The 67,192-nt window shown below is 39.9% G+C and overlaps 1 pseudogene across 1 annotated transcript; it reads right to left on the minus strand.

Annotated features, from left to right (window-relative positions):
• Positions 1-25,624: 25,624 nt before the first annotated feature.
• On the minus strand, positions 25,625-26,809 carry LOC308561596 (eukaryotic translation initiation factor 3 subunit D pseudogene; annotated as a pseudogene). The gene has a single exon. The product of its transcript is annotated as a eukaryotic translation initiation factor 3 subunit D pseudogene (transcript).
• Positions 26,810-67,192: the final 40,383 nt, after the last annotated feature.

Consider the following 67,192-nt stretch of genomic DNA (forward strand, 5'->3'; position numbering starts at 1 on the left):
TAAAAATCATGTAAGTATTGAGCAAAGATTTGAGCATACAGTATTCCCCATGATTTTTCAGGGGCACATCAAAGTAAGACCATGTAGTAATTAGAATATCAAATATATTTGTTATTTTTGTATGCTTGTATATATGATAATGTTAATGTGTTAATGTCATAATGGTATTTCTAGCTTTTGCTTAATTCTTGATTTTTTTTGAAATTTCTTTTAAACCAATCCCTAAATTCACAAGGTCTCCAAAAATGAGGAAGGATTGAAGGAACATGGAAAGCTACCCAAAGTATTGTTTTTACTGCAATGTTACTTTACAGTAGTAGTTCACTGTTAATAGCAGCATAGCCTGACAAGGTTTGTCTATGTATTTAAATAGAACCTGCCACTTAAAGAACTCAGAGCTTTGTGAAGCATGCCTTTTTTTGGTATGAAATAATCCAGGGAGGATGGGAAGCTTTTGGGAACAGAATTTATCATCAATGATAATAATAATAATATGTCCAAGATGCTACTTCCTGGGCCAATTTTTGTATTTAGATTTGATTTCCTATTTTTGGAGCTCATCCCAGTGAATCAAAAATATTAATGCTGAGAGTTGCACTAAGCAAAATGAATAAGAATAAACCTCGAAAGATATTTGAAATGCAACCATTTTCCAGGATTAAAAAATATGGAAAGTTACTGGTTTAACATAGATTAAGGAACATTTCCTTTAATAGCTGTGTTTGGCTCTCTGAGAGAGAATTTATCCACAAGTCAACATTATTTATAGCACCCACTCTGTGCAAGGCACCATGCTAGAAAGGGAAAATTAGGATGAGATAAAATGTTCCTCTTCTTATATTCTGGCTGAGGAGACTGACATTAAGCAAATAAATAGAAAACAAATTACATAATTATGAAGATATATAGGATGATCTGAGAAACTGTAAAACTAGGTCGCCTAATTAACGTGGAAATGAGTGGCAATGTGTCCTCTTTGTTGATTGCTGGTATTGGGTATAGACACACCATGTCTGTCTATTAAATAGAGCCGGAGAATGTCAGCAGCAAGGCTGCCAGAGCAGGAGCAGCTGATACCATTAATATGCTCAGAGCTAAAGCCCCAGAGACAGCAGTTGGCAAAATGTAGCTATTTTCCATGGACTTCCTCACTTAAAACACATCTCTCCTAAGTGTGCAGGACCTCTGTCTGGTCCTCTCCAGGTGCTTTATTGTATATTGCAGGAGCCTCTGATTTTGGTGGCAAGTGAATCAGCATTAGTCATGAAGAAAATACTTGACGATCTTTTTATTTAACTTTAAGCTGCCAATGCTTTAAGATTTTTTTATTGATTTAATTTTTTAAAAATATGTTTTTATTGATTTCAGAGAGAGGAAGGGAGAGGGAGAGAGAGATAGAAACATCAATGATGAGAGAGAGTCATTGATCGGCTGCCTCCTGCATGCCCCTCATTGGGAATCAAGCCCACAACCCAGACATGTGCCCTGACCAGGAATTGAACCGAGACCTCCTAGCTCATGGGTTCACACTTAACCACTGAGCAACACCGGCTGAGCTCCTTGCATTACTTATATATTTATGAGTTTCTTCAATGAAATTCTGTTCATTTTTATAGGTCAGATCTATTAATTGTTAATGTAATAGAAACCTAAATTTAAATACCTCAACCTGCTCTTTATATATTTTTGTTGTGCATTTTTACTTCTACTCATTAGAGAAGATTTTCTTCCTAAGGCTTGGATGCACTATTTTATATCAAATAATTCTTTAAAAATCCAACTTATTTCTGTGTTCCTGTTGTCAGTGTTTTCTATATCTACCCTTCTTCTACATACTACTTCTTTTTAAGTAATAGTTCCCTGAACAGAATAACTCTATAATCCTCTTTTATTCTTTTAAGATTTCCAGAAACCTTTCCTATTTGGATTTCCATTAAAAAAAAAAATCTGAGTTTATTCATCTTTCTGTAAACTTAGACCCCAAACACCTAAAATTTCATTGTTTTCATCAATCACCAGTTTTCTATAGAGAGCTATCCAGTTCTATCCATTCCCTCCCATAATTCAAGGTCAGTCTAAATTAGTTAGTCTCTTTTACTCATACTTTCTACGTTGCATTTGAGTTCATTAACATCCTTTGTGTTCATTAACATGCCACCACCTCCATTTCTCCATTCAGCCTAGAAGTAACTTACCTCTTTCTTTTAGTTCCCTGTTAGTTATCCAATCCTTTTCAGTTTTAGAAAAGTCAAACACATCCCTTTAAAATATGCATTTATCATGTCATGGCTCAGTCCTAATGAATGTTCCTTCTCTTTTTTGGAAGGTGTATGAGGATGACTGCGAAGCTCACATACAGTGTAAACTACAGTGAAAACAGACAAAAGAAGTGTTGAATGCCAAAGTCCTGTGTTCAAATTCCAAAACCTCTCTAACCAGGTTTGGGACACATTGTTGCTGTTCTGGGTCTCAGTTTTTCTATAAAATGAAGAATGTGGATACTAGATAACATCTAAGATTCTTTTTAGGTCTAGAGTTCCATAATTCTATTAATGTCTCAATAGAAATACTCCATATTCTATACAATGTACATCTATGTTATAATTTTATACTCTATAGGAACAACTCCGTTTAATGTTCTCTTTATTTAATATTCCTGCCAATTGTTTTGCATCCTTTCACCTTTAAAAAAAATCATATTCATAAGACTAATAAAAACGTATTTTCCTTTTCTCATTCTTTTTGTATTTTGCCCTCTTCCTCAGTCACTTTGTAGCTGTTTACACTGCACCTAGACCTGTGGAGCCTGTGTTTTTGTCATCAAAATGAAAACATGATCCCTGTGTTCTTGTCATCCTTATGATAATATTATTTTTGTAGGCTACAACTGACATATGCTCTTTCTCTTATTTATACAGTGTACTGGCCTTATACTTGCAGTGCAATTTTAAAAATATTTAAAATAATAATACATGAAATTTTTTGAAAAATAAGAAAATATAAAGAAAAAGTTAAGATTTCCCATATTCCCAATGTTCAGAGACAATAGCTATTATTTTAAGACAAATTTGGGATTATACTTTATATATTACTTTCTCCTAATTTTTTTGATACACAATATAGAATGCTACCATTTCTAATTCTGTCCTCTTTATTTATACAGCTTCATTTTCCCCTAAACAATAGATTTCTAAGCTTTTATAGCCCTCTACTTTCCTTGACTATGCACATACATTTTTGCTTATTAATGTTTCATTAACATTTTACTGTGCAGTATATTTTCAGTTTCTATTATGCATATTGCAGAGTTTGCGTGAATATTCTTGCCTTATTTTGAGCTTTATCCATAATGTATCAGAATTCCAATCATATTTTCCTAGCACTGTTATACATTTAACACAATTAGAAGGCAACCCATATGCTGGTTCTATTTTGTATTGATGACTGTCTTCTGAGACAAATGCATTATTCAAGTGCTTTTTGTTCATTCTATTTTTGGTTTTAAGATATTGGAAGGTCTTGTCTGTCTTCTTTTTGTAGCATAATTTTAGGCCTGAGGTATTATTCTGCCACATGCTACTACTAGTCTTTGGAGTGAAATTAGGAAAAAATTTTAATCTGAATTCAAAAATGTTGAGCATCTCCAATTATTGCTATTCTTTTGTTAGCTTCCTTAAATGAAATAGTCAAAAGCACTGGTGTAATGGATTTTATTATTTCCCTTTTCTCCAGAATCAGACTGAATATATATATGCCAAAGGCTTATTTTAACAGTAGGAGAATTATTTGCAAATACAGTGGTAAGCCAGTCTGTTCCAGGAACTCTTTCCTCCTCTAAGTCTCAGATGTTTGCCTCTGCCACTTAAAATCCATCTCCCATTAGGAAAATAAACAATACATTCCCAGAGCATTAGAAAGAGTCCTGTTTCATCCCTTGATACTTGCATAATTGTCAAAGGCGCTCTTTCCAGAGCTGGACTGTGTGGACATTAGTCACTCTCCAGGAGTCTTGATGTCAAATAATGAGGTAAATGCTCATATTGTTTTCATCTTTTATTTTTACTCATATTTATTTATTTACTTATCTAGATGGCCAGCTCTCCAACCAACAACATTTTCTCCTTTATCTGACTCATGTATGTTAGTATACCTCAGTAAAACTTCATGGAGTCAGTACCCCCTTTCACCTTTCATAAACTTACTTGCTCGATTTGTCTTCAGTTTCAGTGATTGTCTTCTTGACTGATTCCCACTCTCTTGGCTGCCTCCTTGGTGTCACACAAATTCCCTTCCCCAGATTGCCTTCTTTTGCCTTGTCGTTTCTGTCTCATGACCTGACATGGCTCACCAATCTCGTATATGCTGGGTTAGGCATTTTTGTCAGCAGCTCTTCCAATTCCAAGCACAAGGTGCAGCGACTCTATCACACATCTTTGTTTGTTTGGGAGCAAATGATTATCTTTACACTACACTGTTCCAAAAAAATTTTTTTAAACTTTTCTGGAGAGTTCTATTCATTCAGCTTGGCTTTCCTCCTTTAATGTTTGTCCATCATTGAGCCTGAGAAAATGAAAGCTGAATGGAAAGGAATCAAGTTTTAAAAGAAATAATCCACACTTAAGATAACTAACAAGCACAAATATCAGAACCACCAATTAGGGGACTTTCAGCAGAAACTACAGAGGGCCCCTCATTCTGTATTAAATATGACTTAAAGCCACAAAAATAGTTTCATATGGAGACATTTATACTTAGTAAGAAGGACTTGTGTCTTTCACAAAGGCCCAAAACATAAAATTGTTTGACAAGATGAACAGCTGATATTTATTGAGGTTAACATTTTGTTGAGATAGGTAATGACTGTAACTTTGGTTATTTTATGTAGTCTTATTAGTTTCTGATAGCCATCCTTTCCCCAAATATTAACATTGAACTAGCAGAGTTTCCTCTAGCCTCTACGCTCCCAGATTTCCAGCAAAGACTCTCACAAGAATTTTAGCTGGATGGATCAGTTTTTGGAGCTTAGAGGCAGTTTTAGGAAAAAAATAATAAAGAACTCAATACTTTTTTTAAAAAACCCTCTTTATATATATAGAGGGTGGGGCAAAAGCAGGTTTATAGTTGTGAGTACACCAAACACAGAGTTTATTCTTTATTATTCTTTATTATTATTTTCCATACAAAAAACTGCCTACTTTTGTCCCACTCTGTGTGTGTGTGTGTGTGTGTGTATCTATATATAGATCTCTATCTATCTGTGTGAAATTAGGAATGGTGGATGTGTTGTCCTGAGTTTAGAGATTAGTACCATAAAGAAGAATCATATTCTCCCACCAAATCTTGTTCTACCATCATAAGTAGAATACTGGGCTTGTATAAACCATGATCTGAGCAGAGTGGCACTTTGCAAATTTTTAAGCTGTGAAACATTTTTTCTTATATTCTTATAGAAACCATGACATTCTGTGCTCCAAATACAGGGTATCCCGAAAATATATATACACACTTGAACCAGCTGATAGCTCAATTGATGTTTCTTTTCAGCCAGTCTAAGATTTGAACAAAGGAAATTCATCCTAAAATGCTACTGGAAGTTTGAAAAATACAGTTGAAGTACAAACACTGCCTTTATAATTATTTAAAATGCACATACATTTTTGGGGAACACCATGTATGTATACACACTTTAACAGCTGATAACTCACTTAACTTTCACTCCTTTTCAGGTTTAACTGATTTGAAATAATGGGTGAAGCCAGACTAAGCTTTGAACAAAGAAAATTTATCACTAGACTTTTTTATGGGGATACATAAAAGATAAAGTTTACAGTACAAAACCATCAACAGTTGACGAATTAAAGGCTCTTAAATACCAAATGAAATACTTCTTTATAGCTGCGATTCTATTGCTTCCCATGATCAGCAGTGTCTGACCCAGAATAGTCATCAGTTTGAAAACAGGCATTGACAAAAAAAATTATTCATTTCTGTAGATTCTTTTAAATTTTGAAAATGAACTGTATATTAATAAATTCCAACTTTATGATCATTCAAAGTGTGTATACATTTTTGGGGGACACCCTATATGTTAAGTTTGCACCTCCCCAGTCTTCAGTCTTTTTTGTTATTTACTTATTGTCTGAACAATTTTTGGTTGTGGTGTGCAAGAATATTTCACAAGCAGCTTTTTTTTACCTGACTACCTTTTCTCCCTTTGTCTTTTTCTGCCTTCCTTCCTCTTCCCTGCTGTATTAACTATGTAAATATGTAACAAATAACTCTCAACCTCAGCAACTTAAAACAACAAACATTTATTATCTCAAGTTTCTGTGGATCAGGAATGCTAAAGAAAACTTAAAGGAGTGGTCCTGGCTCTGGATGGAAGTCGAGCTGTTATCCATTTGAAGACAGGTCTGGGGCTGGAGAATTTGCTTCCAAGACGGCACTTTGAAAGGCCTATTGGCAGTGGCCTTAGCTCTTCTCCATAGGGCTGCTTGAGTGTCCACACAACATGGCATCAGGCTTCCCTCAGAGCAAGTGTCCAAGAGAGACCAAGGAGAAAGTCACATTTCCTTTCATGACCTAGTCTTGGAAGTGATGCATTGTCTCTTATACCATATTCTGTTTGTTAGAAGCAAGTCAGTAAATCCAGCCCATACTCAAGAGGAGTGAAATCTAGCTCGACCTGTTGGAGAATTATCAAAAAAATTGTGGGCATATTATAAAATCACCACACCTGCCTCCTCCCTTCCTTTTTGGGAATTCTTGTTTGAGGAAAGAAAATAATACACCTATATTGCTTTCTTCTAGGAACCAAAATAATGTTCCGAGGGGAAATAGAGTAGCAGAGGACTAGGAACCAGAAAACCAAATCAACTCTTAATTCTGTAGTTATGGAAATTTGTGATCTTGGGTGAGTCACTTAACCTAATTTGCCTCAATTTTACACATTGTTAAAAAACTTGACAGTTTTTAAGGTTCTTTGTCAATTCAGAATTCTATTTTACTTCATTTATTTATTTTGCAGGAAAGTAATACCTAACATTTGTTCTTTCACTATCCCCAAAATTAAATTGCTAGCTCTTTGGGTGTCAATGATTATATGGTCTAGTTGTCTACATATTTGTGCTCCAGACCTGTTTACTTTAAAAAAAATAATTTTTTTTGAGAGTATTATAGATGTCCCCTCTTTCCCCCCACTGATTGCTTCCACCCTGCTCCTGCCCCCTCCCCAGACCTTCACACTATTGCCTGTGTCCATGAGTTATGCATATCTGCATATAAGTTTGGTAATACATGCGTTTAAAGTCAACCTCAACCTATATCGGGGTCCTAATAGGAAAGAGATGGCCTGTCCAAGCTACATAATTGAAGAGAGTTTAATAAAAAGACTTGACATTGGTATGGACAGGATTTAGGGAGACCAACAAGGAGCAGTGCATTATCTTGGGACTAGCAATACCAGGAAACTGTTACCACCTTGAGGCCAAAAGAGGAAAACAGTACAGAAACAGAGAGGACCCTCCCAAGAGCTCTGATCTTTGCTCTTAGAGATGGAGCCTATTTGTAGGGACCCCATAAGAAGAGAGTTGAAGTATTAATATCCAACCTCATTTTTCTTCTTCCCTCTGATTTCCGATGTCCCATTCATTGGCCAAATCTAATTTTAGCTGGCTAGAAGTACACTAATAAGTGTAAAATAAGCGACAACCCTCCAAAATGAGGTTAAAATTAAACTTTGAACATGAAAATATGAATAATTAAAACATTAGAGATAAAATCAGGCCTATAGAGAGAGGACCCAACAGATTGAGAGTGCCCAAATATAATCTGTGTATCACCTTAGGAGGGCAAGACTTAATTGTGATTATAGCTAAGAAAAATTATATTTAGTTGATTGAATTATACCATGTCTGGAGAATGAGTGTGTAAATCTAAGTAAAGGAATCTATAAAAAATATATTGAGAAAGATAGAATGTGACAGCTCCTTTAGCAGTGGCCAGAGGAATGGCGCCCTTGCCCATGAACACCAATATCATCTGTGAGGCACATAATGACTAGAGGGCAGGTGAATGCACTGGGCTATCTACTTTATAACACTGGGCATTGAGATCACCCAGTTCCCCTCCCCCTGCTGTAATCCATTCTCTTGGAGCAATCCAGCTCCACTTAGATTTGTTTATCATGAAAGAATGTGCTCGTCAGAGAATATAAATATCCAAATCCTTCATATTTATTTTTCTTACTATAAATCAGTAAAATGGCCTTCTGGTGATTATATCTTTGTGAACTTGGCTGAGGTGTGTCCATCCCCAAGATGGATGTGGGCATGGGGATAGATCAAGTTTCTGCATCTATGAAGCCCAAGAGCCAGCCCCTGGATTGAGAGAACATCCTGCATGGAAATGAAGACAGCTCTGTGAGGACCTGCCATGTAAACTTAACTGCTTGGTACATATCCCAGTTTATTATAATTGCTTGTTTAGTTGTCTCTGTTGCTAGGCTCTAAACTCTGTGATAAACATGTCTATCTTGTTATTATTGCCAGAGAACAAGATTGTTGAAATGAATGGTGAATGAATGAATGAACTTGTCAAGGTATGTATGTGGATCTTTCTAAAATATAACCAACCTCACTCTAAAAATTTTCTTTAAACTGCAGCACCTTAAATCAGCATGCTGCTGTATAGCTTACTTGGAACTCTTACCCCACCCCCACCCCTGTAATTGGTTTCCTTGTGGAGCATCCTTCTGTTTTATCTTTCACTATTCCTCATTTGGAACTGAATCCTGATCCTTTTCATTTCTGATAATAATTTTTTGCTTGTGCCTTAACCTTTGTCATTCAGCTTCACCTTAATGCTTTCATCTTGGCCTGGTTTGATCATATTTTTTCCTTCCTTCCTTCCTTCCTTCCTTCCTTCCTTCCTTCCTTCCTTCCTTCCTTCCTTCCTTCCTTCCTTCCCTCCTTCTTCCTTCCCTCCTTCTTCCTTCCCTCCTTCTTCCCCTCCCTCCCTCCCTCCCTCCCTCCCTCCCTCCTCCTCCTTTTTCTCCTCCCCCCTCTCCTCCTCCTCCTCTTCTTCCTCCTCCCTTTTTTTATTGTAAGTGGGTGTTCAGAATTTCTGATTTAGTTTTCCCTTTTTTACTCCCACTTGTCTTTCCATTTCTAGTCCTTTCCCCCTTGTTATCACTGCCTTAAGTTGTCTTTCTCAGGCCCCTACTCCTTACTTTCTTCTGTTTACGCCTCCATCCATATCAAGTGATTTTTTCTTTTGTCCAACAGTCTGTAAGTTCCTCATGTGGCTGCTGCCAAGTGCTTCTTTGCCTCACTGCTCTTTTCTGGCTCTGAAAGATTAGATTTCATATGCTGTTTTTTAAAAGAAGTTTTATAATGCAAATTTTCAAAGATACATAAAAGTAGGGAGCATGATAGAATCACTATCACCCAGCTTCAACAGTTACTAACAGTTGCCAGTTTCGTTTCTAGATGTGACCTTCTAAGATGACAGATTACTAAACTCTTATTCTCTATACCTCCAACCTGCAAGTATGAAGCAGACTGTATCCTAATGCCCTCCAGAGCCATAGAATGTGCAGGTAGAGTTGACTGCTCACTACTCTGTTCCTATCACACACTCTGATCAAGCCTCTGTGTGGTTCTTATCACTGTTCTGATATCATTCTTCCCTCTCTCCTCTCCTACACTCTGAGCTCTTTAAGATTGAGAGTTTTATCTTCTTCCTTATATTCATAGCACCTTGCTCACAGTGCCTGACACTTAATGCATGGGTCTTAGCAAAAAGTTCTTGAATGAATGAATGAATGAAAAAAATACTACAATGACTTACTCTGTGTCAAATTTTTAAAAATCAGGTATTCTGGTCACTTCCTTACCATGGTCTACTCTCCCTTACCTCTATTTCCAACTTTTGCCTCTGAGACAATGCAGTTTTTTACCTAGTTGATTTAGGTGACATGTTTTGATATCATTTATACGATATTTACATTATATCTATCAACCATTTTGCTTCTAAATGGTACAAACATTTATGTACACTTATTCAGTGCTGGACACTGAGTTCTTTGCAAATGTTATTTTTATTAATCCTAAATCATTAAAGCCCAGGAACTAGAAACTATTATTATCCCCATTTTCCACATGAGAAACCATGGTCCAAAAAGAACAAGATCACATCACCAATGAGAGAAGTCTTATTTAACCCTAGATCTATTTGATTCCAGAACCTGAGCATCTAATGACTATGCTATACAACCATGGAAGTGGTCTTTATCTTTGGTTAACTTAGTGCTATTTGTGTCCAGCCAACAGCTCTACTTTTTTCTCTCTCTAGATACTGCGTCCAAAATAAATAAGAAATTGCTCTTTTCATAAGGCTTAAGTCTTGTTCTTTCTGCTCTTTCACCCTTGGCAACTTAATCACTGCAAAAATGTCTCTTGAAGTCTTCCCCAGTGACTTTATAATCTGAGTTCCCACACAGAATCCTCATGTGGGCACTTGTTGACTGCTTTCCTTCTTATCCTGATGACAAATAGTCCTATGGATGGCTTCACAGTCTATCTGCCTTTCCTTCAGAAACCAAGTAAGTCTTTTCTTCTCCTCATGAAAGTACAAGTGCACACTACTAATAGGACATTTCTTTCATCTTTTCTCTTTCCTTCTTTTGCTCCTGAATTCTACTTGTACCTTTTTTTAGATCACTACTTCGGTCAGCTTGGTCTTCAGCTCTCCCGGTCTTGGGCCTGCTCATCATCGTGATCAATTCTCTGGTCACTGTTGTGAACATATGTTTTTCTGTGCGCAGTTTGACTTTGGGTCATCACCCTTCACACCCATCCTTTCCATTTTATGTGTTCTGCTGGAACCGGCTTTCCCCTGATGCTAGAGTTGGGCTCTGCTTCAACCATAGTAATTGGATCAGGATGAGCACATGACTGATGATGAGCCAATCAATCCTTTAAGGAGACTTGTGCTATTAAGCAAGCTTCATTCTCTCCTGAGATTGTAGGTACTAATGATGATATAAGCCTGAAATTGCTGGTGGCCGTCTTTGCCACAAGGAGAAAGAGCCTTAAGAATGGAGTCTGCACAGAGAATGCAGTATCAAAAATGGAGTGACACAGATTCCTGACCCCATAGTTTAAAGCCTGAATCAAACTATGCCTAGCCCTGGCCGGTGTGACTTTGTTGAGGGTGCACTGAAAGGTCACCAGCTTGATTCCATTTCAGAGCACATGCCCAGGTTGCAGGCTCACTCCCCAGTTGGGGAGAAACATCTCTCACATCTATGTTCTGCTCTCTCTCCCTTTCTCCCTCCCTCTTTCTCTAAGTCAACATAAACATTAAAAAACAAACCTATGCCTAAAGTCACCTCGATCTCTGAGTGTGATAATCATCAACAGGAAAATACAGAGTAGATCCCTGTACTGTAATTAGGAGAAAGAGAACCTACCCTTCATTAAATATAAATAGAATATATAGATTGAGTGTTAAGGAAAGAGGCAGATATAAAAACAGGAAGTTTCAGACCATACCCTGAGCTGGCCTGAGGGGTTCCATGGAAGTTCCTCAGGGGACACCATGGAAACCCAAAATCAATGCAAAGAATAGCTCTGTATCTGAAATAAGATTTCTGAAGAAAGGCTCTGTTGCTATCAAAAGTAAAACAAAAATCCTTTGAAAATCATTGACACAACATTTATGTTAATTTTCCTAGAAACCCAACATCTTCTACTCTCTAAATCCTGCTTTTCACCTACTTTGTCTATATTTATGTCCCCAACTACACTTCATTGTATTTCATACTTTTGTCATTTTCCTTCTCAGGCCTCCACTTACTATTCTCTCCTTTCTCATTGAGTCAACCAGTTCAGATGTTCAACGAAATTCAAATTCAGCAAATATTTATTGAGTGCAAGGTAGTGCCATGTGCTGTATTTTGTAACATTCATGAATTCTTTGAACTCCCTGAGAGGTGGGTAGTTATTTATATTTGTGTTTAAGGAGTAAGGTAAAGTGATCATCTCAAAGGTCACACGGCAAATTGTTGATAGAGCTAAAAATACAATTTATACCATAGTCAGGCATGATATAAAGAGCCTAAAGTTTGGAAACAAACAGTCTTGGATTTGTATCCTGATTTTGGAACTTGAGCAAGTTATTCAACCTCCCTGAGCTTCAGTTTTCTACCCATAAAATGTAATATTCTCTACCTTGCAATGACATATGTGTATTATATTAAATAATGTGTTAAACACATTAGCATAAACTTGGCTCAGGAACTGTTAGTTTCCTTCCATTGTACCAGGAAATACCTGTGTTCCTCTATCCAGGATGATTTACACATAAAAGAGGTCTCTGTTACATGTTAACTCCCTTTAAATATTGTTTTCCATTTAGATGCTGATACATGTAGAATATATTGTGCTATAAGTCATAATATTTAGTTATTTTATTATTTATTTATTTATTTTTAAAATATGTTTTTATTGATTTCAGGGAGAGGGAGAGATAGAAACGTCAGTGGTTAGAGTCACTGATCAGCTGCCTCCTACACACCCCCTCCTGGGGGATCAAGCTTGCAACCCGGGCATGTGCCCTCACTGGGAACCGAATCATGACCTCCTGGTTCATAGGTCAATGCTCAACCACTGAGCCATGCTGGCTGGGCTAATCATTTCATTATTGATAAGACTTTTGTTGGCCAGCAGAGAGCAAAGGCCTATTACTATGGATTCTCAACACTAAGATTTATAGTAGAAAAGAATCAGCATCAGATTATTTTCAAAATTTTGTTCAAGAAGAATGAGAGGAGGACCTGCAGACTTTCAATAATTGCAACTTCTTTCTAGTAATGTGAATCTGGAGCAAATTATATTTACTGAATCAGCAGTTATATAGTAGGCCTACTGTGCACTAGGCATTGTTCTGGAGGCTGGAGATGCAGGGTGAACAAGATGAACCATATCTGTGGAGAGGACAGAGGTGGAGACCAATGACCCATCCATTCTGCCCCCTTTATGGCCCTGTGCTTGCTACAGTGGGTTAGGGCAGGGGCAGCAAATTATGTTACTGTACAGCTGAGCTAAGAATAATTTTTACATTTTTGAAGAAATCTTGTGTATCCTACAAAGCCTGAAATATAAACAGTTTCATGGTATAAATACTAGAATCTTTTAAAATAATTTGTTATTTATCTAAGGCATTATTAAGTATTATTTGCTAGGATTGTTAAACAGTATTAAAGGATAAAAAGTGGTGGCTAGTGGGAGGGTAGACTTTTTATGTAAATTTGTAAGAAAATAATTCTGTTTTGTAAGTCATTTTTTTGCCAGAGAAACCAGTGAGTCCAATTTCCCTGACACTAGTGGTAGTGAGGTGGCTCTTGTGATAGCTTCAGAAAATGAATTTTCTAAGACTTGCTTGGGCGCGTGAATGGTTTTTATTGGTGTGGAATTATATTTCTTGGGTTGCAAAGTCCCATTGTCTTTAAATAGTCCTGGAAAATATGTAGCTGGGGCTCCGGCAGAGCCAAAAGTAGGGCCAGTGTCCAGAGTTTCAGTTCCATGGTAGAGCATGGTCTGATGTAGCAACAGCCTAGATTTAGTCCATCAGTCTATTGTGTGGGTCCTACATGGTCATGAGTCACATGGGTGAGTGCAGGGGAGTGCACCCCCTACAGCAGGAGAGCCAGGATCCTGGCACAAAAGAGAGAAAGAGAGAGAGGGGGGCTCCTTTTTTCAGGAGCTTAAATATCGAATCTTCCCACACTTGCAGTGGCCATGCCTATTTTGGCCACTGACTTGTTCCCAGGTGTGACTGACAGGTAAGTACCTTCCCATGTCACCCAGACCTTACTGGGTATGTGTCTATTGTTCAGTCCCTTCCCCCAGCGATCTGCATGGAACAGACTTGGGGAATGTTAATTGCAGCTTTCTGGCAAAGCTGTATAAATGGCATGTCTATATTATCTAGTCTCCCCTTTACTCCTTTCCTATTAATAATAACCAGGTTATTATAATGGTATCAACTTGACTATAACTTTGTTTCCCTAAGCTATAACCTCCACATAAAATATGGACCTTCTCTATCTAGGTTTTCTGGGATACCCCCCCCCCCCAATCAAAACAGAGGATTAGGTGACCTGGAGAAAGGGTCATCATTTCCCTATGAAAATGGGGAAGGCAGAAGAAAAGTTACTCTGCTGAAACCTTTACCTTTTGACAATTACTACTTAAAAATATCTTAGTCTTTCCATCTGCATTTCTTTCCTGTGCCATTTTTATTTAAAATGAAACAGCCCTCCTTTCACTTGTCTAAATGTTTCTTAGCACTCTTTCTTTCATTCATGCACAGGTACATTTCCTTCCTTTCCTGCCTGCCAGAGCTTCTCCTACTTGCACAAAGTAGGGGTCACTGACTAGTGCACAATTAACTCAGTGCCTTGGCTTGTTGATTTTTACTCCTAAGGGTAATTCAGAGCCTTGGGATTGCACCATTTTCTTCCTCTTGTTAACTGCTTCTAGGTAACAACACTGTCATTTCCCACTTTGAGCTTGTAATAGGCTGTCATAGTTTCACCCTTGTATTGAAGAGTTGGTGCCAAACCAAGCTTATAGTGCACACTATTTGAAGATGCCACAAGTGCCCTGGCTTGGGTGTCAGCAGACTAGTTCCAGCCCTTCTTCCTTTGATTTGTTGTTGGATCTGAGCCAGCTTCTTAGTTTTTGAGTGCCTCAGTTCTCACATCTGTAACATTAGGATAATGCTGACTTTCATTTCAGCTTTTGGAAATAGAATTAAACTGTATATGGATATTGATGTTTCTATAGTAACAGTCACGTTAAAGTATCTAGCATTCCACCAATGGCAATAAATTATTTATGATAAATACTTGTAAAAGCTCCTGTCACTGTAATAAAGATTCTTACAGGAAATCCTGGGGTTATATTTTCACATTAATTCACATTCATTATTTCAGGAAGAGTTCATCATTCTGCTTCAAACTACCTTATTATAAATTTGCAGAATAAAATCAATTAGAACAAGCTGGAGCTGCTGAATTCAAAAGCAAAACGGATTGCTTCCATGGCCCTTGCAAAAGGAAGGAAGAGACTGACTTCCTGGGCCTATTTGTTAAAACTGGGAAGGAGTCAGTGAGTGTGGCTTGTGTGGGTAGATATGGCTCCAACTAGGGACCTTCTGAAAGAAATGAGAATGTTAGGCAACTCTACCAAAATAAGTTTGTTGTAATATTATTGTTGTTATTATTTTGGGAAAATTAAGTATACAATAAAATACAAAAAATGTAATAATCAGTCAAGAAGGTGAAGAGAGTAGCCAAAGAACATATATATATATAGCCCATGGACACAGACAACAGAGTGGTGAAGGCCAGGGGAAGGTTGGCAGCGGCTGGGTGGAGGTGGGCAAAGGTGGGGAAAATGGAGGACATCTGTAATAGTATCAACAATTGAAAAAAAAATCTGAGGTAATTAAAATTGTATAGAAATCTAAATGTATTTTAAATATACAATAAGAAGTTCATAAAGAAGCACTTTCATAAATCAAAAATACTCATTTTTGTTTATAGCCTTCCTATCTTTTTTCTATATTTATATTTTTCCAAATGTTTTGTAATCTGCTTTTTGATTTGCGAACATTTTTCCAAGTCATTACTCTTCCGGAACATAATTGGTTGAATATGACATCATAAGGATGTGTCACTTTACTTAACCAATTCACAATTATTAAACATTCAGGTTGTACCCTGACTTGTCTTTTGATTAAAATCAATTCATGTATCAATCTGACATGTTGATTTTAGACCTAAAAATATTTTGACCCATCCTTAATACTTCCATTGCTAACAAAACTCCCTTTCTTCCTTCCCAGTGACTTTTGAATCACCCCACTAGAGCAAATACACCCAAATTCCCATGAAAGTCTCAAAAAGAGAGGGCTCTTGCCTGAACATTGTTTTCCATATTCTTTAGTCCTTATGTATAGATCTTTTGCCCCACACTAGGTTCCATAGCCCAGGGTTCTAGTGCTAAGAAGTCCCCATAACTTCGGGCTGTAAAAACCATTGCTGAATGACACAGAGGCTGCAGGAGTCTCAGGCAGTTCCTCTTAAAGGGCCCAGGCATGGACTTACTAGGACTCACATCCTCTGAGCTCCAGCACTGGGGCAGCAGCTTGAGAGGAACTTGGGACATTCTGGGGGAACTAACTTGTCTGGATTCAGGGCAAGAGTTAGAGGGGCAGCTTTCTCCCACACAGAAGTGCTGGCAGAGCCAGTGTATTTTTGCTGAGCCATCCCACCACAAAGTCGACAGGCTGCATGATATCTGAATCTCCATCAACATGGCTCACACTTTTTGCCCCACCCTGGTGCTTCCCTGAGACCCCGCCCCTCCCTACTTGCAGGCTAATACAAGCCATTTCCAGTCGTTTTTCCATTCAGTTGGCCTCTCTTGCCTCATGCTTCAGACTTTCCTAAAATCTCTCAAACAAGCAGCAACTGGCATCAGCATGCCCTGTACCTCTCAATAAGTGCCCCCAGGCCTGGCACTACCAGCAGCTTGCCCTGGTTCACAGCTTGGCCTCTCCTGTGCACCTCCAAGCTCAACACAAGTAGCAGCCATCTGCAGATTGCTTTGTAGCTTATTCTGGATGGCGCTGAGCAGGGGACAGGCAGAGGCTCACTTTGCACCTCCTGGGAGGCCCCACAGCCAGTGCACCTGGTAGTCAGGTAATTCGACCATGCTGGATTACAACCCTACCACCTCCACGAGTGGCGCATTCAAGGGCTGGACTTGGTAAGCACCAAAGCCACGCTGAAGCAAATCCTGCTCCATAGGATAGGCTCCTGCACAGCAGCTCTTCCACTGTAGTCACAAACTGGTAGTAGCAACCAATCCTCACAACCAATCGGCATTGGCGTCAATCCCTCCCAGTAATGCCAACATCATTCAAGGCTCAACTACAATAGGACAGTGCACACAGCCCACACAGGAGCATACCTGAAGTGTCCAGCTCAGGTGGCTAGGGAGGTTGAGCCACTGGACCCTAGAGGACACCTACTACACAAGGTGACTCTACCAAGCACAGGAGACATAGCAGATCTACCTAATACATAGAAACAAATATAGCCAAAATGCAGAGACAAAGAAACTCATCACAAATGAAAGGACAGGAGAAATCCCCAGAAATATAACTAAATGAAATGGAAACAAGAAAACTACCAGATACAGAGTTCAAAACAATGGTTATAAGGATGCTCAAGGAACTTACTGAGAATTTCAAGGAACTTAGAACATCAACAACATAAAAAGAACCAGTCAGAAATGAAGGCTACATTAACTGAAATGAAGAATAATTTACAGGGGATCAACAGTAGAGTATAAGATGCCACAAATGAAATCAAGAATTTGGAATATAAGGAGACAAAAAACACCCAACCAGAACAGCAAAAATTAAAAAGAATCCAAAAATATGAAGACAATGTAAGCAGCCTCTGGGGCAACTTCAGGTGAACCACCATTTACATCATGGGGGTGCCAGGAAAAAGAGAAGGAGCAAGAAATTGAAAACCTATTTGAAAAAAATAATGACAGGAAACTTCCCTACCTGGTGAAAGAAATAGACTTACAAATCCAGGAAGCACAGAGAGTCCCAAACAAGAGGAACCCAAAAAGGCCCACAGCAAGACACATCATAATTAAAATGCCAAAGGTTAAAGACAAAGAATCTTAAAAGCAGTTAGTTACCTACAAGGGAGCACTCATATGACTGTCAACTGATTTCTCAATAGAAACTTTGCAGGCAAGAAGGGAGGGGCAAGAAATATTCAAAGTGATGAAAAGCAAGAACCTACAACCAAGATTACTCTACCCAGCAAAGCTATCATTTAGAACTGAGGGTCAGATAAAGAGCTTCCCAGACAAGGAAAAGCTAAAGGATTTCATCACCACCAAACCAGTATTACATGAAATGTTAAAGGGTCTCTTTAAGAAGAAGAAAAAAAGATAAAAAATATGAACAATAAAATGGTAATACATATATATCAACAATTGAATCTAAAAATCAAAATAAATGAACAAGCAGAACAGAAACAGACATATATGCAGAGAACATTTTGATGGTTGCCAGATGGGAGGGGGGAGGGGGATGGGTGAAAAATGTGAAAGGATTTAGAAGTACAAATTAGTAGTTATAGTGTGGTCATGGAGATGTAAAGTACAGCATAGGGAATATAGTCAAAAATATTCTAATATTCTAATAACTATGTATGGTGTCAGATGGGTATGAGATTTTTCGGGATGACCACTTAAGTTTTATAAGGTCTAATCAATGGGGTGCACACCTGAAACTAATATAATATTGTACGTCAAGTGTAATTGAAAAAATTTTTAAAAAGATTAAAAAAATGTTGCATGCAGCACTACCCTCTTGGACATTCAAAATGCACATCAGAATGTTACATACGGAAGTCTAAGAATATACATTAAAGGGACTCCTGTTGAACTTTATTTAATAGAAATTTAAAGAATGGTAGTAAAAGTTAAAGGGTCTGGAAAAGCTACAGAAAATGGAAAAGAAAACATAGTTCAAGATGAGTAGTAGGGTTGCTAAACAGATCTAAAGGCTCAATTGAGAGTTTAGAAATCATAAATCAACATGAGCCAATTGACAGGCTTTTGTGACTTTTCTCCAGGAAAAAGTCATGTGTGGCTTAAAGGTTGGAGATACCTCATCATCAGTAACCTCCATTTACAGTTAAAGAACCAATTATTAATTGGGAAAAGTAAGCTTGTTGTTGAAAGTCAATCTTTTATAATACGATATAAAAGAAAACACAGTGATACATGGCATCTGGTACATGCTCAACATTTATTGAGTGAACAAAAAAAATGACTGAATAAAAATAAATAAATGAATAAAAAGTAAAATTTTTATTTAGAAGGGAGGTTAAATGAAATCCAAATACTCTACCAAATTGCTCTAGTGTGAGAAGCTACAAGAAAGCAAAGACTGAAAACAAATGATCTATGTGCATTATGTGAAGGAGTAGTTAGTGAGGAACTCTTATTGTTGACAATAACCCTGTTGAAATGTGACTCTTTAAATCTTACAAAATTGCCACTAATAATAAATATACACTGCTCTAAATAACAACAACAAAAAGTATCCCTGGGAGTCCCTAAGACTTTGAGGAGCCTCTGCCCACACTTTGAGAATCACTGCTCTAATTACTCTAATTGCACAGTTTTTTTAATGCTTCAATTTCCTTTTTGTAAAAATATGGTGGTACTAATTGTATTTCAAAGTGTTCTGAAATTATAACATGAAAAATCCTTCAGTGACAGGTAGAAATCTACACCTGCACAACAAATAGGAAAACACTGCCTATGGGGCATTTGGGAGCCACGATGCTATACAAAGTAACTTGGTTTCTAAAACAAGTTGTTCTAATAGATATTTAGATTTTGCACTTTGCTACTGCAAACAAAACCTCAGAATTTTCTAAGGAAAATTTTTAAATTTTTATGGCTTTGTTAGAGAACATTTTTTTCGGAAGGGTAAGATGTGAATTCTGGCTCTATTTAAAATGGAGCCATATTTCTCTGAAGCCCATTGCCTAGCTACCTTGGCATTCTTTGATGTGTAAGATGGATTCATGCTTTGTTTTTTGGAAAATGTTGAATGTGTCTCATTTTAATATAATTTAGGTCAGAGGTGGAACTAATTCCAATTGGACATTTTAGAGTCAGAATGTAAAGTTTTTCAAGAGAGACTTCATGATGGGTTATGTGTAATGCAGCTGATCCAACATGAGCTATAGTCATCTTTGTATACATATTCTGCGATGGGCTTAATTGCATGTATTCTGTGAAGCTGGAATGTTGGGATACCTCACAGGGCCTATTTCACAACAGTGCACATTGTGCTTAACCTGACAGTGCCTCTGCCTGAAAAGGAGGGATTTGGCGCCAAGGATGGCACAGAAGACTCTGTCCTTAATCCCCAACCAGAGGTCCAGCAGATTGTCCACTCCCTCAAGACCCTCAGACTGGTGACTCTTACGTCTGGCAGTAGCTCTGCTCTAGCCTTTGAGGCCCGGTGGGGGTAGGACACAGATGTTTCTCCCTGATCTGCTTCAAGTTCTAGATTGTATCTTAACATTGCATCTCAGGGTGTTGAGTGATTGCAGCCTGGATGTCAGAGAAACTGAGTGTGTCTGCCTTTGGTGAATGGAGATAATGGGCTGGGTGAGGACAAAACAAGAAAGGGTCTGAAAGTGTTTTGAAAACACTTTAAGTCCCATGTAAGTGTAAGAATTGGTATTCTTGTTATAACTACCTAAACCATCCTTAGTGTGAAGAGTTGCAGTGAATAGGGACCCATCAGGCCTGAGATTCTTTGTTTTTATCATGTCAGGAAAAAGAACATGCTGGATCCTTCCCAGGTCCTCTCCTTAAGCTAATCTGCTCTGTGGAGTTCCTGAAGCTAACCTGATATTGACTTAAAAGCCACTTGACCCCTCACCCCTCCTTTATGTCACAAGTGAAAGGTACAGTCTGGTACTGAACATTTTTATCTCTTTATATTATCCGGTGACTGTTGTGTCACACAAAGTTGATTGCAGCACTTATTATCAATGACTATTTTTTAAATGTTTTATACGTCTTTGACATCTAAAAGTAGCTAATAAAATTATTGAATATACCCTTTATGAGACTATATCAAATACTTTAGTATGCACATGCAACAATTCAAAAATCCTCTATTAATTATTTTTTAGTTAAAAGTAAGCAGAGCCTTAGCACTGAAATTTTGAATTTAGAAACTGGTTCTTGAGTGAAACCTTAACTTCTTTGTGTTTAATTAAACTTCAATTGCTCCACTTAAAAAGGTCACCTAAATTTGGAAAAGACAACTGATTCTAATTGTGACAATCTCATGCTTGCTGAATTTTATAAGAAAGGTTATAGCACTTTTTTCCATTTACTAAGTAGCATTTATCCATACTTTCACGACAGTGTCACACCAAAAAAAATCTTGGGTTTTAAAGAAATGAGGCAAAAGTATTTTAATGGATTAGGCTTTGATTCTTTGTCTCAATAGCTGTATCAGCTTGTTGTGTGCAGATATTTTAAACTATGTACTCCTAGTTTTCTTTGCTGCAATAATGGAACTATTTTTCCTGTGGGCCTGTTAGAGGTGTTGCAGGTTGAATAAGAGAATATCCGTAAAGCACTTAGAGTTTCTAGAGATAGCTGGATCATAATTAAAGTGACTTTATTTCTTGAAAGCCAAGGTAGAATAAACTGGGTGACTGAGAGAGAAGGCTCAACAGGCGTCAAGGCAGAGGAACTTGAAGAAGGTGCTCTGAGGAACCTGTGCTGGAGTAGCATAGGCTTCTTCAGTTGCATGCTTCCTGTGCCAATATAAAGCTCTTAGGCTAGATGGTATTTATATTATCCTTTGGTTCCATAGAAAATGGGATGTCAGTTCTAGGCTCATGACTGAGCACTGCACAAAAGGATCCAGCTAGCTTGTGAACCGTGTCAACTTATACAAGTTTATATACAAGTATTGGGTAAAATGAGAGAAATATTTTAGCCAAACATCATTGTAGCCCAGAACAACATCTCACATAGACTACTATTCAAGCATAAAGTGGATTTTTTTTTTTACTCCAGTAAAAAAATTATTTTTTACTTATATATAATTTTAAAAACAGGTATTACTTTCATTTTGTGACTTTTCTCACATATCTGAGTGGTAATTTCAAATACTATGGAATTATTGCAATGCTTAAAATGCAGTTTTGCCTTACATCAAAATAACAGTCTGAGCTGTCACGTTCCCATGGGCATCTCTGAAAGGAAAAGGGTGACCTATCCAAGTACAGAATTAGGGAAAGAGGGATAGAGATAGGGAGGGCTGACACCACTGTAGCTGCTTCTGCGGTTGCACCGATAAAGACAGGAGGAAGTACGCCAGACTGAGTTTTGAACTCCTTGATCTACCAGCAAGACAGGAAAATAGAGCTGAAGAACATATCAGCAGTTTCTTAAGAACTGTGATGTTATGGAACAGTGTTATGGAAGTTGAACAGGGTTCTGTTCTCCAGTGTTTCTAGCAAAAAAGTTTGTCCTCCTGTTTCAGATATAATGACCACACTAAGAATTTAGAATGTCTCATAAGGTTTATTTTTTAAAGCTTCTAGGATATAAGTCCTTATGTCAGAATCTTGAACAAAATACAACTTAGTTATGGAAGACTTTCAGAAAATGGCATTTCATCTCCAAGTCTAGCTAACACACCAGTTACTTTAAAGGACTAGTTCTAGGATTCTTTACTGTCCTGTTAATGGTGAGGATGTCCCCAGTACAGAGGGACCTAGCTATAACACATGGCCCAAGAGAAGCTGGCTAGTGATTTTCCCCTCCTCTGTTTTCTCTGTACCCAATAGCCCTTATTCTCTATTCCATTGCTTTTAAGAAAGAATTTGATCAATTCCTTTCTCCAAAGAGGCAGAAAGAGAAAATGATGAACAAAGGTTTAATGTGTTCTTTTTTTCTTCAGGAGTATTCTCATTAGGGAAACTAAGGAATGAAACTCTACTTATAGAATTTCAAGCATCAACTATCCCAATGGGAAGGAATTTGGGGTGGCAAGGAGAATATTGTCTATTCTATCTAGTTGTCTCTCTGCTTTTAGCAAGGCAAACCCCAGTGGGTTCCCACTCACATGGCCCTTCAGAAATCATACTTGTCCGTGTTGTGTGTCAGGGAAAATGGCTGAGTGGAGGAGGCATGTCCTCGTGTCCTGTCTGGCACCACCTCAGGGATTGGGTCTAATGTGACTTTACAGCAGTTACAAGAGTTTCCAAGATGAAGACCCTCTTGGTGAGGGTGGAGTCAGCATACCTGGAACAGGGGCCATTTGCTAAGAAGGGTAGCTGTCTTTTTTCAGGATGACTTTTATCAAGAAAGCAAAGGGAAATTTTTATTGCACAGTTGCAACAGATTATAGTAAAAAATACCAAAGCAATATTAAGTATGAAACTATCCTCCTTCCCTTTATCCAGAAAATGCAAGACTCTTAAGTATTGTTTCCTCCTTGTTTGTCATGGACTTACTTGTGTCCTTGTTAAATTGTGGACTAATGTGAGAGTGAGCCCCCCAAAGCTGTGGAGCAACCTGCACAACTCTTTTTCCTTTTTTTCTTATGTGTTAATTTTTACCTGAGGATATTTTTTCCATTGATTTTTAGAGAGAGTGGAAGGGAGGGAGGGTGGGGAAGACAGAGAGAGAGAGAGAGAGAGAGAGAGAGAGACTGATTGGTTGCCTTCCACACTTACTCCAACCGGATCGGGGATCAAACCTGCAACACTAGGTATGTGCCCTGAATAACTATTTCTTTATTTCCTTGAAAAATATACTAATCAAGGACACCTAATCTTTCTAACAATAACAGCTTATTCTGTGAAGGACACTTGGATACTTCATGTTGAAAAGTTAGAAGTCACATTGTTTTTGAGGGTCTCTAATAATTGCCGTTAGAGACATATAAACTAATGTTTTTAGAATGGAAAGAAGGAAATAATTCCAACTGGGGAAGCAAATTATATTGATAGTAACTATAATAGCAGCAGATAGTCAACTCTTCAGTTAAGCCCTAAATGTACACCCGTGCTTAACCTTGAGACATAAATGTCTGTTTCAAAGGGGGGAAATTATAGTAGGTGATAGTTCTGTGCCAATGTCACCATTGATTACAAAAATAGACTTTCAGTAAGATATTTACAAATCTTATTTGTCTCACGTTCTTCACCTGCATAATGAGGCTGATGATACCCGTGGATCACATATTTCACAGGAAAACTTCGAATGAGAACAGACGCATGGGCGCACTAAGCTGTTTTTTGGCAAACAGCAGCTAGCAGCAGTAAGGTATTGCTATGCATTTTGACATTGCCATTATGTCTTGGCATTGGTTGTATGTTGAAATATATTTCATAAGCATTTTTGGAGGTGAATTTAGGTTTTTTGAAATACTGGCATATTTTTAGTAATTTCAAATGGGAAAAGTTCAAATAAGCTTTGTTAGGCTCTAATATATTCAGACACGTTCAGCATACAAAAACTATCTTGCCTTGTGAATGCCAGGCTAGAAGGAGGGATACAAAGATGAAGTTGTCCAGACCTCTGCCCTCATGGCTCTTCCAATGTACTAGGGGAGACTGTTTTTTAACCACGATTTTAGCATCATGAGAGAATTAATAAAAATATTGGGTTGGCAAGGAGGGAATATAAATTACAAGTGTGATAATTAGAAAAGGAAATTATACCAACAGTAACAACAATAATGATAATAGCTATGATTTTTAGAGTCTTTTTATATTCAAGACACACTAAAAATGTTATCACATTACCTCCCTCCAAAAATCTATGAAATAATTATTGTTCTTATAGATGCAGAAACTGAGGCTTAGACAGATAAAATGACTTGTGCAAGATGGCATGGCTAGAAAAGGTAGAAGCAAGGTACTGAGTTTGAGTCCATCTAACATCAAAACCCATGTTCTTTCTACTCTGCCACCATGCATCTCAGTAACAATGCCATTCTAGAAACATATTATAGTGATGTTCAACTATTTTTGAATCTTTTAGAGAGACAATTTCCCTGATACCAGCCATGACTCTGTGATATCTCCATGGCTATTCAAAGACCATTGAGGTGAGAAGATAGGAGCCCTGTGCACCAGCAAGCATGAGGTCCATGTGGAGAACTACTCTCTAGTCTACTGGGGCTTATATGGACCTGGCCACCTGACCTAGTATCAGCATCCAACAGGGATTTTTTATTTTCTTTAGAAAGAATTGGGGAGTGGGGAATAGCTTCATCCAGCCATTTCCAAGGGCAAACTAGCTAACATTTATATACACACAGATGGCTTGCATTTCATGCTTTTCTTACTGGAAACTTTTCTTTCTAATGTCTCCTAGGAGACTCTTCTCCAAGAACAAATAAGCAAATTGGAATCTTTACTACATTTTAAATGACTGTATCCCTTCCCTCCCTCCCCTCCCTCCCCTGCCTCTCTCTCTCCCTCCCTCCCTTTCTTCTTTCTTTCTTTCTTTCTTTCTTTCTTTCTTTCTTTCTTTCTTTCTTTCTTTCTTTCTTTCTTTCTTTCTTTCTTTCTTTCTTTCTTTCCTCTCTCTCTCTCTCTCTCTCTCTCTCTCTCTCTCTCTTTCTTTCTTTCTTTCTTTCTTTCTTTCTTCTTTCTTTCTCTCTCTCCTCTCTCTCTCTCTCTCTCTCTCCCTCCCTCCCTCCCTCCCTCCCTCCCTCCCTCCCTCCCTCCCTCCCTCCCTCCCTCCCTCCCTCCCTTCCTCCCTCCCTTCCTCCCTCCCTCCCTCCCTCCCTCCCTCCCTTCCTTCCCTTCCCTTCCCTTCCTTCCCTTCCTTTCCTTCCTTTCCTTCCTTTCTTTCTTTCTACTTATACTTTATTCCACTTGTCAAAACTCCAGAGAGCAAGTATCAGACAAACATTCCACCAGGCATCAAAGACCCTCCTCAGCTTTTTGAATTTATAAACTCCAGCTCCACACCACCATCTGGCTTGTTTCTTCATCTTCTTCTTCCTCCTCTCCTCAAGGGGACCGAAGGTGCCCTTCAACAGGCTGTAGACAGAATGACCTTGTTGGGGTCCTTGAGATGAGGAGCTTGCCCTCCTCCAGTTTCATGCAGAGGTTGCTGAAGCAGCACAGCCGGTCTGTGGTGTTCTCTGTGCTCAGGCTGATCTGGCTGGCAAACTTACGGGGCTTGAACTGCTGGGTGCCCAGGATGACATCGCTCGAGGAGTCTTTCACATGGTACCAAATGTGAGGTACTTGGAACTGGCCAGCAAAACACAGCAGGTCCATCGGCCCAACTTGTAGCTGTTCCTATTCAGCTCGGCAATGACGGCCCCTCGCTGAGAGTTCAGCTTCTGACACCATCAGCTCCCTTACAGTGCCTGGAGTCCCATCCTTGAGGCTCTTGATGTTGATAAGGACACTTCCCCACTGGCTCCAGTCATGACATTGCCATGCTCACAACGAACAACCAGGTCAGCGCCCTCTCCAAGCTTCCACCTGCGGTACCCGATACCCGTGTGCAACAGAGGCGACTTAATTCTTACCTCAGGTCCCCTCCATAGCGGGTTTGGGCTGGGGGAGTTGTGTCTTTCTTTTCCCATCCTCAAGCACTGCTGGGAGAAGTTGTGGTTGACATAGGTTGCTTCCATGGCCGGGTTGTGGGGCGACTTGAAGGAATTACCTTCACCTTGAGGTGGTTCGTTGGTGGTATCAGTCAGTCAGGAGGTCAAAGTCAGAGTTATACTTCTTGTCAAAGAAGAGCTTGGACCAGGCTCTCTGGGCGACAATGTCCCAGGAATACACAGAGCTGGTGGAGCTCGTCAGTGTGGCCAGAATGGCCTTGGTGGCAAACACATTCCCCCGGGTTTGTGCCAGGTTTCGGATGACAGGGTCTCCTGTGGCGGTGAGGATGCTCCTGGTGGTGATGCGGCCAAAGGCTTGATCTTAGTTCCAGGGACTCGTAACACTCGATGTCCTTTGGCTCTGAGACTTCCACGTAGTGCCTCTTGGAAAGTCCATTTCCTCTTTCACCTCCCAGTCACTACACACTTCAACCGAAGAGCTTCGGGGTTTCTGTGATTTCTGGTCCCATTTCTGCCTCCAAATGGTGTCTGAGCTTTTTTCCTGCAGTCGCATGCATTTTCTGTCTCTCTGCTGGCGCGCTCAGGCAGGGTCCGCAGAGTGAACCGCGCGGGTTCCGTGCGTCTTGGTCTCCGCGGAGGTCCCCCCCGCGCGGAGCGTATCCGATTCCGCGGGTGGGCGCCGGTGCGCTCGCCGCGCCCGTGGCGGGGTCGGGCTCCGCCGCCCTCGCGGGGACGAGCGCGCTGACTTCCAGCGCCACGCTGAGCGGACGGCTCGTTCGCGCGCCTCTCGTCTTCGTCTGTGGCGCGCGTCCCGACTGCAGCCGTTCCTAGCCGGTCTCCTTTGCTGAGTGGTTGGTAGGGCATATCGCGAAACTGCTCGGGACCGCACGGGGACCCCAACCTGAGGGCTTGCGTCGGATCACGGGTGTCATGAACTTGGCCATCTAAAACCTGCAATGGCCTCCCCCAGCCCAGACGGCGAAAAATAGTTGGGCCAGAGAGTTCGCTGTCGGCTGCACTCCGAGGAGCCAGGAAAGGAGGGCTCAACGACTATTTTCTAAGACAAATATTCTGAATAAAGGAGTTTTTCTGATTACTGAGTTTATTATACGAAAAATTTTACAAAGATATAAAAGTTGCATAACCATTTAGCTATGGTTGTAAATCAATTGTCGCTTTTTAATAGTAAAAATTATATGACACTGGAAGGGGTTTGTGACTGTGCTGTATTTGTAGTATGCAAAGAAATCTGACACAATTTTCATCCTAATGTGAAAAAACTTTAAGAACAATATATTCTGATCGTATTATTCTTACTTTAGAATCTGATAGCAAGAAAACCTCTGCCCAATGGAATGACAGTTTAGAAACAGCACAAATTAAACAAGAAGTTGTGTTTAAAGTATGATTCTTCTGTAACCAGCAGGGTGGCTAACATCTGTGGTGTCGGATGGCGCATTGTTGGTTTGTTGCAACCTCTAAATACAGAAGCAATATTTGTTTTTTCCAGTGTGGTCAGGAGCCTGAATTCTTATTCAAACATAGTCACCAGGATGGCTGGTATAGTTACCAAGAATGATAAATGACTTTACTGTGTTAGCACTTTGTTATTAAGTTCTACTTTAGCTCTTGTAATGGAGTTCAAATTGTGCCAGCCATCTTTTATTAGTCAGTCCCATGGGATTTTTATTATTATTTTGAACAAGATCTATTTTTGTTTAATTCTATGGGAACCACACATACTTTGTACATTTGCCGGAAATTTATTTTCCAATGAGTATTACTCAATTCTAAATAAGTACATTCTGCATTTTTATGCTGGGACATAGTAGGGTTTATTCAATTAGGAACACCATTTAAAGTTACATAATGTAGCCTCAACTTTTTTGTAACTCTAATGTTCTGGTAACTAAAAGTGTGTTTGGGTTTTGTTTATTATCTTTCATAGTGATTAATTTTAAATAAAAACATCTTTTTTAAAAAAAGTCATTAAGAACTGATTTATTAAAAGTGTTAAGCTAAAATTAAAAGTTGAAATGAGAGTCAAGAAACATTTATTTGGAATCAAATAATTAATTTGGGGAGCATAGATTCAGGTAGAAACCCAAGTAATGTCCCAATTACAGGGTGAAGGCAAGGGGTTTTTATGAGAAAAGGAAAGAAATAACTGACACACACACAGAAAGAATTCCTACAGGAGCTGCCCTGCTGAGCTACTCTTGGCTATACATGATTGGTTACTGATTCTATCTTCAGATAGAGAGTTCACAATCATCAGTTCTTGTGGTCAGGATGTCCACTGTCCTGCTGGTTTTACAAACACATGTAAGACAATGTTGGTTTGACCCATTACAATGTTTGGCCCAGTGCAAACAGTCCAAAGTTTCAAGGAGGAAGATGTGCAGGGCAGTTCCTCTGGAATGGCAGCTCCGACTCCGTTTTGAAATGGCATTTTTCATACAACTGCTCAATGCACTTATTCATGCACAGAGATAAACATCATGTTAGCTAGAGTAACCAGAAAATTAACATCACAACATCACCTGTTCTTTAACAGCAGAAAAAAAAGGAAACATTTTTTACCAAAATTTTGGTGCATGACATACATGGAAATCTTGAGCCTGTTTCCAGAGGTGGAAGACCTCTTGTTCTACTGCACTATGTGTCAGACTATGGATATTAACACTATGCTTCTTTGACCTCACAGAAGCAGAATATTTTCACTTGCAACAAAGCTTAACTCCCAGGACTGGAAGAAGAAAAAGAGGCAATCTTATTACAAGACAAGGCCTTTAAGTGTCTCAGACCCTGAAGGATCCATAGAGGTTACATTCCATTCAATGGAACAATAGAATTTTTGAGCAAAACTGTCTCAGAAAAATCTATAGAAAAGGATGAATCCTGTACTAACGCTTAAAAAAATAATAAAATTACAAAACCCTTTTACAAAGCTTCTACAAAGGCTGTTTTCAGAGCACCAAGAAGAAAACTGAGGGGATTTTTAGTAAATGTCATTTATTCTCTTAGCAAAAAAGAAAATAGAGCAGGGATTTTTTTGTTTGTTTGTTTGGTTGACTGGTTGATTTAGTTTGGTCTGGCTTTTTATTGTAGAGACAAACAATTGGAAGACTATATGACTTAAACTAGTCATGAAAGTATTTGCCCAAATATCTAAGGCATGAAATAAACTTATGGATTTTGTTTTGTTTTACCAGATTTTTTTAATGTACTTATTATATAAAGAAAATAATAAAAAGAAAAATTTAAGTGACCCATAATCCCATGGGCTAGGTAACTCTGTTGATATTTTTAAAAATTTAAAAGTAATATAAGCACATTTTTTTAAAAAAAATTCAAATAGTACTGAGAGGTGTAAATGATAAATAGTAATGTTCTTACCATCTCCTACCCTTTCCTAACCACCTGCTTATTTCTCCAAAGGAACAATTGTTAACAATTGCTTGTTTTTCCTTCCAGAAAAAGGAATATATCCCGACACACATACACATTTATGTGTGTATACATATATGTGTGTGTGTATAATTAAGATTTTTTTCACAAAAAGGTATGTAATTCCATTATACCTTGAATTTTTTAAATACTATATTTGCCTATCTCCCCACATCAGCACATACATAGCTATCACACTATTTTTAACAGTTGTATAATAGTGATTATACAGTGTACTTACTGTAAGTATTTAACCAGTCTTCTATTGATCAGCATTTAAATTGTTTTTTGTAAAAATGTGGCAGTTGAGTAGCTGGTGAAATAATGCCTACATATTTTATTTTGATAGATTATTGTCTAATTTATTAAATTGGTTTTCTTTTCCACCAACATTTGATAGTTACTATTTAAAAGTTCACTTAAGCCCAGCTAGGTGTGGCTCAGTGGTTGAGCACTGACCGAGGATCCAGGGGATGGAGGTTCCATTCTGGGTCAGGGCACATGTAGGGGACATGTAGGAGGCAGCCGATCAATGAGGACTCTCTTATCATTGATGTTTCTTTCCATCTCTCTCCCTCTCCTGTCCTCTCTCTGAAATCAATAAAGATATATTTAAAAAATAATAATAAAAATTAAAAAAATAAAAGTTTCCTCAAGAGAAATTTAGTTTATAAAGTTCTACTTTTATCCTTTCTTAAATGGAGAAATGTTTTACCTAAAGAAAAACCAGAATGTACTTGTGTTTGGAGTGTATGTTGTCCTAGACCAGTGATATGTTGATCCATGAAGGAGAAAGAAAGTATTTTGATTTAATAAGACTGGATTGGCAAATGTGGGTAACACCAAGTAAAACTTTGTAGGCCAATGAATTCTAGGAAACCTTTAAAAGAGTAGTTTAAACTTATAACTCTCATGTTCAAAAGATAATATGTAGCTGGGGGAGGAGAGAGTGGGAAAGTTGTTTAATAGGTAGAGTTTCGGTTTTGTAAGATGAAAAGAATTCTGGAGATTGGTTGCACAATGTGAATGTACTTAACACTATTGAAGTATAAGTTTATAAATGGTCAAAATGGTAATTTTGTGTTATGTGTATTTTGTCACCATTTAAAAACTATAATCTATAAAATTATGCAGCCATAGAAAAAGACAATTACCTAAAATATAAAATTCAGAGAGTAAGGGAATAAACTCTACCAGAAATCAGATATCTTCAGGAGCCAATTAATGTCATTACACAGTCAGATAAAGCCCAAAATGCAAAGATCCCTGTTAATGGCTTCAAATTTAATCTAAGACACAAATGGTTAATAGCAGCAGTAATTGCCCGTATTCTGCTATGGAACAAGTTGCCAGCTGTACCTATGACCACTAGGACATTTTTAATGATCAGATTTAATGCCTGGAGTTGACCACAGTGGAGAGGAAGACCACACTAGGGACCGAGGTCTCAGGTCATTCTCTGACATCCACCATTGTTTAAAAGCACTCTATAATATTTTTATTTATTATCTCTCATAGCCACCTTGTGAGAAAAACCAAAGTGAAAGCAAAAGTGCAGTCTGCAGAACCCAGAGAAAATTACTTTGTTCACCTGAGACTTTGAGTCTCAGGTCCTGATTACCAGAGCAGAAAAATCACTGTTATAAAAATATCTTGGAAAGGTGACTCACAATGGATGCTAAGGAATTATCTAATTAAAGTGTTTCACAAACTTAATATACTCATTTCTCAACTATTCAACGGAAGTTGGATAGTTTGCTTGCTGGCATTCTTATGCTATATCTTGGCATGGAGCAGAGGTTCTCAACTTTGGCTGCACATTAGAATCACATGGGGAGCTTTAAAAGTCTGATTCTGTGGGGTCATCACAGACTAATTAATTAGAATCTTTGGGGTGGGTTTCCAGGAGAGTCTGATATACAGCTAAGGCTGAGAAGCATTGGCATGAAGATTTTCAACTTTAGTGTTCATAATTCTTGAGGGAGCTTCCCCCTCCTCCAACAGAAATTTGGTTTAGTAGGTTTGGGATCTTCCCAAGATCCGCATTTCTTACATGCATTGCAGGTGATGCTGTTGCATACGGTCTCTGGTTCACACGTTGAAAAATACTCCAACAGTGACTGAAATTCTGATTTTTATCCTAATGACTGATCTCTCCTACTTCTCTGTAAACATGGTCCCCTGGGCTTTGTTAATAAGGCTCTTTACCCCAAGCTAATAATTTTTATTGCTTTGCCCCTGGAATGTGCCTAAGACCTTCACATATCACTTGCAATTGGTGGTTCCAAAAAGGCCACATAATCCAATGAGGTCTTGTCCAAGGTTGAGCAGAGTGGAAAGATTACATCATGGTTTCTCTATGCCATGCTTTTGCCAATAACTCCTGGAGTCATACTTTAAAAAATAACAACACAATATTCAATACTATCACCAACATCAAAATATATCTTTAGGGTTGTTCTGTTAAGTCACTATGAACCCAAGAATATTTTTAAGTAAGCACATGCAAAATTAATCCTCTAAGGTGTGTATTTTCCTTTTGAAATTTTGTCCTTATTAAATTTTACCATGATTATTTTTGACTGCTGCTCAGTTAATCACCTTAACATCATTGGCAAATGATGGCTGCATTTCTGTTCCATGGTTCAAGTTGTCAAGAGATATGTGAAATATTGATGACCAGGACAGATCCCACACATTCACACTTCTTATTTACCCAGGCTTACCTAGTACTCTACATAACTATTTAAATAATAGTAGCCCAAAAAGGGTGGTCAGAATCAACATTGTGGAGTGAAAAGGGAATGGGCTTTGGGATGAGATAAACCTAGCTCAGGCTCCCAGCTCTACTTCTTAATAGTTCTGTGACCTTAGAAAATAACTTAAACTTCAGAGCTCCAGCTTTTATTCTTCTGAAAATGTACTGCTACAGTATCTCCCTCAAAGGGATATTTTGGCAGTAATTAAACGAAATGTAAAAGTAACATATTGGCTAACACATAGTAAAATGCTCAATAGGTGGGTTTTGTTTTTGTTTTACTGTCATGCACTGTTAGATGGGTAACATGAACAGCTGAGAGTATAAATACGTATATTCTTCTAACTCAATCTGCTCAAAGAAATTATGGGAAAGGAAAAATAATTTCAACAAGTGTTTACTAGTCCTTAGAAGGTCACTCAACCAAGGGTGGATGGCTTAACATCAGGTGATATTAGGCAGGGGTACTCTGGGTGCTGAGTGGGAGCCAGGCCAGAAGACCTAAGGCCAAGGCCAAGAATGAGTCACAGGGTGAAGCCAAGGAGATCAACTGGCTCCAAAGAAAGGCAGAGGCCAGTGCTTGAAGGCAGCAGGGGTCAACACTGAGCAATAGCCATTCCTCAGAGAACTTGGAAGAAGCTTAGAGGAGGCAAAGGGTCAGCCTTAAGGAAGAGATCATGCATGCAAGAGTCTGCATCAGGGGAGATGGTAGAGCCTGGGCAAGGAGGGGATCCAGAGCAGCAAGGTCCCAGGCTGAGGTCATCCATGAGGCTGGTTATAATCTTCAGAATTGCTCTTGTCTTTTTATATTTTCCTGGCTAAACTCTTCTGTCCTTTATCATAGCCTTTTGGTAGCCTTTTTTGATGGGTATAAATGAAATCTTATATAATTAGACACTATATTAGGAAGAACAGGCTAAATAATGAAACTTCCAAATCTCAGTGGCTTAACACAATAGAAGTTTATTTTAAGCTCCTGTCATAGTTCACCATATGTATGGGAATGGTTACGGAGGTGACTCTCCTTCATGCAATTATTCAGGGACCCAGGTTCCTTTCATTTAGTGGTTTTGCCCTCCCCCAACAAAGATTCTTATTTTATTTTATTTTTTCCTTATTACATTTTTTGTCATGAATTGTTTTGAAAGTTTAATGAAGTGTAAAACAAAATACACAGTATTACAAAGGAAACCAACTAAATAAAAATACTGTTATCAAAATAGTAAAAATACAAAACTGTGATAAGAATAATATGTGTGCTTCTTTATTAATGTGCAATATTATTCACATGGGATATCATCATGCTGGAGGGTTTCCAAAGAGTCACCAAGTGCCGACTGCTAAACCTGAATCAAGGTCATCGCTTACCACAGGCTTATATACATTGTCCTGGTTATCTATTGCTGCTTAACAAACTACCCCCAAAACTCAGTGGCTTAAAACAACCTTTTATTTTTCTCATGATTTTGTGGGTCAGGAATTTGGGGAGGTCTTTGCTGGGTAATTTTCTCGGATCTTCATGGCCTCTCCTAGGGTTCTTGGGGCTAGGAGACCCACATTCATATATTTGGCACCTCAACGCTCCTTGGCCCCAATTTACACATGGCTTGGCTTTTCACAGCATGGTGGTTTCAGGGTAATAATACTTCTTAGATGGCAGCTGGCTTCCAAGAATAAGGGTTCTAAGAGATGGAAGTGGAAGCTGAGAGTAAAAATATGGGTATTTTCCTAACTTAATGTAGTCTATGAAATCATGAGAAAGGAAAAATAATTCAAGTTAATGTTGTACTAAACCTCAGAAGATCACTTAAGCAAGGGTAACTAGGTTAACTCCAGCATCAGACAATGTTTAATGGGGGCCACAGCATCACTTCTGCCATAGCCTGCTGGTCAAGGTAGCTATAGAGTTTACCTAGATTTAAGGAGGAAAGGACACAGAACCTGCCTTTCAATGGACGTGATACCAAAGGGATTGTGGCCAGTTTTAATCTGCTATATATATAGTGCAATTTGAACTTAAGAGAAGATTCAGGAACAGAGAGCAAGTGTATATATCATTATATAGGCTTAAAACAGGTAGACATTTATTTCTCTCTCATGTTATAGTCAAGGAGTAAATGGTTCCAGGGATAGAATGAAGGTTTTGCTCCATGAGGTCGTTCAGGGATCCGAGTTGCTTCCATTTTATTGTTCTGTGACACTTAGGACATTGCACTTACATACATGGTCCTATATGGCATGCCATCCTATCCACATCTACATTACAAGCAGCGGAGAGGAAATGGGGTGTGATGGCTGTGCCCCTTCCATTGAGACACACCCCAAAGTTGAACATATTTTCTGTCACATGCAATTAGCCAGCTCTTAGTAACATGGCCATACTTAACTGTAGCAAAGGCTGAACTATGCAGTCTTTATACTGAACATCCTTGGGAATATCTACCAATCAGGAGTTCTGTCACCGTAGAAGAAAGGGAGAAAATATATTGGAGGACAACCAATACTGAACCAATCTCTGCTGCAGCAAATAGCAGGTTAAAACTTTAGCATATGGGATAGATGAGAATATAATAGGATTTTCCACGAGGGTTGCTGAGCACAGTTACTTTAGAAGGTGAGAAATGCCTCCAGATGTCCTAAAATGGGACAATTCTTCATTTGTAATAAAATAGGTTGAGAAAAGAGATAGCTTATACTTAGTCTCAGCTTTAATATCTATATTCAGATATTAATATAAAGGGTAAAAGACAGGACTGAATGAAAGTTTAAAGGTCTTTCTCAGGGCAGATTGCTACAACCAGAGTTGTATGCTTGGCAGAATGTAGTGTGCCTATCCAATGCTCCTCTGGGTCTTTGTAGAAAGTGTAATGGCCCCTAAGGAGGTCAGAGAGGCTTTGGAGCTAGAGGAGATAGAGAAAATACCAAAAGAAATTTACAGATGACAAATACAAGAGCAAATTGGGTGCAAGTTCAAAGCTGTAGAAATAGCATGGAGAGCTAGAGGACGCGTGTATGTCTGAGTTATCTTGCAACATACTACTCAGGGCAAAGAGTAATGGGGCTCTAAGCCACTGGTGGCAAGGGCAGAAGGCAGTGTCCAGAGAATGACAGCTGGGTCAGACTTTCCAGGGCCACTGCTGCCCAACTGACAGGCTGCTGGACTGACCCTTCTGAGCTGTACTTTCTGATACAGTCTTCAAGCAACTGATTTTCTAGGAGAGCAGTAATGCTTGACCCATCTCTACTACTGTAAATGTCTCCAAAGTTTGTTATGGGCATTCTCCTTTCTCATGCTTTTGGTTTAGTATAAAGATATACATATCATCCAGCAACCTATGTTTATCATAGGGAGCTTTGGCGTAGTATTAGTGTTTCTGTATCCTTCTACTCTTTTTTAAGTTATATGAATTTATTGAAAAACATTCATGGACTGGAATGTAATAAAAAATACATTCCTGGATTGCTATTAATGATGGAGGAAAGTTTCTAATAAAAATTATGGTATTAATAGTAATCAATATTGGTTTATTGATTTAGTGCTTTACATGTATGTGCACTTTTAAATTGACATATAATTGACATAGAACATTGCATTAGTTTCAGGTGTACCACAAAATGATTTGATATTTGTATATATTGCAAAATGATTACCGGAATAAGTCTAGTTAACATCTATCACCATATATACAGAATTTTTTTCTTGTGATTGGAACTTTTAAGATTTACTCTCTTAACAACTTTCATATATGCAACACAGTATTATTAACTACAGTTGCTATGCTGTACATTACAGTCCCATGATTTGTTTATTTTATAACTGGAAGTTTGTATCTTTTGACGTTATTCACTTCTAGCAACCACCAATATATTCTCTGTATCTATGAGTTTGTTATTATTATTATTTTTTAGATTCCACATACAAGTGAGATGATATGGTATTTGTCTTTCTGTCTAATTTATTTCACTTAGCTTAATAGCCTCAAGATCCATCCATGTTGCTGCAAGTGGCAAGATTTCCTTTTTTATGGATGAATAACATTTCATTGTATATATATACCTCATTTTCTTTATCCACTGATATTTCTATCTCAAAATATCTTACTGTACTATACTCACCCTTCTTCATGTGATGATTTAAGATGATGCCTACATGATGAGATGAAATGAGGTGAATGAGACATTATTAAGTAAAATAAGGGTTAGTTGAACACAAGAATGAGACAGTTGATCTGATAACCAAGACAGGGTGGGGAGTGTATACAGTGTGGATATGCTGGACAAAGGAATGATTCACGTCCTTGGCTGGGGAAGCAGGATGGCATGAGATTTTCTCATGCTACTCCAGAATGAGATGCAATTTAAAATTTATGAATTGTTTAATTTTGATATTTTTCACTTAATATTTTTGGACTGCAGTTGACTTCAGGTAACTGAAACCACAGAACGCAAAATTGTGGATAAGGTGGGACTACTGTAGCAGTGAATAAAACAGATAAAAAGTTCCTGCCCACATCTAGCTTACATTCCAGTGGATGACAATATAGTGATAAAATTGGGACTTAAATCTACAACTCTTTACTTCTAAAATAGTTCTTTTCACTATACCTATTTCCTTAATGGCAGGCATAGCACTCATTCTACACCTTTTAGCTCAACTTTCTTATTAGTCTTCTGACTCAAGATTAAAATTTATTTTTGACCCACTACCCACGGCCACCTCATTTCTTCTCCATCTCTGCTGAGGGTATGTTTGGATACCTAAATGGTCTGCAGTGTTAAACTGTTAAATGATGTTTAACCTACCTTTCCCTGTCTCAGCTGGGATCACACAATGTGAAGGGCACTGAATGGTACTTAAATCAGTACAGAGGCTCAATTCTCAACCACGTTTTTACTCTGAGCTGCAACTCTTTTCCACTGAGGTCAGTTCTCTCTGTAGTTTTGAAAAGACTTCCACACTTTCAGATCTGTAACTTAATATTTATGGTAACAAAAAGAACTCTTCCTTATGTAACAGCCTGCTTTAAAACCATCGTTATTATTAGTAGAGATACAATTAGTTAATGAGACCACTGATATCTGCGTAGGAGCAGTTCAGCTTTATAGAGGAGCAAGCTTATTCAGAAAGAGGCCTAGCAAGATATAGTCTTTCTTATTTCCCCTTATTCCCTGTAGAGGTAATAGAAAACGACTGAGTGCTTTTCAGTTTGGGGTTCACTCTCTTTGGGAATTTGCCATTGTTGTTTTTAAAGATAAAGGAATTTATACTATAGGCTCCAGGTAGATGCTACCCAACTTTTCTGTTTTCAAACATAAATTTGGGAACAGGCATCTCCATTTTTATTTTTTTTTTGATAAATTTGAAAGATGGAGAACTGTTTACTCACCATCTGAGCTACCTTTACAAAGTCTCCTTACAAGTGTCCCCTTTCCTCTCTCCATAACTCACATTCTAACTACTCAATATGATTTGAGGGGTGTAAGATCTTATCTGCTTGGGAGATTTGGTCCTTAAAATTTTACCTTTAGAGATCAATTATTCTAGAGTATTACCTTTCTTTTCTTCTTCTTCTTCTTTTTTTTTTTTTTAATCCTCACCCGAGGATATTTTTCCATTGCTTTACAGAGAGAGTGGAAGGAAGAGAGAGAGAGAGAAACATCGATGTGAGAGAGACACATTGATTGGTTGCCTCCCGCATGCACCCTGACCAGGGCTGGGGATCCAGCCTGCAACTGAGGTACATGCCCTTGGCCAGAATCGAACCAGGGACCCTTCAGTCCGCGGGCCAACACTCTCAACCACTGAGCCAAACTGGCTAGGGCAGTATTACCTTTCCTAACATTTAAAATGTAAATACTTTCTGAAAGGAGGCATAGGGCAAGAAAAATAATTTTCCCTCTAATCTTCTAGGATCTTGGGTTACACACACCCGCCTCTAATAAAAGACAAATTAACGGAAGAAAAAATTTATTAAGTATGTATGTGCAGGAGTTCCACAAAGATAAGATTCAAAGAAGTGACCAAACCAGGAAGCTTTTATGCATTTAAAAAATTTTTCTTATTTTTTTAAACCCTCACTGCAGGATACGTTTACTGATTATAGAGAAAGGGGAAGCGGGGCAAGAGAGAGAGAGGACATCGATGTGAGAAAGAACATTGATCTGTTGCCTCCCATACACGCCCTGACCAGGGATGTAATCCGAAACCTAGGTCTGTGTCCTGACCTGGAATCAAACTTGAAACTTTTTTGGTGTATGGGACGACACTCCAACCAACTGAGCCACCTGGCCGGGCACTTTTATACCTTTTAGACAAAGAAACATTTCAGGAATCACCTTCTCTGTGAAGCCTTCTCTGACCTCTCCTGACCTGTAAGGCTGCACACTTTCACTTATGGCCTAGTTGTACTTATACCAGGTGTTATGGCCTGAATTGTATCCCCTCAAATGCGTATGAAGGGCCCTAACTCTCCATGTGACTGTATTTGGAGACAGGTCTTTGAAGGAGGTGATTAAGATTAAATAAAGTCTTTTTAAAAAATTTTTTATTGATTGATTTTAGAGAGAAAGAGGAAGGGAGAGAAACATCGACTTGTTGTTCCACTTTTTTATGCATTCATTGGTTGATTCTTCTATGAGTCCTGACCCGAGATTGAACCCAGAACCTTGGCATATTGGGATGATGCTCTAACCAACTAAGCTACCCAGCCAGGGCCAAGATCAAATGAAGTCTTAAGGGTGGAACCCTGATCCAATAGAAATGGTGTCCTTATAAGAAGAGGAAGAGACACCAGAATTATATTTGCCATGTTGAAGACACAGCCAAAAAGGCAGTTTTCTGAGAGCTAGGAAGAATGCTCTCATCAGAACCTGACCAAGATGATGCCCTCATCTCAACTGATAGCCTCCAGAACTATGAGAAAACAAACTTCTGTTCCTTAAACTACCCAGTCTATGGTATTTTGTTATGGCAGCCTGAGCTGACTAATACACCAGGTTCCACTGCCATGATATGATACATCTGTCTCCCTTTCTAGATTCTAGACTAGTTGAGAGCAAAGACCCATATTAATATAACTGCCATACATTGAGGGCTTATTATGTGCAAATGACTGTACCAGGCACTCACACATATTTAGATCTTACAACTTCTTAAGATCAGAACTATTATCCTCATTTTACAGATAAAGAAACTAAGGCTTGGAGAAATTATGTGGTTTGTCTAAATTCATTAGAATCCATTTATACCTGGCTCTATACCACCATACTGCCTTTTTTTGTCATCTGTGTTTCTTCACCTCTTAGGAGTTTCCCACACAAAGCTGGTTTTGAGAAGTTAATTTCCTGAATAAATCTACTCCAATCTCAGCAAGGGAAAGGACCCTGTTTCTCTTTACAGTAATCAAATTCCTGATCGTGATGTTCTTGGACACTCCCGCCTCATACAATAATGAAATAAATTAGCCGCTCCTCCAGATAGAACTATCTACATAATTTACAGAGCTCAGTGCAAAATAAAATTGCAAGGCCTCTTGCTCAGAACTTATTAAGAATTTCAAGAGCTTCCGAGTCGGCGAATACATGGAGATTCGTGGAGAGTGGCATGCCCAGAGAGCATGAAAGCTCTTGCTCTATGCACTCTTCCATCTGGATATTCCTTAGTTAAATCCTTTTATAATAAACTGGTAAACATTTGTCTATTCTGGACACCCACCTGTCTTTATTCTCAGAACCACCCACCTGTCAATCTCTCCACAGTAGTATGTCGGGATTGGTCTTGTTCCTTTTGCAGCCTCAGAGTCTTCCATTGTGTGGCTTATTCAGTCAGTCTTTACTGATGGACATTTGCCCTCTTTCCAGTTTTTTGTTATTACAATAGAGTTACAATGAATTTTAAAAAGAAAAAGAATTTTGAGATGGTCACTGTAGAATATTAAATGAAGTGCAGAGTCCTTCTATGCACAGGGTCTTGTGTGACTGTATAGTTGCATGTCCATGAATCCAGCTCCACCCCAGGATATTTTCCTCCACCTTTCTCTTGAGATCCGTCACAAGTCCCAGTTTCTAGCTTCCCATATGGCTTTGTTATTACCACAATAGCATAGGTTTGAGTTCGGTGAGAGTAATTATGGAGGGTAGTGCATCGCACACCCTTTCTCCTTTGTTTTCCTATTCCCTGGAAATGGTTCATTTTCCTACTAAGAACCAGAATTTAAGAAAGAGAGAATTCTCAACAGACAGGCCAAGTTGCATTAGTCAACAACAAAAAGTATTTTTGGAATGTGATAAATTAGTAAAGGGGACTGAATGCTTTATGATCCAAATTTTACTTTAGAAAGGTGGAAATACATAAAACTCTACATAAATTATATTACGAAGTGAGAAGATATATTAATCACAGGAGATTAAAATATTTGGTCCATTGCCTTATAATCTAATTCATTTTTTAATAAATTCAAAAGTTAACATCACAGTTGCCAACCCTAGCAGAGTTATTCCATATGGAATGCTCCATTTTCAGCTAGTGGTTGTGGAGTTTTAAACCAAGAATTGCAAATCCAGTGCCTCTAGGAGCCAGACAGGTACTGTGGATAAGTGAGGTCTGCTAATTGGGGACCTGGGCAATTGAAGAGCACATCTGGGTCTCTATTTCAGCTCTTTCCCTAGTTCAGCTGATTCTTACCTGATTGCTAGTGTAATAAGATCTGAATTTTCAAGCAAAGCCAGAAATAAGTAAATATCAAATTTTAAATGTTAGCAACTAATTTTAATAATTAAAAAAATTGTTTTGGTCAAATAAGAATTGTCTGGGGGCTGGAAATAGTCATAGGCCCTTAGTTTGAGCCCTCCATGACAAAAAATTCATTTAATCACATAGAATCCTAAAAAAATTAAGTTGGGCCCGGCCAGGCGTGGCTCAGCGGTTGAGCATCGACCTAGGATCCAGGCGATCAGGGTTCGATTCCCGGTAGGGCACATGCCCGGGTTGCGGGCTAGATCAATGACTCTCTCATCATTGATGTTTCTGTCTCTCTCTCTCTCCCTTTCCTTTCCTCTCTCTGATATCAATAAAGATATATTTAAAAAAAAATAATAAGTTGGGACTAGAGTCCCATATGCAAATCCATCACTCACAAGAATGCTTGGGTGGCTAGGATATTTGAATTAATAAGAACCAAGATTCTAAGGCAATGGTTTGCAAATCCATCACTCCATGAGACATTTGGCAATGTCTAGAGACACTTTTGTTTGTCATAACTAAGAGGGTGGGGATGTTACTGGCATCTAGTGGGTAGAGGCTAGGGACGCTGTTAAATCTCCTACCATGCAGAAAACAGCCCCACAACAAATACTCATCCAACCAAAATGGCAACAGTGCTGAGGTTGAGAAACCTACTCTAAGGCAATGATTTACCCTCAGAATATGATTCTCAGGCAAAAGCTTAAAATGAAGATCCTTGGGCCCCAACCCAGATTACTCAATCATATGCTCTGTGAGTAATGCCCAGATATGTGCATTTAAAAACTCTTCCCAGGTGATGTTAATACATGCTAAAATTTGAAAGCCACTGAACTGAAATAACAGAATCTAAAGAACTCATTTATATCTAGAGAACTACCATTGTATGTTTAGCAAGGATGCATATTCAATGATAACAGAAAACTTTTCACTTTTGAGCTGCAAAATACTGCACAGCCAAAGCAACAGTATCAGAATAATCCACCCACAATCACAGCCTGTTCCAAAAAGATAGGGGGAGTTACAAAGAAGAAAAACTGTCATCACAAATTTACCCTCCAAGTACAGAAGGTAATTTCTTAGCCTGCTGAAAGTATTTTTTAAAAATTTCTTGATAACAAGAAAAACAAAACAGCTATTTTAAAAATCCAAAATTTAATAGACTCTATATTCCTAAGCATTGCAAATTTAAACATTCAAAATTAGGATACATGAAATTAAGGAGAATACATTTAAATATCCTTACTACCATTTTCAATATAACTCACAGCAATAGGAAAGTAGTTTGAGATTTATTATGAAATCAGTATTGTAAGTTTATTTTATTTTCCATTAACATCAAAAAATATATCCTTTTGAAAGACTGCTTGGAGCCCCTCCCCTCTTATGTGGTGTATTAGAAGCTTCCCTGCTCCAGAAAAGCCAATAGATACTCTCCCCCTCTCGTCTTCCCAGTTAAGTCCCCACTAGAATGAGCTGCTGTTATTTACAGAAGTGGGTCCCACTTCTGGAAGGTCAGGCATGTGTAGTGGCCATCATCTTTAGTGGACATAAATGGAAAACTCAGCCCAGAAGCATAAGCACAGATAAGAAGAGATTTGTCCCAGGGCTGATGCAATAAGAATTTCAAGGCTATAAACCAGATAGAAGGCATGAGAGAAGTCACTTCCTGAGTAGTAAAATCATTGTATGCCAGTGTAAGTTTTTTCTGACTTGGAGCATAAGAGGCATCCGCGCAGGCTGGGAAGATCACTGGCTCTAGAAGGGCCTCTAGAAGGTAAAGGGAGGAGGGCTGGGTAGGAGGAGGCTGAAGAGGATAAAGGGGGGCAAATACATGGTGAAGGAAGGAGACTAAATTTTGGGTGGTGAACACACAGTGCAATATACAGATGATGTATTATAGAATTATACACTTAAAACATGCAATCTTATTAACCAATGTCACATCAATGAATTAATAATAATAAAAAATTGTAAAAAAAGAAAAGAAAAAATAAAGGGAGCCAATAGGGAACCTTTTTATACTCCAGCAAACTTACCTGTTTATATCCTTTGTGCTGTTCTTTTTTATTGCTTTTGGAGAAAACCAAAGTACCTACGCCAAATCATCGTTATAATCTATCAGCAAACCCAGATGAGCTTCTGTGGTCTTGCCTGACTCAAAGAGGGGAAAAGGTTGAGAGACACTGCTTACCCTGGGAAGTGGAGGTCAACAGGGCTCGCACCCAGAAACAGCACTACTACTTCAGGTCCACAGAGGAAGGAGAGCCACCAAGTCCTTAGGCAAGAAAGAGCCCTCAGCCCTGCTGGGTGTGGCTCAGCAGTTGAGCATTGACCTAGGATCCAGGAGATAGCAGTATGATTCCCAGTCAGGGCGCATGCCCGGGTTGCGGGCTCTATCCCTGGTTTGAGGGCGTGCAGGAGGCAGCTGATCATTGACTCTCATCAATGATGTTTCAGTCTCTCTCTCTCCCTCTCCTTCCTCTCTCTAAAATCAATAAGGATATATTTTAAAAAAAAGAAGAAAGAGCCCTCAGGGGCCTCTCCCTCCTCTCTCAGCCTCACGCTTAATGACATCCTCAGTGATTACAAAGGGCCACACAGAACCCTATTGAGCCTTAGGACTCTCAGCCTATGCCTCGTATTTTTCAAGGCTCTCTGTCTCCCTTCCTAAAACACAGGGCTCATTTTGCTCAGTTTTATAGTCAATGCTATGGTGCTGTGTAATGATTTTTGTGTCCCCCCCAAATTCATGTGTTGAAGCCCTGATATCTAATGTGATGGTATTAGCAGCTGGGGCCTTTGGGGGTAAGGGGAGCTCTCATTAGATTAATGCCCTTATAAGACAAGACACAAGAGAATCACTCAATCAGTCTCTCTCTCTCTCTCTCTCTCTCTCTCTCTCTCTCTCTCTCTCTCTCTCTCACACACACACACACACACACACACACACACATTCTGATTTTTCTTAAAGAACTGGCTTCAAAAAATTCTTCCCATTGTACCATCTATTTCATTATACCATCTGTCTTAGTTCAGGCTGCTATAACAGTATACCACAGACTGGGTGGCTTAAACAACAGAAATATAATTCTTACAGTTCTGGAGGCTGGAAGTTCAAGATCAAGATACCAGTATGTTTGGGTTCTGGTGAGGGCTCCCTTTCAGGTTGCAGACTGCAACTTCTTGTTGTATCCTCACATGGCAGAGAGCAGAGAGAGAGGGAGAAGGCTATTATGACCCTTAAAAGGGCACTAATCCCATTCATGAAGGCACCACCCTCATGACCTCATCTAATCCTAATTACTTCCAAAAGGCTCCAACTCCTAATATCACATTGGGGAGGTAGGGTTTCAACATGAATTTTGGGGTGATACAAACATTCTGTCCATACACCCTTTTTCATCAAGATTACATTTTTAACAAGAGACCACCTTCCCTCAGATTTCCCTCCCTTCCAGAGACCTCCATTCTCTTGCTCCTATAGGTAATGCTTATTTTCTAGGCCTGCACTACAGCTAAAATTCTGAGAATGCTATGACTTTCCTTTACTGCTCTTTTGTACTGTATTTACTGTGTTTACTGAATCCTATATCTTCTTCTTTCTTGCCTCCCCTCAGTTTGCTAAAATAGATCAAGGATCTTCCTAAAAATGGTGTAAAACTAAGATAGGGATGTCTCAAAATATCTCAGTTTTGCCAATGCATTTGATAGTTTGGTTGGGTATAGTATTCAGGTGTCACTGGAATAGGGTAATATTCAACTGTTTAATCAGAGGAAGATTCATTTTATTCATGCCACCAACATTTCACAAAATGTCTTGGCTATATACCATCAGACAGTGGATTGTCCATTTATATTAATGAGTATGTCATCAAAGTGGACACTCAATAGATTGATGACCAGCCATCAGATCAGAAGGATAGAGTTCCTCACTTGAGACTGAAACTTGTGTGGACAGCTCAGCACCAAATCAGTTTCCAGGCAACCAACTGATATGTGTGAAGAAAGTCATTTCCTATTCCACCAATTAGCCCCTTAAATTTAGAGCTTTCTTCATTCCTTTCTGAAGTGGTCCCTCTGCCTTTTGTTTTCTTCCCCAGTCCATGTTTTGTCTAGTCTTTGGGGTGGAAAAACAAGTTCTGCAAGCATGAAAATAGATCTTTCTGTCTGGTATTTTTCAAAAGTTTTTTGTTTTAATTTTATAATCTTTTTTGCTGCTTCTAAAGTGGGTAACTCATGCCTATCTGAGTAGAACTGAGTGGAAGGAAAAAAAGCCCTAGGGGTTCAAGTAAGTAAAGAGGGAAAGAAACACACAGGAAATATACATGTTAATACTTCAAGATATAATCCTGCCACACAGGTTGAAAATTATTTTCCCTTAGACCTTTGAAGGTGTAGCTTCATTGCCTTCCAGCACCTGCTTCTACTAATGAAAAATCTGATGCTAGCCTGGCTTGTTCTTTTGTGGCTAACTTGGTTTTACTTTCTGGAAGATTTAAAGATGTTGTCTTTATTTTTGGTGTTCTGAAATTTCATAGTAATGTGTTTAGGAAGAAGTATTTTTAAATTCTCGAACTGGGCATTTAATAGATCTTTTCAACTTAAAGATTTATAACCTCTTGGCTTTAAAATTTTTCCATTATTTCTTTGTTAATTTCCTCTTCTTCATGGTATCTAGCCCCTCCTGAATTGATCTGTTGAATGCTAGACTTATTGAATTAGTCTTGTCTCACCTTGTGTGTGTGTGTGTGTGTGTGTGTGTGTGTTTGAGGGGAGATAAAATACACAAAACATAAAACTGTCTCAACTTTTATCTCATTCTTTTCTCTATCTCTTTGTTCTAAGGTCTGAGACATTTTTGTTTTTTTATTCTTCTATTGCATTTTTTATATCAGTAACTAATACTTTCTAATAGTTCTTTCTGTTTCCTGATTGTTCCTTATTCATAGTATTTTAACCTTGATTTATGGATAGCTAACTCACTGATTCCTGAATTATTTCTGTTTTTCTGATTATGTATCTTTGTCTCTCTTATTGCTGGTTTTATTCCTGTGCCTGGCAATCCTAAATTGTCTATTTATGTGTAAGAAGGAAAGACTGAGTAGCTAGTGTGGCTTTCTTTCGCTGCAACCTAAGAAGGACTCTTCTGGCTGCACTCTGCAGGGGGTGGAGCAGACAGCGCTGTGGGCTTGCTCCCAGGTGAGCGCCCTCGGACCTGGCCGTCAGGCTATGGATCCTGGCAAACAATTGAATAAAAAGGACTTTACTTACAGACACCATTGTCTACATTAGAAACCTTAGCTTTGGCCGGTAGATCATGTGGCCCAAAGGGTTCAAGTTTGAATATACAGTATATACCACTGGGATTTTTCCAGTGTTGATGCGCTAGGCGTGGCCTGCACAGGCGCAAGCCGGCAAGACTGGGGCAGGTCTGAGGTGCGGTCCTGGCCCCAGGCTCTGGAGCGCGGCTCTGTCGCAAGAAGGCTGTTGATCGTTATGAAAATCACAGAAGCTTGGGTCTCTTAACAAGACATCTAAAAAATGTTGGAACTGGATTGGTGCGATCTCCAGCATGTGGTGATGTAATGAAATTACAGATTCAAGTAAATGAAAGGGGGAAGATCGCGGATGCCAGCTTTAAAACGTTTGGCTGTGGTTCTGCAATTGCCTCCCGCTTGTTGGCCGCCGACCTGCTGAAAGGGAAGCGGGCGGAGGAGGCCAGACGCCGACAACAGGGATCCCGGGCCACCTCTGCCCGCCTCGGGGAAGCTGCGCTGCTCCGCGCCGGCTGAGGACGCTGTCAGAGCCACCCGGCTGGTGACAGGCTGAAACGAGGACCCACGAAAGGCGAGGCGGGGAGAAATGAGCCCTTGGCAAAGCCTCCGGGCAGGACGCGCGGCTGTTTGCCCACCGCAGGCAGCAGCCACCGGAGACTTCAGAAGCCACTCGCACTACTAGACCTATTAGATGGACACGTTTCCTCTTCACAGTGTAGCTCCCACGCAAGCAAAATGCACAGTTTAATCGTTCAGAATCCTGTCCTTTCCGCCACTTTTATCACCTTAACTCAGTTTATGTATATTTTGAATTGTGTGTATGGCCTCAAAACTGAAATCAGCAATGAACTCTCAAGTTTTGATAGCCCACAAAGTGCCAAACATATGTTTTACCTGAATCTATCCTGGGGAAGATCACCATACCAATAGATTGCCTTTGTATGATTATTTGATAGCACCAACTATTGTACATAAAACAGATCTGCATAAATAAGAGAATGTACGACAATGAAAAACATTAATGAGGTTTAAACTATTTTTATTCTTTTAATGAAACTGAACACAGTTTCTATATTTTAAATATAAATTTACTTGCAATAAGAAATATTGAAAACTAGAGTGTGTAGATGTAGGAATGGATTTAATGTCATAATTGATTTCAATAAAGAAGGATTCAACTGCATATCGCTGTTCAGGTAGAGATTTTACAAGTAATTAAATTCAAATTCTGGAGTTCTTACCCTCTTCCACTTCTATTTGAATGCTGTTTCATGGAATATAGCATTTTTATGTCTCCAAATTAATAACACACACTTTTCACAGTTAGTGTAGAGTTGGATAGTTCCAAAGGTTCTGCTTAAAAGAGAAATATAACTCTGGTTCATCCATATGATGAAACATTTCCCAGTCTCTCCAATTTTCCTTACTTTACCCTTCCTTTAGTTTAATAATGGTTCATAAAATAGCTATTCAATTAAATTCTTTTAAACATACCTCCTAGAAGAAAACGTAGGCAGCAAAATCTCAGACATCTCTTGTAGCAATATGTTTGCCAATACATCTCCTAGGGCAAGAGAAACAAAGGAGAAAATAAATAAATGGGACTGCATCAAAATAAAAAGCTTCTGCACAGCAAAAGAAACCATCAACAAAATGAAAAGGGAGCCCACTGTATGGGAGAACATATTTGCCAATGACACATCTGATAAAGAGTTAATTTCCAAAATATATAAGGAACTCATACAACTTAACAAAAAGAAGACAGACAATCCAATTAAAAAATGGGCAAAGGACCTAAACAGACACTTTTAGAGGACATACAGATGGCCAACAGACATATGAAAAAATGTGCAGTCACTAAGCATCAGAGAGATGCAAATTAAAACCACAATGAGGTGTCACTTCACACCTGTAAGAATGGCACCACCAACAAATCAACCAACTACAAGTGCTGGCGAGGGTGTGGAGTAAAGGGAACCCTAGTACACTGCTGGTGGGATTGCAGATTGGTGCCTCCACTGTGGAAAGCGGTATGGAGTTTCCTCAAAAAATTAAAAATTGACCTGCCATTTGACCCAGCGATCCCACTTCTAGGAATATATTCTAGGAAACCCGAAACACCAATCACAAAGAACTTATGCACCTCTATGTTCATAGCAGCACAATTTACAATAGCTAAGATCTGGAAACAGCCCAAGTGCCCAACAGTAGATGAGTGAATAAAAAAAGCTGTGGTAGTTTACACCATGGAATACTATGCAGCTGTAAAAAGGAAGGACCTCTTATCCACTGGGACAGTATGAAGGGAAATGGAGAATATTATGCTAAGTGAAATAAGCCAGTTGGAGAAAGAGAAATACCACATTATCTCACTTATATGTGGAATGTAATAAACAAAATAAACTGATGGACAAAATAGATCCAGAGACATAGAAGCATGGAACAGACTGAGGGATCTCAGAGGGAAGGTGGGATTGGGGGTGTGGGCGGGGAGAGATTAATCAAAGAACTTATATGTTTATAAGCATAACCCATGGACACAGACATTGGTCTGGGGAGGCCTGGGGGTGAGGTGGATGAGGGATGGGAGGACCAATGGGGGTAAAAAGGGGACACCTGTAATATTTTCAACAATAAAGATAAAAAAAGAAAAAAAGAAAAGAAAAGAAAAGAGAAAAGAAAAAGAGGAAGTAAAACTGTCATTCACAGATAACTTGATATTATACATAGAAAACCCTAAAAACTCCACTAAAACAAACAATCAGAAAAACCCATACATTATAGGAATCCTGACACTTATACTGCATCGTGTGGTTTCTAGATTGCAAAGTTTAAGACTCCAAGATTTTTGTGTTTTGTGGCCTAAATTTGGCAAATTGGCCTTTTGCTTATCTGAGTTGCCTCTACTGAATTCCCAGGCTTTAACTTTGGATAGATCCTAAGGCATATGGCATCTTTCCCCCTCTTCTGGGTTACTCTGGAACTTGATGAGCAATTGACTAGCTCCATAGAGGTCCTGGGAGTTGTATCTTTCCTGATCAGCCTGGAATAGCACCACTCTCAATACTGACAAAGAGTCATGGTCATCAACTCCAGGCTTTTTCAGCAAAATCTTAAGACTCCTTTATTCTCCTCATTCAGGTTGGATTCCCAATTTTCTGGAGAAGGGAGAAGCCCAGACTAGAAGTCTGCATGCTTTTAGATTGCTGCAGGGTCCCACAAATACCCCACAGACAGGGCCAAGGCCACTCCAGGAGCCTGCTGTCTCTTTAGGGTGAATGCTGAATGCTGTGCCCACACTTTCCATGCAGAAACCCCAAAATGATGCCCCTGCAGCCAAGAACTAGCCAGTTCTGCTTCACAATGTGAGGCCCACATGCTAAAGTAGAAGGAAGGGTCAAAGGGCAGGGGGAGGTAAAGCTCGAACCTCTCAAATAGGTTCCCATCCTTTCATGCCCCACCCCACCCATCTCTTTTGGAATCTATGGCTTGAGTTGCCCTGTTTATCTGTTTTTGTACATTCTATTTTGTTGCCTTGACCTAATCCTTTACTTCTGAGTGGTGGCTTCATTCCAGGCTAAACCTTTCAGAGGAACTTGAGTCCCTAGCTCCTTTCCCTTAGTAACCTAAAGAGACCAATAGAAAGTGTTTGTTCCCCCTTCCCTTCTGCTTACTAGAATTTACCTGAAAAGGTAATTATGTGTAAAATCATGCAATAGATATTCAGTCCAACAATAAAAAAATTTTAATAGAACAAATAAAAATTTAAAAATTCTCTAATGGCCTCTTTGCTGTTCCTCTGCAAACTGGCCATGGGAGGCCTAGGTCCCCATCTGCCCTCCCCTTGCTCAGCCTCTGCTTTACCCTACCCACCCCTCCCATCTGACCCCAGCCCTCTCAGTTTAAGACACAAGCATTCACCTAATCAGTTACTGGTGATGGACAAATGGTAACCAGGGGAGAAGTCAAACAAGTATGATAAGGAGAGCGGCATCTCTAAAGCAACTAATGATGTCCCTGTAATGGCATTTGAAGGCTGGCTTAGCCCAGTTCACAGTCCAAAGCAAACCCATGCTAAGGAAGCGATGGATTGTGAATGTTACTGTGTTCTCAAATACAAGCTGGACTCACTTGCAAATCAGAAGCAACATAGCATTATACTCAGATATGTTGCCCACCTATGAGGAGCTTGAGAAAGGTTGCTCTCAAAAATTGAAATAAGGTAGCTGGCACAGAGTTAAACTATCAAATCAACACAATGTGGTACAGAATACAGAACATGGAATATGTAAGTCTATTTAAAAGACAATGCCCCACCCCATCCCCATCCTGCAAGACAGTAACCTGACATTAAAAGCAGAGCTAAAGAAATAATGTGAAAGTCAGGAGCATGGTGATCAGGTTGGAAGCACAAAAAACGGAATCACCAGGAACAGTTGGCAGGACTCTTCAAAGCATAGTCCAGGGGACAGGTAATAACCCCTTCTTACTGGAGGACTGATCCTATTATATAGCTGGGAGCATCAGGCTATCCAAGCCTCATGCCATTAAACACTGGATTTATTAATTTAACAGAGGTCTCCGTTCAGATTTCCTGCTCTCCAGACAATCTCTGATTATTATCTGACTTCCTCTATAGTTCTGCTTACGGAAATGGATCTGATACTAAAGCTTTTAGTATTCTATTCCTTATAATGTTTCGTTGTTGTTTTTTTTTTCCTCTCTGATTGTAAATGAGCAAAATGGCACTTTGACCATTATGTTATTTGGTTTCCTCTGTAGGTTGACCAACCGGGAGAGAAAGGGCTAGTTATACAATATATATATGTTCCTGTTTCTGTGAGAGGTAGTTCTCATTGTAAATGAAGCCATCTGGCATTTAGTTTGGGGTTTTAGTGGATCTGAGTCTGCCCTGAGGAGATTAATATACTCAGGGAGCACTTGGGTTTCTGAGCCTGGAAGGGGAAAGGCCTTACTCTGGAATGTGGAAAGTTCCCTTGGTAAAAACACACCCCACTGAGGCTTGTTTCCTTTGTGATAAACGCATATGCTTGTGGCTACTATTATTTTACCATTTTTAGGCAAAGATAAAATGCTCAGTCCATAATGTAAGATGCGGTGCGCACTGTGCATGACATGCTCAGCAATTACATCTAGGTTTCTAGAACAGAAGTGTGGCATTGTTTCCCTCCTATTCATCCTTTTAAAAGTTCCCCTGAATGCAACATAAAATAAACAATGTTTTAAAATTTCAACTTAATTAAAATCCTGGTGAAGATGCATCTATTATTAGGCTAATTAAGAAGGGAAAGGAGGAAGGTAAATGTATTACAGTGGTACCTCGGTTTTCGAACATCTCAGTGGACCAACATTTCGGCACGCTGTAAACCCGGAGGTACATGCTTCGGCTTTTGAACACGCCTCAAAAGTAGAACATGCCACATGGCTTCCAATGAGTGCAGGACCCTGAGGCTGAGCTGTCGGCTGTTGATTCCTTGGTTTTCGAAATTTTCAAACTCGAATGGTCTTCCGAAATGGATTACATTTGAAAACCGAGGTACCACTGTATTTCAACCCCAAACTCACCCCCCTTCTTTCTCCAAGGTGAGATTTGTGCTAAGTGATGAGAAGAATTTCCAACCTGTTTGGATTATGCTGAGATGCTTTTGGAAGATACCTAGGAGAAGAGAACAGAATGGTAGGAATGAACAATTCTCTATTTACCTCTTCCTTGGACACACATTTATGAACCCTCAGAACCATGCTCCAAGAAGGCAGGATTTCCAATCTGAGGTGAGCAGAAGCGGGGGCTTTAAAAATGGACCTGCAGGATTGCCTGGGAGGGGATTCTACCTAGTGATAATGGCTACCATTTCCATGGCAATTGCAAGCACAAGTCAGATTCACCTGCACACCCCTTCTCTTTGCTCCTTTTGTTCAGAGCAAACTGCCATTAAGCAGCAAACAGCCCTGTTATCGAGGCAGAGGCATTTAAATGAATTGGATCCTCTGTTCAGATCTTCTGTTTGGCTGTGAATCTGCAACTCCCTAAGTGCCTTATTTTTAACATAATAAAAGGAGGGACCTTGAAAGAAATAGCAGCCTAAAAATTTGATCTCACCTGCGCCAGCTTTTCCTAAGAGTTTTCAGTTTTCAAATCCAGTGATTCCCAAACCCTAATATGCCTCAGAATCCCTTAATCTGCAAAATGCAAATTCTCAGAGAATCTGATTTAGTAGGCCTGAGCTGGGGCCTAGGACTCTGAATTTTTAAGAGGTACCCTACCTGATTTAGATGGTCCTGAGATTACACTTCTGAGTAACCCTCTTTTGGATATTTGAGGACATTGTCCCCTTCATTCAAGATCATGATTTTAAAGAGTAAAGTTGAATCTCAAGGTCTTTCTCCCACACGAAATGTACTTTGAATATTTTCAAGCCATATGGCTTTCAGTCAGGTGGCAAAGTGGTTTTAGGATAGGTCTGTACTTCAGTTTGGTTTGGGGGTTTAGATCATTATAATCCATTTGCAGTGCTCCTTCAGAATGCTATGCAGCACCTGCTCTTCTCATCTAGAAATAAAACAAAGAGCCACTTTTCTGCAGGACCTGCTGACTTCAGTGAATAGGCATGGGGAGCTGTTAAAGTTCAAGGCAAAGAGATAAAGTTCTAATTGTGTTCTGCCTTCCTTATAAGGGTCAGTGTGGCCTTCAACTCTAGGAAGACTAGAGCTTCAAAGCTGTAGGAAGGGAGAAGTTATCCTTTAGATTTCCTGTCCTTGCTGATGCTAAAAAAAAACAAAAGAAAAATAAAGCTGTGAGGCCCCCACACATTGGAGAAGTCTTGTAGCAATTTCTTCTTTCATCCTTCTATTTTTCCAGCCTCTAAGCTTGAGATGTTCTAAGATAGTCTCTCTCCACCCCTTTCTTTCCATTCTAGGTTGCCCTAGATGCTTTTTTAAACCATATTGTTTGTTAAGTAGATGCAGAATCCCAGAAACACCTTGGATGGCCTTGGAAAAGAGTCTGGCATATCTGGGGAACCTTCCCATAGAGTCAGCATTTAAGGCGTACAGAGTCACACTCAGTGGCTCAGGTTGAAATTCAGAATATCCTAAGTAAAACTTTTCAGGGGAATGTTCCCCAACCTCGCAGTCCCGTTTCAGAAATAACTTCAGTATGCATGCGCCAAAGCATTGCAGGTGGTATTTATGCTTTTATTAAAATGCAGTTTCTCTTTGAAGGAGAACAAAGTAGATTTGAATCAAAGTCCTATTTTTGGAAAGAAGTGATGCATTGATAGATATTTGCAATGTAAAAACTCCTTCTAAGGCCTCATCCTCAATTACTTAACTATTTACAGCAGGTGGCTCAGGAGGAGTCCAAATCACAGATAGGTCTTGATGACCACTGTGCCGCTGACACTTTGTGGCTTTTCCCATCTTCACAAAATGGGAACAAAAGGATGGGTTTTCAGGCAATGATGTAATGAAAATTAAAAATAAAACAGCACAGAGGCAATTGTTGACAACAGCTTTTTAAAAAGTTTCTACTAACTCTTGTGAACTAGAACCTTCCTTGCACCAACAACTATAGAGCCAGCTTTGTAAACCAGTCACAGTTTAGGTCTGAGCACAGAGGTACTGGGTTATTATCCTTGTCAAATGAATTACATAGAGTTGTTTTACTAAGAGTGTGGCAGTGAAAAGCAGCAGTAAGATGTAGTGGTTAAGCCTGTAAGCTTTGAAGCCTTGCTGCCTGAATACTAACTCACTCTCCCTACATACATCTGTAAAATGGGACTGATGAGAGCTACAATGAAAATTAGACCAGGTGATGCATATTACATTTTTAGTGAAGGGCCAGCACCTGGCAAGGGCCTACTAAGTTTGCTATTCTAAATGTGAAAAGACTATTGCATTTAGTATCACTCCATGGACATGTTTGGATTTAGTTGGAAGATCAGGGAGATAATCCTACCACCATTTGGACTGGAAGAATTAGCTCTCTGGTTGCCATCTGTGTCCATGGCTTGGATTCTGGAATTAGCCACCGTGACTCCCCTAATCAAGCAAGTGGGAGAGAACATGCCAATAGGCCTGGATTTGGCTCTAGCCACTCCTCTTTCCTGTTGACCAGAACGCCCTTTCCTCCCACGCAGGTTCCATTATCAGATCCTTTTTAGCAGGTCTCATTCCTGCTCCTTTAACGTTCAGAACTCCTGTTTCTTCTCAAGCTCTGCTTACTGTTTAATGTGGAATGAGGGATTCTGTGCCTCAGTGGAATCATTTCCTTCTGTGCAGCTAAATAAAGCAGAAGAGTTTTGAATGACAAGGACAAATCCAGCTCTCCTCGGTGCCTCCCATACCCTCAGCTTCCTGTCTCTCCTTCCCTTCCACAAACAGAGTGCACCAAGTGCCAGTGGTATGGTAGTGAAGACACACATGATTCCTGTCCTCTTGGAGTTTATAATCCAGAGGGAGAAAGGCAAAACAATAATTTCATGTTGTAACAAATTCTTCAAACAAAAGAAGGAAAGATAAGAACAGTGGAACAGAGAGTTGGAGTGCTTAATTTAGCTGTGGATGGTGTATTTAAGCTGAGAAAAAAAAGCCTCATTCTAAGAGGACTGCAGGTTAGGTGATATTTTCAGGTGATGGTGATGTTCTCAGCGAAGAGCCAAGCTTGGGTGGAGGTGACGAGGTCTTCCAAAAAGACTTTGAAAAAGGCTGAGATTATGGTACTGGTGCTGAGCACAGAGCAGGCCTCCCAGAGGGCTAAGGGTCATGCGCTTGTGGTGGGTCCCTGGTTGTGTAGAACATAAGGGTACAGACCAAAATGCAAATTCATCCATTCATCTGTCACTCCGCATGTGTTTATAAAGCCTTATATCAGGTACTGTTCTAGGGGGTTGGGCTGCATCAGCAAAAAACAAAGATTTTCACATAGCCGAGGGAAATAGAAAAGAAATAGCAAAAGTAATACCCAAGTAAATGATGTGCTATGTTAGGTGTTAAGTGCTATGGAGAAGTAAGACAAGATAGGTCAAGCAGGATAAGGAAGGCATGAGAAGTGTGGAGGCAGCGGCACTGTGCATGATTGTGTGTGTGTGTGTGTGTGTGTGTGTGTGTGTGATTTAAAATAGAGTGGTCAGCACAGGCCTCATTCAGAATCGAGATTCAAGGAGGTGAGGAGTTTAGCTGAACAGGTGACAGGGGAAGAGGGACCCAAGCAGACTGAACAGCCAGTAGAAGGCCTGAAGGTGGGCATATGACCCTGGGTAACAATGAGTGTCACGGCATTTGGACCACTTGGGTGACTGAGCTTAACAGGGAGGTGAGGCCTAATGATGTCTGAGATGAAGAAGAGGCTGTGCTTCTCAGGAACATTGTCCTGGTGCTCGGTGAACAGCAGCTGTCACTTCAGAGGCCTGACCTGTTGTCATAGTGTTTATGATCTGGGGCTCAGAGGCGTAGGTGGGACACTGTGCCAGGTACTGGGACTATGTAGAGACCTTGTCCTGGCTCCAGATTCCCTTAGCTTTCCATGATGACACCACCCTGGCTCCTCCAACCTTTAAAAGGGCTTCTTGGACCCACATTGCCCATATCCTCGTATAGTACAATCTCGTCCTAACCTAAATCCTGACTCAGTGCAGCAGACCTGAGCGAGATATTAGGAGGGAGCAACTGGCCTAAGTAACAAGCATTGCTGATGAGTTAGGAGACTGACTGAACTTGACATTGGGTGGGACAAAAGCAGGATATTCAGAGCCAGACAAATTTTAGCTTATATTTTGCCTTTGCCACTTATTAGCTAGGAGATCTTACAAAAGTTATTCTCGGGCTCCCTTAAGGTCCTCAAGGAACTCTGGGTAGCTTTCAGATTTTGAAGCCTTTCACCCTTGGATTCTTTTTTCTTTTTGAGATATAATTCACATACCATAAAAAGTGTACAATTCAGTGACTTTTAGTGTATTTGCAAGGTTGTGCAATCATCACCACTATCTAATTCCAAAACATTTTTCTCACCCCAAAAGAGACCTGTACCCATTAGCAGTCACTTAGTATTTGCCCCTTGCCCTAGTAACCAGGAATCTGTGTCTATGGATTTATCTACTGCAGACATTTCATATAAATGGAATAGTAAAATATGTAGCTTTTTGTGACTGGCTTCTTTCACTTAGCTAATGTCTTCAAGGATCATCCATGTTGTATCATGTGTCATTACTTCATTGTTTTTATGGCTGAATAATATTCCTCCTTGGATTTAGTTAGCATGAGAGGTCAATGGATTTCTGTAGCACCTACTTCTCTGCACAAATTTATTATTGATGAGCATTCAGTATCCCTTCCCTCATCCCCTAAGCTTGAGGCCTATATACAATGCTTTGCTTTTATTGCCTCCTAGGTCCTGGGTGTGTGTACTTCTTGGGTGTCTGTTGAGCTGAGATAATAGTTATTAAAGCAGAGATAATAATTATTATCTCATAGGTTATTGTGAGGTAATTGAAACAGTTTTTAAAAGCATCTACCAACCTCTCCCTTTGTATTGCATATGCTGCATGGAGAACTCTCCATTCCTGTAGTAAACACCTTCCTTCCCTTCCACTCAGGAGACCGTTTCTAGTCTCCTTGCTTCTGTGACATGGTCTGGGCATAGGAGCTCTGGGGTGGTGGGAGTTATGATTAATCTGTGTCTTAGGTTCTGGGGGTACTTCTGACTATGGTGCTAGATAAAGAGGGTCACTTGCTTTAGCTCCAGGTAGGCAGTAAGCAGTGGGAGTCTGGGAGAAGCTTGGCTCAGAGAGTTTGTTAGATAAATGTCTGAAAGGAAAGCTAATGATTATAATTGACTCTCTGAGTCCCCTCAATCTCCAGCTGAAAGTGCTGAGTTGTAGCTGGTGTCCCAGCACAGACAGTTCCTCATCTTATTGCCTCTCTTCTTTGTTGTGTCTAGTCACCACTTCTCCTTGCCACTCCTCCCCATCAATGAGTTAGCCTGCTATTTGGTAGAAAGTTAGGGCCTTGAACAAACTAGCACTCCTCTCTTATGACATTTAAGGACACCCCAGAAGGAACCAGAAATGCAAGTTAAAAGGAAATGTTTTGGGGAGAGTGGAGAAAAGGAGTGACAGCATACTGGTTTGATTTCAGGGTACCCCTATTCTGTGATCCCCTTTTCATCATCCTCCATCTGTGCCTCACTCATTCTGAGCCCCTTGGAACCGTAGTTCTAAACCATCCCTGTGCAGCAGAATCACCTGGGGAAATTTAAAAGTGTACAGATGCCTACGCCCCCTCTCTCAAAGATTTTAATTCAATTGTTCTAGGGTGGGATCTGGGCAATCAGCATTTCAAATAAGGTTTCCAAGTAGTTCTAATGTGCTTGAGGAGTTGAGGAGCACTGAGTTGGAGTCATCTTTCACTTATCTTGCCATATGACAGCCAGCAAGGCACATGCCGGCTTGTGTCCACTGGGGGAAAGCCAGCTTGAGGAGCGGAGGGGCTCTCTGACCCAGGGGGCCTTCTTTAAGGGCATTCGTGAGACCTCTCTCTGATGGCCCCTGTACTTAACCCTTATTTGGCTTTGCTGCTATAGGGTGCTACTCCTGGGGAGGCAGGGTCTGCAGGGTCTGCTTCCCCAGAGCAATTTGTCTTCTAATGGGCTCATAGGGCAGAGGTTGGAAGGCAGCAGAGACTGTAGAGACAGGGTGGTGAGGGGGAGGAAGAAGAAGCAGCAGGCCTAGGATCTAGGACTGTTTCTAACCAGCTCAGAAGTTTGTTGGGCCAATTATTTTAACCATTTTTAGTTCCCTATTTCTAGTCTGAACAACCTCCCTAATATGGTTGTTGTGAGGCTCCACTAAAATAATGTAGTCATGTAAGGACATTGTAAATGTCCTGTCATTATGGAGTGACCTCCAAGCTCCATTTTCCTCCCCAGTGCTTAAAGATCTCACCAGCAAACTGAAACTCATCTCTGTTCCTGGGGTTGGGGGCTCAAGACCACAGAGTCAGGAACAAACCCCTTTGATGGGTAAGCCTTTGTAAACATGGGGCGCCAAACTGGATGGTGAGCACAGAGGGGAAAAAAGTTTCCCAACAGAGAGAGAAAAAAGAAAAAGAAAAAAAGTGAGCCCTGCATGACTGAATTCATTAGAGTCCTGGGCTCCTATTTAGGTTCTCAAGGTGAGAGAGCAGGAGGCCAGGAGAAGGTGAAGCCAATGTGGGGACAAGTCAGTGCATTGGGCCCATGGGAGGCCAGGGCCTGGGGAGAACCTTCCCAGGGTGGTGCCAGGTGGCAACGGGGATGCCAAGAGGCTGCACCTTGAGTGGGTAGAGAGGAAATAGGATCCAGGGCTACAGCCTCCTGTGCAACTGCACAGAGCAACCCAGCTGCCTTAGTGCCTCTAAGGAGCTCTGATAGGGCCCCCAAAAGTTCCCTAAGGGTCTGAGGTGCTTATCTCAACCATCACAGGAAAATCCCCACTGCTCTCCCTCCCCCAACCTGGCTAAGGCAAATACATTTGCTTCCACTGGCAGGAGAAAGGGGCATTACTTTGTTGCACTCAAAGGTAGAGGCGGGTGGAGCAAGCAGCACACCCTGCAGCAGGCCTGTTTTTTTCCGTGAATAAAGCCATTTATGCGGAAGCAGGGAGATGTGGGATTTGAGCAGGAGGAAGTGGGTGGGGAGTGCAGGAGCATGGAGGTTTTGTATTTTGTTGTTGTTGGGCAGGGCACTGAGAAAAGAGAGGAAGGAGAGAAAATGCAGCCCAGGGCAGCATTCCTGCCACTACCAGGGCCACAGCTGTGGCACAGCTCAAGCTCCCAGGAAGAAAGCAGTGAGCAGCTTGGAGTGAACAGCGCGAAGGTGCCCAGAGGGGCACTCGTCTGGCCTGCATGAGCACCTCAGTTGCAGGGGATGTAGGCTTTGCTGAAATACCTGTATTTAATACCAATTATGTTTATGACACTTTTCCACTTATGAAATACTTTCTCCTGTAACTTTTGATTCTCCCAACAACCCTGGAAGGCAGGTTGAGCCAGTTTTATCAACCCTATTTTATAGAGGAGAAGACTGGGATCCACAAAGGTGAAGCAAATTATCGAAGAGTCTGGACTTTTAAGTGGTAGAGCTGGGAGTGAAACATGCACGCAGGTGGGGACTTTTAATTGTGTCGTATTTGTTCACTTTTCATTTTGGCTTCTTTTTGTTGTTAACATAACCTGTATTTTTTTCTTAATAAGGAGCTTCATAGGATTCACTAGCACTTCTCCAGTGCTTTGGATGTGGCATTGATACTGTTGTAATTAACCTAGTTATTAATAACAGGAAAGGAAGGCCAAATATTATAGCATGTCATTTGGGCAGCTTTGCCAGGAAGCTACAGCTTTACACTCCCCAGGGGACTAGGCAAAGGGAAGATAGATGTATGTCCAATAAAGTTGGGGAGGCAAGCGAAGGCTCTTGCTGTCAGTCACATCTAGGAACAGGTCATTGGCCAGAATAGGCATGGCCACTGCAAGGGTGTGAAATTTGGAATATTTAATCCCCTGAACAAAGAAGTTCGCTCTCTTGGTTTCTCTCTTATGCTCTTGGCTATCTTGTTGCAGGGTTCGCGCTCTCTTGGCTTCCCTGAGTTCACGCACATGGCCCATGGCCATGTGCACCCCCCCACACAATGGACTAATGGACTATAACTAGCCTGATGCTGAACTAGACCTGGCTGCAACATGGAACAGAAACTCTGGACACTGGCTTTGCTTTTAGCTCTACTAAAACCCTGATTATACTTCTTCCAGGGCTGAATTAAGGGAAATGGGCTTTGGAAACCCAGGGATGTAATTCCACACATATAAAAATTATTCATTTTCCAGTGAGAGTCTTGGAAAATTATTTTTATCGAGATATTGTAAGGACCCCATCCCCAGTACACAGTGGGGAAAGAGATACTCCAATTTTCCCTACAACAGCATGACCATGTCATTGTTTCATCCAGCACCATTGAGCAAGCCACATGTGAGCACTTTTGTGTCTTGACTCCTCAGGTGAGAGAGAGGTTTTGGCTGATGTGTGAACTTGAGCTCCTGCTTTTGCTCTCTGCACTGTGTATATTTAATTGTGTTTGACGGAATTTACTTTAGCCCAAGTTCAGGCTGTTAGCCTTCTTCCTCTCATTGTTCCTTCCATTTTTACTCTTAGTGCAAGTGATTTGTCTTCTCTAGAGTTCAAATACACAGTTCTTGTCCCCTGGCCAACTCCCACAGCCAGAGAAGAGCTATCCTGTGAAAGTTCTCCCTCTTCCCTTTGGAAAGGGCTTTTGCTGGTGGGACAGACTCTTGCCTTCGGAAAAGAAACCAGAGTTCTTTCAGCTTTTTGGCTTTTTCCCCCCTTAAGCTGCACATTTGTTTTACTCTTTCTTTTCCTGTCTCAGTTTTTCCAAGTTTCCCTTCTGAACTGACTTGAGACTTCCCTGACATAGGCAGCCTGAAATTTCCCTGCTGCTTCTGAATACTTCCTCATTTAATTATTCCAATAAAGAATTATAATAAGCATTTGTTCTGTTTAAAAAAGAAAACTAAGAGCCAAAATTCATAATGCATGGCTCCCTTCTGGGTTGATGAGGTAGGGAGGGGCCTGATCCTGTGGCGACTGCTTTTCTTGGCACTTCCAGGTTTGCAGAGTGTGTTCTCATGCATTTGATCTTCATAGCAATGATGCAAGGCTGACAGGGCAGGAATTGTCATTCTCATTTTACAGAGGTCAAAACAGAGGATCCCAGAGGGTGACTCAACAAAGATCATTTGACTTCATGTTTTGGCTTTAAACTATGAATCTGAATTTTGTATAAGAAAACCCATTGTTTCAGAGGAGAGTATAAAAGTTCAAGTACAGAGCCCAATTTGATATTCGGTGTTGTCTCAGTCTGCTTGGATGACCATAACAAAATACTGCAAAATGGGTGGCTTAAACAACAGAAATCTATTTCTCACAGTTTGGGAGGCTGGAAGTCCAAGATCAAGATGCCAGCTGATTTGGTTCCTAGTGAGGGCTCTCCTCCTAATTTGCAGACAGCCACCTTCTCTCTGTGTCCTCTTGCTCTGTCTAACATAAGAAACCTCTCTCTCTTTTCCTCTTCCTATAAGGCGGCAGTTCTCTTCCCTCCTTATAACTTAATCTTAATTATTACCTAAAGACCCAACCTCCAGATATAGTTAGGACTTCAACATATGAATGGGGAAGGGGGAGCACATAGAAGTGTCTAGGAAATACCAGCCTGGCTTCTAACATAACTTAGATCTTAGTAAATTCACTTTGGTCCAAGGACTTCAGGTTGTCAGGTCCTCAGGCCTGAGGATTCACAAGCTCAGCCTTGTCTATGCTCCAGACATGATCACACAGTGGTTGTTGACATACCTTACTCAAGTCCAAAGTTACACATTTCTTAAGGTAAACTAATTGTACTATAGTCACATTTTACAGCCCTAGGAGGTAGCAACTCTATCCCCAATCTCATCTATTAAGTGTTGATTTATATTTACTCTCAGAGAGCCAACTTATTTTTGTTTTGTTTTTTTAAATATATCTTTATTGATTTCAGAGAGAGGGAAGGAGAGGGAGAGAGAGAGATAGAAACATCAATGATGAGAGAGTCATTGGGGGTTGAACCCGCAACCCGGGTATGTGCCCTGACCGGAAATCGAACCCCGATCACCTGGATCCCAGGTCGACTCTCAACTGCTGAGCCACGCCCGGCCGGGCTTATTTCTGTTTCTTATGGGACATCCACTGTCACTTCCATTCATCTCCTGTATGTGGAACAAGAGAGGTCTTTTCACCCTCAGTTAAAGCTTGATTTTTTTCTCCTGTTTGCTCCAGTTTTCTGACTGTTTTTGAGAATCTCATTGATATCCATGAATTCTGCATTTTTTTATATCAGAGAGGACAGGTGCTACACCTCATCTTTTGCATTATGTTAATGTAGGGTTCTTGCTCATTGTTTCCATGAAAAATCAGACTCAGTAACTTGTTATTTACATTTTAATTTAATAATATTTACTTGGAGGACCTAATCCTTGACACAGAAGGAACCTAACACAGAAGTAGCTTTCTTATCTTTTCTTTTCTTTTTAAATATATCTTTATTGATTTCAGAGAAAGGAAGGGAGATGAAGAGAGAGAGTTGAAACATCAGTGATGAGAGAATCGTCACTGACCGGCTGTGAGTCCAAAACCCGGGCATGAGCCCTGACCGGGAATCCAACGGCAATCTCCTGAATACTAGGTTGATGCTCAAACGCTGAGCCATGCCCGGCACTGCATTTTTAAAATTAAATATATGTATATATATATGTCTTTATTGACTTCAGAGACAAGAAGGGAGAGGGAGAGAGATAGGATCATCAATGATGAGAGAGTCATCGATTGGTTGCTCCTGCGTGCCCCCTACTGGGGATTGAGCCTGCAACCCAGGCAAGTGCCCTGACCAGGAATCAAACCTCAGTCTCCTGGATCACAGGTTGATGCTCAAATGCTGAGCCATGCTGTTTAGGCTGCTATCTTATCATCTTATCTTATCTTATCCTATCCTATCTTATCCTATCTTATATCTTATCATAATCTTATTTATTTAATCTTTATTGTTGAAAGTGTTACAAATATCCACCCAATTTTTCCCCATTGATCCCCTCCACCCTGTATCCAACCCCCCAGGCCTTCACCACACTATTGTCTGTGTCAGTGGGTTATGCATGTATGCATATAAGTTCTTTGATTAATCTCTCCTCAACCACTCCCTACCCCCACCTCCCCACTGAGATTCATGTCTGTTCCATGCTTCTATATCTCTGGATCTATTTTGTTCCATAGCCTATTTTGTTTATTAGAGTCCACATATGAGTGAAATCATGTAAAACTCAATCAGGAAGAATCAGAAAACCTCAATAGGCCAATAACAACTGATGAAATAAAAGCAATAATTAAAAAAAACTCCCAACAAACAAAAACCTTGGTCTGGACAGCTTCAAATGGGAGCTTTCTAATTCTTTCACTTGTAGGGTTAGAGAGTTTACTAAAAATTTTTCTTGCTTTTTGAGGTAGGCCTGTAGTGCCGTGAACTTCCCTCTTAGGACTGCTTTCACAGTGTCCCATAGATTGTGGGTTGTTCTATATTCATTTTCAACTGTTTGATTTCTTTCTTGATCTTATTGGTAACCCATTCATTCTTTAATAATATGCTATTTAGCCTCCATGTGTTTGAGTGTTTTTACTATAGTTGATTTCTAATTTCATGCCCTTGTGATCTGAGATGCTTGATTTGATTTCAATCTTCTTGAACTTGTAGAGGCTTGTTTTGTGTCCTAACATGTGGTCTATCTTTGCGAATGACCCATGTGCACTTGAGACAATGTACAATCTGCAGTTTTGGGGTGAAATGTTGTGTAAATATCAATTAAATCCATCTGATCTAGAGTGCCATTTGGAGTCACTGTTTCTGTGTTGACTTTTTGTCTGGAAGATCTATCCAGTGAAGTCAGTGGGGTATTAAAGTCCATGACTATGACTGTATTGCTGATGATCTCTCCATGAAAGTCCTTAAGGTAATTATTGATAGGTCCTTATTTATTGTCATTTTAATTCTTTATGCCTATGTTTCTGTCACTATTTCTTTTTATTATTACAGCAGTCCCCTTAACATTTTCTGCAATGCTGCTTTGGTGGAGATAAACTCCTTTAGGTTTTTTTTTTTTTTTTGGTCTGGGAAGCTCTTTATTTCACCATCTATTTTGAATGATAGCCTTGCAGATAGAGAAGTCTTGGTTTTAGACCCTTGTTTTGCACTACCTTGAATACTTCATGCCATTCCCTTCTGGCCTATAGTTTCTGATGAGAAATCAGCTGACAGCCTTACGGGAGCTCCTCTGTAGGGAACAGATTGCTTTTCTCTTGCTGCCTTTAACATTCTCTCTTTGTCTTGAATTTTTGGCATTTTAATTATGATGTGTCTGGGCATGGGCCTCTTTGGATTGTTCTTGCTTGGGACTCTCTGTGCCTCCTGAACTTGTGTGACTTTTTCCTTGACCAGGTTAGGGAAGTTTTCTGCCATTATTTCTTCAAACAGATTCTCTAACCATTGCTTACTTTTGACCTCCTCTGGCGCTCCTATGATGTGAATATTGTTACATTTCATGTTGTCCCACAACTCCCTTAAACTGTCCTCCTGTTTTTTTAATTGTTTTTTCTTTTTGGATCTCTGATTGAGTGATTTTTTTCTACCTTGTCTTCTAATTCACTGATCAGATCCTCAGCTTTTTCTAATCTGCTGTTTATTCCTTCCAATGTATTCTTTATTTCTGCTATGTCATTCTTCATTTCCTTCATAGTTTCCATATCTTTTTTCATGCTATTGAACATCCTTACAATCAGTACTCTGAGCTCTATACCTGGTAGAGTGCTTCTCTCAGTTTCATTTAGCTCTTTTTCTGGAGACTTCTCTTGTTCTTTCATTTGGGGCTTCTTTTTTTTTGTCTTCCCATTTTGGCTGCCTATTTAGGTTTGTATCTATGTATTAGGTAGGCCTGCTAGGACTCTTAGTTTTTTTTGGAAGGTCTCTGGTGCAGGCCAATATCAGACACTGTTTATGACTGGCCCTGAGTCCTCTGTTTGGAGCTATCAACAACCCATGGCTTGAGGTCCCCTCTGTTGGGGCTGGGTGCATTTGGACAGGACCAAAATGCACAGAAAAGTGTGCTTGTCCAAGGCCCGGGTCCAGAAGCAAATCAGGCAAAGGCTCAAAGCACTCTGAAGTCTGCCTCTGCCTGCAGGTTGATTAATCTGATTCTCTTAATGAGCCTCAGGCTGTAGGAACTCCTCTGGGCAGGGTGAGAAGTTTTCCATCAGGGTGGAGCAATTGCTTCCCCCTCAGGCTAAAGCTACTTGGAAGGTAAGTGTCTGCCTCTGCAGTATGGGGGAATGACTCGGCACAAGAATCCAGAGGGGTGCCCTCTGAGCTCTATCTTCAGGGCACACAAACCCTAGATTATCCTCACACAGCTCCAGTCCACTCTGCCCTCTCTGTGGTGGAGCCCAATGTGAGTGGCTGCACACGAAACTTTGTGTGTTGGCTCTTTAAGAGGATGCCTGCATTTCCAGCCATTTCTCCCTGATAGACAGATACCCTGCTGCTTTTGACAGCCAGATGTTATGTGGGCACCTTTCTCAGTTGTTGTGCTCTTGTCTGGGAAGCCCAGCCTGGGGTTTAGGCCCCAGAGTCCTCAGTGGGAACCCCCCACAGCTGAGATATCCCTCTGGACCTTCAGCTGCTGCCTGTGGGAGCCCAGTCAGCCCTCTTGCGCTTCCACACTTCCTACCAGTCTCTATGTGTTCTCCACTTTTCCTCCTTGGTTATGAGGGTGTTCTCCAGCTTCTCTTTAGTTGCAGTTGATTATCCAGAAAGGTTTTTCTATATTTTAATTGTAATTCCAGTTTGGTCCCAGGAGAGTGTCAATATAGCTTCCACTCAGCCCACCACCATCTTTAATCCCTGCTTTCTTATCTTAGTAAACGTTTTCCCAAACTCTGCTCAAAATTCTCACTTTGGTTTTCTTAGATTGCCTGTAAACCCCCTGATTTCAGATTCTACTATGAAAAATGTGAAACTAGTTGGATTAGTTATTTGTTCATTAATTCAGCAAACATTTATTGAGCACTTTCTATCTTCCAAACACTATGCTATGTATGCTTTGGGCATGCTGAGATAAGAAGTCTTTGTCCTCTGAAGATATAGGCTAATGTGAAAGCCAGACAAGTGAGCAAGGTGCTACAAAAGTGCGAAAAATGCTATGATAAGCATTACACAAAGTAGCCTAGAAACATTTGGGATATAGATGGAATGCACCATTTACTAAGAAAAGGAATATAAGAGGAGGATCACATTTTCCACTCCAGCTGTTGGAGAGGGATGATTAGCTCAGTTTTGACAAACTGCGTTTTCAAGTGCTTATGGAAATGTCCAATAGACAATTGGTTATGTGGCTTCTCCAGAATTTAGGAGAAAGACCTGGCTAGAGATAGAAATCTAGGAAGCATCAGCTTATATGTGGCAGTTAAAGATATGAGAATATATGAGGTCACTCAAGAAGAGTATGTAATATGAAAATACAGAGGAAAAAGCTGGGAGAAAGTAAATAGTCCACACAGGTGAGGCACTGGAGACAGTAGAAGCACGTCAAGAGGCAAGGAAGTAAAGTGAGTGAGCATGGAATCTGGTGTAGAAAAAAGAGTGACGAGGCCCTGCTGGTGTGGCTCAGTGGTTGAGCATCTGACCCATGAACTGAAAGGTCCCTGGTTTCGATTCCTCGTCAGGGCACATACCTGCATTGCAGGGTCCATTTCCAGTGTGGGGCATGCAGGAGGCAGCTGATCAATGTTTCTCTCTCATTGATGTTTCTATCTATTTCTCTCCCTTCCTCTCTCTCTAAAAATCAATAAAAACATATTTAAAAAAAAAGAGTGAAGGGAACAAAAACTGGGGTTGACAGGCTGGAGAGAGGGGTGGGATTTAGAACTGGAGGTGCAGTCTGGTTGAATGGTGGCTGTACTGTGGTGATCTGGAAAAGTAGAATGTGGTCAGGGGGCTGGACATTTGAGTCTAAGATTTTGGAGATGGAATGATTCTAGGAAGTAATTAAGCTGAAGTTGTGGTCTTG

Source organism: Miniopterus schreibersii (assembly GCF_964146895.1).
Source record: "Miniopterus schreibersii genome assembly, chromosome: 9".
NCBI classification, from domain to species: Eukaryota; Metazoa; Chordata; class Mammalia; order Chiroptera; family Miniopteridae; genus Miniopterus; species Miniopterus schreibersii.